The sequence below is a fragment of the Bactrocera dorsalis genome, chromosome 2 (assembly GCF_023373825.1).
Source record: "Bactrocera dorsalis isolate Fly_Bdor chromosome 2, ASM2337382v1, whole genome shotgun sequence".
Lineage (NCBI taxonomy): Eukaryota > Metazoa > Arthropoda > Insecta > Diptera > Tephritidae > Bactrocera > Bactrocera dorsalis.
This window is the reverse complement of record NC_064304.1, coordinates 62,709,333-62,781,421: the sequence shown is the minus strand read 5'-3', so window position 1 is coordinate 62,781,421 and position 72,089 is coordinate 62,709,333. Positions and strand designations below refer to the sequence as shown.

The window sequence follows — 72,089 nt, the reverse complement described above, 5'->3', positions numbered from 1 at the left end:
TGTATCCAACAGATGAAGCAGAGCAGCATGAAATGTCAAAAGGACCGTATATGCAGGCTGTGGGTGCTTGTTATTCGCCTCACAAATAACTCGACCTGACATCAGTTTTGCAGTTAATCTACTTCAGTGGTTACCAAACTTATTTTGTCTACCGCCCACTTTGAGAATAAATATTTTTTTAGCGACCCCCTTTTTTCACCTATTTAAAAACCAATATAACTTCAAATGAATTATTGTGAGAATTCTAAACGAAACTTTTGCTATAACCAGCAACTTAAAACCTGAGCGCAGTAGATAACATACAACGGCGCTTAGGCCTCAAGTTAACTCTTACGGGCTCCACCTGCCAATAAGAATGATTATTGAAACACAACTTCATAGTATTAAAACAGAGAATCTTTTATTGAAAATAAAACTAAAATAATCGATCCATATATAAAAACTAATGTGAAGGATGAATCTGATGCTGTTTAATAAGTTTGTTAATTTCAGGATCCAATTTACTCAACAACAGTAGCAAGTCGCCACGTTCGGTAACAAGCAAACGATTTCTATTTTTAGTAAGCAGTGTTGTCACAGCACTAAATCCACGTTTACACAAATATGACGATGGGAATGCTATCAAGAATCGTTGAACGATTGACCACAATCCAGGGTACAATTGCGAGATCGGTTTTTGTAGCAAAAATTCTTGGTAACCATTTTTGAACTTGATTTTTATTTCCTCGTTTGATGTCAATTCTATAAGTTCTTCTTCCAGCTGAGGTGACATTGCTGTGTTGACATTTGAAAACGGATCCAACACCCAATCTGGTATTTCCAAGTTCAAAATGTCCTGGTATCGTTCGGTGAAATCAATGTGGAGGTTTTCCAAATGCTGGCAGTAGGCAAACAATTCGTCGGTACTGCATGATACTGATAAATTCGGAAAATTGTGAAACTCACGTCTGCCCAGATTCTTTTTGTGTAGAAGCAGTTTGGCTGCGAAAGCAGCAACGACGTTTTTTGTTTTAATTAAATTTAGTTTATCGCCTAGCAGTTGGAGATTCAACGACATGATTTATACAGGTCTGTCATGTAAGCTAGATCATTCTTAGATGTTATGAGCTTGTCTTGAAATTCTGTATCTTTAGTTTCCATAACAGAGTCAAACAGGTTGTATAATCGCGTCAGACAATTGCCTCTTCATAGCCAACAAACTTCAGTATGAAACAACAAACGATTGAAATCCTCGTCATTAGTAACACAAAACTGATGAAATAATTAATCATTCAAAGAGCTGTTGCGGATTTTATTAACTGCTTTGATGACATATTGCAGTGATTGAAATAGTTTTTCACTTAAGTTTCTAGCAACTAAATGTTGTCTATAAATAACGCAATGTACACCAAGGACATCTGGAATTTTATTTTTTAGGTGCGCTATTAAGCCTTTATGGCACCCTATCATAGCAGGAGCGCCATCCGTAGCGATTGAAATAATATTTTTCAAAGGAATCTCTTTCTCATCGCAAAACTTTTCCAATACTAGTATATTGAATATGGTTTCTCCTTTTGTATCGGTCTCTAAATTTCTAACAAATAATAGTTCTTCACATATTTTCTCATCTTTAATAAACCTCACGTAAGACAACAACAATGCTTCATTAGTTGGTAAAGTGGACTCATCGAGCTGAATTGAGAATTGGCTTGTCCTCATGCTAGGTGATCGCACAATGATTCTTCAATGTTTTCAGCCATTTCATCAATTCGTTTTTGCACAGAATTATTACTCAAAGGAATTTTTCGGATAATATCTGCGGCCAGTTTATGAAACACGGTAGTTATATATTCATTTATTGCTGGTAATATTAACTCTTCTCCGATGTTATGTGGTTTGCCTTTTTGAGCAATTAACAAAGAGATATTGTACAAAGGTTGACGAAGGTCCGTCGTCATCTTGCTTAGCAGCCGCCGAAAATAGTTTTGCTACACTTGGCTGAGTATTATGCTTCTTCTCTAGGTCTTGAAAATATGCTAAATTCTTTTCTCTCTTATCTGGATGCATTTTATTCAAATGATCTTGCAGTCTTGAAGGCTTCATTGCTTCATTCGAAAATGTTTTTAGACATAGAAGACACAAAGGCGAGGATGAGTTTGTGGGATTTTCAATGAATCCGAATTTAATGTATTCGGCACAGTATTGCCGTCTCTTCTTTTTTACTTCCGACATTGTTTTGCTTTGAGAAATACGTTTAACCTCGAGAGTAATGTAAAGGAGGCGTAATTAATGCTCATCTATTGCGCGAATTACGATATTATGTATATTTGGTTTGAATAAAAACTCCGGTACTTCCGTACTGTGCGGCTTGCCGTTCAGTTTATTATTAATTATCTTATCTTAATATATAAATCACGTGTCACGTTGTTTGTTTGCGATGGACTCCTAAACTACTGAACCGATTTTAATGAAATTTTTAACACTGTGTGCAGTTTGGTCCAACTTGAAAGATACGATAGTTTATAACTCTCCCTATAGTCGCATTATTTATTTATTGCAAATTATTTGTTTATTTTTAGCAAAGAGCTATCCACCAGTTGGTGGCGCTAACAGCGGTATTGTGTAAGTGCGGTATGTTACAGTAGATGGCGCTACAAACATTAAAAACATTAAATGAAAATACGTTTTTTGAAGTTTATATTATTTGTGGTAAAGTTATAAGAGTCTATGACTTCCAAAAAAAATAAAAATTGGGCGGGGCGAAGTTCGCCGGGTCAGCTTGTTCTTCATAAAAATCTTATTTGCTAAATTTACTTGAAGCCGTTGTGCTGACTTGACATTCCTCAGCATCAACGACCCGGCATATCTTAAATAAACATATCAAATAATAACAGTGGTATTTGATTTCATTTTTAAAGAATTTAAAATATGATTGATTGCTTATGCATATTATATATTTAAGCATGTTAATATGTATGTATGTAGTTGAATCTGAAGATTCAACTTACATTTTATAGGAATAAAAAATACTTAGAAAATACTAGTCTTTTTTGGTATATCGACAAGTTTGAAAGTGGTGGAGTCGTTTGACGACGCAACTCCCCCAGAGTTACTGTTCGAACTCTCCTGAGTTCTTGTATTTACAATTTTTATTTTTGTTGTTTTTTTCTTTAATATTATTACTAGGATTGCTACTACTACCATTACAATGATTATCAATGTTATATTAATACCATATGATACATTTTTATGGTATTTTAATACTGCATTTTCTTTTATATTTTCTATATTTTTTATTGCAATATCATTGACTGTTAATTTTGGTGTGTAGCTTTGGTTTAATTTTTTCGGCAGGGTATATAATTGTATGAATATATTCTGTTTTATTATTTTTAAATTCTTGTTTTAAAATTTCCATTTTACAATTTACAAATTTGATTATGTAGTTATTTTTTAATACAATTTTTGTGTCATCGCAGTTTTGTTTTATTTCATCATTTTTTGCATTTCTTATTAATATTGTGTCATCACTTATTTCTGGTATTGATGTTTTGTTATTATATATAAATTCGCAAGTTTTTGAAAATATGCAGCTCTTACTCAATTTTAAATTTTTAAATGCTTTATTTTCTACATAATCAAAATAGTTTTCGCTAATTTTTATAACGAATTTTTCTTTTCCAATAATCTGTAATTTATTTCTATTTGGCATTGGGGTTATTTATTGAATCTTAGTTTGAAAAAATATTCTTGGTATCTGAATTGCGAATATTATTGTATCGTTTCTGTATACTACTACTCCTACTTTTGATAATTTTAGTTTGTAAAAATCAATCTCATATTTTTCAATTTCTTCCCTAGTTAACATACCATATGTACCAGATGTACCATATTGTATTTAGCCGCCGCGATATTATTTTATATTTCTTGAACTTTACTTTCTATGAATTTTAGTTTATTAATTTCATCATTATACAAAATTTGTCTTTCAATTCTATTTTTCTCTTTGTTTATTATATTTAAAACTTCTATTATTTGTTTCCTATCTGAGACTATAGTTCCTTTTAATAAGTTTAGTGATCTATTTAAATGTTCATTAATTACTATTTGTTTATTTAAATTTACAATGGCATTATGGCCATTTTCTTCAATAATTTTTAAATGGTTCAAAATGTCTTGTCTGTCATCATCATCCATGACTCCAAACATCCATTTATATGCTATTCCTCCTATATTTATCAAGCCTCTTTTATTTCTCTTTTTGATATTTGGTGTTATAGATGTGATTTTTGCTTTTATATTTTTATTTCATCAAACAAAATTTCTTTATTTTCAATATTTAGTTTTTCAATATTTTCTTTAACCTGATCAACTACGTCTGCTATCTTGTTCGGATTTATAGTATGTATAACTGTACTTATTTCGTTAACTATTTCTATGTCCGCTGTTTGTATAATTGTATACCCCGCATCTTCTATTATTGGTGTAATTTGCAAAAGTGCTGTCACCAATGATATGATTATTGTTAAAAAAATAATTATTATCGTCATCTGTAAAAGTAAAAATGTATAACCGTTTTAAGTTTTGATTTAAAAAAAATTAAATTGGATTTTAGTCGCCTCTTACGACAGGCATCTCTTACCATGGGTATATTCTAGAAAGACCCCTTACCCACTGGGGTAAAAAAAAATCATATATATATATGTAGAAAAAAAAATTAAATGTTATTATCTCCATTAAATGCCCTTAGACTGAATGAATCGTCATCATTCTCATTTGGATTTTCTATGTTTGCCAATTTCATTGGCCTTTTATATTTGCCGGATGGACGTTTTGTAAGGGAAATATTCTGAAATATGGTTGATCTTTATGCCGTACTCTTTTGTAGTTTTTAATTGGTTCTGTTTGTCTGTTTTCTATATATTCTTCTCTGTTTTGATTTAATTTGGCTATTGTTTTCTATTTTACTGTATTTATTCTATCTTGTAATATGGATGGACAAATGTTTTCTTTGGCGTCCCTTGGAGAACATTTGATAGTTGAGTGGTACCTATCGTTATAGTTGCATATAACAATTTGTATCCTCATTTCTCTTAAAAGGCTAGAATCCTCAATTCCTGTTAGTTTTTCCAACAAGGTTGAGTGCAGTCTCTCAATGTCTGCATTTCCTGTATGGCTATTTGGTTTTGTGTGGTGGACTTCTACATTTTCGTCAATTAAATATTTTATTAATTGTTCTGCTCTAAACTCATTATCCATAATAATTTTTTTAGGTTCACCGAATTTCGCAAAACGTTCCATAATTATTGTCTTTTTAGCTCTCCAGTTTCTGTCTGTTATTCTGTAAGCCGCTGCGAATTTTGTTAATTTATCAATTACTGTTACAAATGATTGCTTATTGAAATGAAATATATCTACATGAAGTATCTCATTTTTATTGGTTGGAGTTTCAGTTAGGTGAAATTTAGGTTTAATGGGTTTCCTATCGTATTTTATTTGTTGGCATTTTTGACAATTATTTATTATCAATTGTATTTCTTCTTTGAATTTTGGAAAATATATTTTACCTTTTAATGTATTATAGGTTTCATTTATGCCACTATGCATAGATTCTTTTGTATGGTATAGTGATATTTGCTTATGTAATTCTTCTTCTTCTTCTATTTCTGATGCTCTTTTTGTGCATTTTATAAATTTTAAACTTCTATCTTGAGCAAACATTTCAATAAGTACTTTTTGTATTTTATGGTAATCTGCTTCAGATACTTAAGAAAATATTCCTACTAATCCGTTTCCTTTTATATATTTTTTTAATGTTTCCTTCTTTTTCATCCATTGGGTTTATTTCAATTATTTTTCTTCCATGGAGTCTTTGCATTTGCTCTTTTTGTCTATATGTTAATATAATTTGAATTTTATATTTATTTACAATTTCTTCTTTAATTGGAAAGTGTTCAAGCAGTTCTTCATCTGCTGAATGAATTGTTTCCGACAATGCTAAGTTTGATTCATTGTCGTTACCTTCTTTTATTTCTGGTGAGTTTTCAATTCGACTCAAGAAATCAGCTACAACATTATTTTTTCCATTTAAATATTGTATTTCAAAGTTGTATTCTTGCAATTTCAATAACCATCTCTAATGGCCTTGAGAAAATTCTTTTCTTTTATATTTATTAACAAGATATTTGATCGGACAGTGATCAGTTATTATTTTAAATTTATTGCCATATATATATGGTCGAAAATATGTAATAGAGAAAATTACCGCTAAAAATTCTTTGTCTGTGGTTGAATATTTTAGCTCTTGATTATTTAGAGTTCTTGAAATATAGCATACTGGTTGGCCTTGCTGTGAAAGCACTGCTCCAATAGCATAGTCACTAGCATCAGTTGTGATACTGAATTCTTTGTCGTACTCTGGGAATTTGAGAGTTGGGTGAGATGAAATGAGTGCTTTTAAATTTTCAAAGCTTTCAATATATTGTGGATCTTTAGCGTTTATTTTATTGCCCTTTTTCAAATATTTTATCATGGGGTAAACTTTTTTAGAATAATCTTTTATGAATTTTCGATAATAGCCCCGTTGCTCCTAAAAATCCTTTTAACTGTTTCCCAGTTTTTGGTATTGGTAGCTTTTGAATTGCTATAATTTTATCTGGATTAGGCTTGATGCCTTCTTTTGTTAAAATGTGTCCTAGGAATGTAGTTTCTCTTTGAAGAAAACTGCGTTTATCTGCCTGTATTTTTAATTTATACTCTTGTAGTTTCAAAAAAAAAATTTTTTTAATGAGTTTATGTGCTCTTCTAATGAAGTTGAAAAAATTAATATGTCATCTAAATATACGACACATATTTTATTTATATATTCCCTCAATATGTCATTCATAAATCTCTGAAAAGTAGCTGGGACATTTTTCAACCCAAAAGGCATTCGGACGTATTCATATAGTCCTGCCGGAGTGACAAAAGCTGTTTTCTGGATGTCCCTTTCTGCCATTAAAATCTGATGGTAACCTTTTGCTAGATCTATAGTGCTAAAGTACTGTGCTTTGCCCAATTTATCTAAGATTCCTTCGATATTCGGTAGAGGATACTTATCGTCTACAGTCAATTGGTTTAACCTCTAATCAACCACTAGCCTGAATTTTTGTATTCCTGAATTATCTATCTTTTTCGGTATAATTAGAATAGGTGAGCTATATCTACTGTGACTTTTTCATATTATCCCTTGCTCTTCTAATTCAGAAATTTGTCTTCTTACTTCATTCTTCATGTTTTGGAGGTAATCTATAAATTCTTGAGTTTATTTGTTGATCCGTAACTGTTTTAATTTCATGAACTACTGCTTTTGCATTTGTGAGCTTGTCCCCTTCTTTATAGATAAGTTTATTGAAATGCTTTAATAATTTTTCGATTTCCTTTTTCTCATTTGATTTTAAATGATCGAGGTTGATGTTCTTTACTTCACTTATATCTAATGAATAAACTTGCTCTTGCATAGTTTTCATATAGAATGGAAGATTCACACCATTTTTCAAAATTATTGTCATTTTTTCGATATCAATGGTTTCAACGTTTTTAAAAAGGATATCATTTCCTATTAACAAATCATATGGGTTAATATTATCCATTAATAACCATCTCATTTTTGCGTTTTCCGGGTATTTAAATTCTTTGGGAGAAGGGCTTTTTACCTTAACATTTGGCGTTTTAATTATCCCGTTTAAAGTATTCACCAAAGTGCTTTCACTTTCAAGCACTGGTAATTTAAATTTTTCGAAACTCGGTTTTTTCATTATGCTTATGGTTGAACCTGGGTCGACCAAAGCATAAAATTTTTTCTCAAAAAATGTTAATATTATTATAATTTTGTTTGATGATTCCGAGGCTAATTTGTAAAAAACTCCTCGTTCGTGTTTGATTCTTGTGGATCACCTCTCCTACTCATTGTGTCCACGTCCATGGGTTCTGGTCCCCTATTTTGTACTTGTTGTCTACTATTTACTGAATTTCTTTGCTGTTGTGAATAATTATAATGATTTTGATTTGTTCGAACTTGTTCTGAATAGTTTGTACGATTTTGCCATCGAGGCTGTGTTGTTTGATTGGATTGTTGTCGATGAAGGTTTATTTGACGTTGTCCGGATTGTGGACGATACTGTTGTTCAGAAAAATTTTGATTTTGTGAACGATATTGTCCTGAATAAAAATTTTTGTTGTTCACACCATTATTTTTGGTATTAGCTTGAAAGTTGTTTCCCCCTTTTTTAGATAAGGATTTAGATTGCCTTCATCCAAACCAATAAATTTATAAATTTCATTCGCCATTTCCGTTAATGATGTGACCGATTGCACTGCATATGCAAATGTCCCTGATGCTAATTGTTTTATTCGCTGAATTAGCATTCCTGAAAAAATTTCTCTCATAGTGTCACCATTTTCGCTTAGTGCACTATATTCTGTTATATCATCCACGATTTCGTTTAATCTTTTATTTAATTCAGCTATACTATTTACTTTTAGAATCGAAATTTCTTTCGTGATCATCATTTGATTTTTTGTGGGTCTATAATGTTGCCTTAATTTAGTTTTACAACTTTCCCAATTTTCAGGTGGGTTTATTTGCAAAAAATTTTTTGCTGATCCACGAATTTTCAAATCATAAATAACCCTGAATACTATTTCTTCCTGTCCTACATAGTCCCTTCGTACCCTGTCAACTGCTTCAATGAAAGATGGCAATTTTTTTACAATTCCTTCAAAGGGAGATACATATCTTAAGTCTTTTTCGACTCTTTGCCTAATTGTAAGTTGATTTATTGCTGCATTTTGTGCAGCTATCTGTGTTAAAGATACCAAGCATCGAGTTAACATTTCTATTTGCTCTGCCATATTTTTTATTTTTATTTTATTTTTGCAACAAAAATTATAAAACAATTGCGTGCGCTTCTATTTCTAACTTTATTGTTTTTGAATTGATTGAAACATTTAGTGAGTATAATTTCTGCGTTGACTTTTTTTTTTTTTTTACAAAGAAATTAATGACTTCAAATAAAACTACTACTTAAATTATTAGTTGAATATTATTTTACCTTGCTGTTGGTGCTGCTGTTTTTGTTGTTGTTTTGTTGTTACTGTTACTGGTGTCGTTGTTGTTGTGAATGTTGTTGCTGTTTTTGGTAATGTTGTTGTTGTTGCTTTTGTTAATGTTGTTGTTGTTGCTGCTGATGTTGCTTTTGTATGGCACTTACAAATATCTCTGGTACACAATTACATATATTTTTTATAAAATTATTTTATAGTTCACTTTTTTTTTTACTTCAACAAAGTATGCGAAATTGTATATGCTTTATATAAATATGACGCCTTAAAAAATTAGTTTTTCTTTTATTTTTATTTTTTTTTTGCAACTTTCATTTATTTAGCAAAGTTTATTAATAATTTATTAACAATTTATTTATTTAGCGTATTTTATATAGTTTAATTTACTTCATAATATTTCACTTATTTAGTATAAGTTTGAGAATAACTTTTGCTTTCAACGCACTAAAATTGTTACGATGTATTTTATAGTAGAAAAATGGGGAACATGGGGGATATTATATATCTTTGGTTTGAATAAAAACTCCGGTACTTCCGTACTGTGCGGCTTGCCGTTCAGTTTATTATTAATTAATCTTATTCTTTATAAAAATCTTATTTGCTAAATTTACTTGAAGCCGTTGTGCTGACTTGACATTCCTCAGCATCAACGACCCGGCATATCTTAAATAAACATATCAAATAATAACAGTGGTATTTGATTTCATTTTTAAGGAATTTAAAATATGATTGCTTGCTTATGCATATTATATATTTATGCATGTTAACATGTATGTATGTAGTTGAATCTGAAGATTCAACTTACATTTTATAGGAATAAAAAATACTTAGAAAACTTGTCTTTTTTGGTATATCGACAAGTTTGAAATGGTGGAGACGTTTGACGACGCACAGTGGTGCCGCTTCATACAAGCCGCGCCAAAAAGTAGAAGGAATCGAGGTAGGGCTTTGTAATTTGGCACACATCTCTCATATTGCCAAATTAGATGAAAAACAAAATTTTGTTAATCCGCCCACAACCACGCCCACCTCCCATATAAAACAAAAATCATCCTACAGTAACAAAATTTTCTACAGTGTAATATTTTGTAAATATAAGCTTGTCCAGAAAAAATGGTACAAGTCCGCCCACAACTACGCCCACCTCCCATATAACATAACCAATAAATATTCAAAAATGATCATATATTATTAATTATTTATTCAACAAGTAATTTTTTAACATCATCGTCCAATTCTAAAGTTTTATTTTTGGGATTTGTTCTGAAACCATTAATAAAAGGATTCGATGAAGCTAAAAGCAAGTGCATTACTTCTTGATTTGTAGAAATTCTGTCGCATTTTCTAGAATGATTAAGCCTATATTTCTTGTAATCTTTATTGCGAGCTTCTTGAGCCTCCTCTGATAGCATGCCCAATGGTAAAATAGAGGATGAAACAATTTTACTTCCATGCATTAAAACTTTATGTACCGTCATTGGCATATAGTATAGTATCATATTAAAAAAAATCTTGAAAAAGAAAGTATACATTTGATGATGTAAATCACATCTATAACATTGCTTTTAATAAATAAAAACTTTACAATTGATATTTTATGGTTAACTTTTGAGTTTTAACCTTTGCAATATTCATCACATTTTTCTCAGTAACTTTGCGTTGATACTTTTTTGGACTTTGAAGCTCTCCCAACAAAAAACCATTTAATATATCACACCCAAGTATTCGGATAATGTTATTTGATTAGTTCTTAGCTTAAATTGAAAAGATGGTACAAATTTGGAATGATAAAAAAAATCCTTTTTTCCGGTCTGGCACCACTGTGCGACGCAACTCGCGCAAAACCACAAATGAATATAAAATAAATATTACATTGTTTATATAGGAATGCTTAAGCACAATTATTATATAGTAGTCAAAAAATATGAATTCTTATTTTTCCTAGAAATACATTTCGTCACCTGAAATGCAAAATAACGTATCATCAAAAAATTCGAAATTGAGTGTCTTATTGATTACGCTTCACTACTTCACATTATATAGTACATAATATTACATATGTTCAACATTATCAGGTTCTGCGGTCAGATATAAACCTGTTTCAACCAATATTAAAATTTTGTTTCACTCATGTTCCATTTTATTTCGTGTTTCATTCATGCCACTGTAAATTTCCGAAAATGTTGTTACGTTAATTTGCATTTCAGGTGACGATTTGTAGAAAAAGGATCTTTATCTTATGATTATATTATGATAGCAAATGCCCACATACAGACTTGGCAATGGCAATAGCAATACGTTTGACAGTTAGTATTCTATAAATTCTATCCTGTAGAAATGCCCCGTTATGAAACGGAGCGACCGATTGACATGATTTTCATTTTTTCTATCTTTATATATATAAATCTTCTGACCGTGTGTTTGGCTTGGAATTGCTCCTAAACGGATGGACCGATTTTGATGAAATTTTGTGTGTACGTTCAAGGAGATTCGGGAATGGTTTATATTTACAATTTGGTCCACTGGAAAATGTTTTTTAAATTATTTTTTCATTTTTAATCAATTTTTAAATTTGGAATGTTTGACCGATGGATGGCGCTACCATCGCAGTATCCAATATTCAAACCTTAAATTGGCGTAAACGTGTATTAAACAAAACGATGCCAAAGAAAAAGGCGACATCTGTGGATCAAGTTTTTATCACATCGCTTAATATCTATAAAAGAAAGTGATGTTAGTTACTACGCTTATAACTAGAGAACGCCTGGACCGATTTCGGTGATTACCACCAATTCGGATAGGTCTCCTCCCAAACAAGGAGAATACTTTTTTTTTAGGGTAATTCCAAATAGTATCTTTTTCCATAAACATTTTTTTTCAATTTTTGTTTGTTTTGTTTTTCAATATTTTGATTTGTAAATTATTTGAATAGTTCAATTTCGGTGGCTTGCTTTTTTATTCCGGCTATTCAAAAGAAAAATTATTCAGTAAAAACTTTACGTGCGTTTCACACAAAGAGGTCAATTGCAGATTGAAATTTGTTACGAAGCCACGAAGAGGTCGCCCTAATATCGGTTCATCAAAGTATGGCAGCCAAAGGCAAGGCAAGGCAAGAAGTACTCCCAGGATGCGGTGACATACGTGCGGAATTATGGATCGCGGTCAATAAGCAAGCGATCGTCACGATGTCACAGCACGACTTTTCAAACAACAGTTACGATGTTTCATGGAGTTTATCTTGAAGTAGGGTAGGTACATATATGTGGTACTGTTAGATGCTAAATGTACTCTGTTGAGTGGCAAAAGAGAGGTTTGTCGCAAGTACATATTCTTTGGATGGTGGATGGTTGTCACACCAGATCAAATTGATGAACTCATTTCTGCGGAAATTAATGATGCAGAGAAAGATCCAGTATTATATGAAGTGATGAAAACCAACATGGTTCATGGACCTTGCGGACACCACAATCACACTTCGGTTTGTATGCCTGACAATAAATGCGCGAAACATTATCCATGTGCTTTTCTGAAACACAAGCTGGAAATGATGGATATCCACTCTATCGGCGTAAATATCGAAGTTAACAACACATCAAAGTTGACAACACATGGGTCGTACCATATTCGCCACTATTGTCTAATTCACATTCAAAAGTCATGTGAATGTTGCGTATTGCAGTTTGGTGTAATCGATAAAATACGTTTGTAAATACGTCACCATAGGAAGCAACATGGCGGTTATTGGTTTTAAACGACACGGTCGATACGTGAACTGAAATAAAGTGCTTTGTAGGATATTTCTTTTGAAATTCATGAACGTTTTCCGACTGTTGTGCGTCTCGAAGTTAATTTGGGGAATGACCAAAGAGTCTATTTCAACCCAGAGAATACAGTACAGTCAACAGAAACACCACCAGCAACAAAATTAACATTAGCGAGTTTTTTCTCAACTTCCGTCAGTGATCCGTTTGCGAGAACATTGCCCTATTCGAAATACGTTGATATTATACATGGGATGCATCATCGAAGAAATTGTTACGCAGGAAGCAGGGTCATCCAGTAGATGGACATCCAGGTGTGTTCTCAACTAATGCATTAGAATGAACTTACACAATCCACCCGAAAAACGAATGCCACTGAAGTTCACACACATTTCGCGATGATCAGCCTTCAAATCCGCGTTATGGGATACGACCAAAAATTACATTGCCGAAGACATTTTACATTGCATACGCTAAGAATTGGAAATGGGTCAATACTGATTGATACTTCCCATGGTCTGATATCAATCCCATATGCCGTTTATCAATTCACGAAAGATGGACTCATCACGAATGTTTATACGAACATTGGCCAAACTGTCGTAAGTACGATTCCTTGAGTGTACGAGCAATTTTAGCTACCACAAATACCTATGTTGTTGACTTAAACTGGAAAATTCAAAGTCAAATTCCAGGAGACTTGCAATCATACAAATCGATCGATCGTCTGACAATGAAGATGACACCGTGAATTACCAGTGGAATTTGTAAATTCTTTGGAGAGGCCTGGTATGCCACCGCATCATCGCAATCTGATTGTGATGCACCTATCAAATATAAGGGACAGAATGCTTGATTCTATGGATTTCTTTTGAGTTCTAACGATTTGCCAATTCGGTTCAAAAGTATTCCGTTTCCAGTGAAAATTGAATTTAAAATGACGATCAACAGAATATTCGCATAGTGGGTGGCATACATTTAGAAATGCTATGTTTTTCGCACGGAGATATACGTGGCGTGCTCAAGAGTTGGAAAACCATCTTCTCTGTACATTTACGCACTGAAACAGAAACAAAAAAATTTTTTTTATCAAGCTGCGTTACATTGAAGAAAAATGTAGACAAATAGCAAATAAATGATTATCAATAAGATATGAATTTTTGTCTTTTCATTTCAAAACACATAATTTCGCGCAGGACAACGGCTGCGGGGTCAGCTAGTTTATTATAAAAGTGTCGTTCAGGAAAAGTGTTGAAGTAAAGAAAGAGCGACCCTTTGTACTAATAAATACAACTCTGTAATATCATATGTTTATGCTGAATTAATGAATAAATATGTCCTCCATCTTCCGGCTTGTATTTCACGCTAAACAGATTGTTGTATTCTACTGTGTTAAATTATATCACAACTTTAACACAATCCATACTGGGGAGTTGTACGGCGATCTAGATGATCTAATTTTAGATCACTTAAAAGCTTTTCTACCTGAGATTCCACCTCATGTTTCAATGCTGCAGGATATGGATAAAATTTTGTGTAAACGGGGGAATCGGATGTTATCCGAATTTGTCCGACAACTTTTGTTGTATAAGTTAGCTTTTCGTGGGGTTCGGAAAAAAGATTTGGGTATTTATTTACGATGTTTCCCATCGTGTTCATTTAATTTTTTGAGAGGTTTCCCTAATCTATGTACATTAATTGCGTTCACTCGCTGTGAGGGGAGCTGTTTGAGGTGAACCTTAAAGACGTTACTTAAAATCATGTAACTTTCACCAATATAGATAATAGCTTTAAGTTCCCGAAGGGTATCATTCCCTAGAATACCGTCAAATGTTTTGAGAAGTGGCATTAGATAGAATTTAATTTTATCCTTAAAGTTAAAGAATTGAACATAAGTATGTTCGCTATTTCTAAATTTCCCGCAATAGTTTTTGCAAAACATGGATTGTCGTTTTTGATTCTTTTTTTTTTGCCAGCTCTGGCTTAACATAATTTTTACCGGAACCTGTATCCACTAATATTTTTAAAATTCTGCCGCTCTCCGCCTTCGAAGAAGGGGAGCGAAGAGCAAATTATTCTAAAAAATGGATATCGCTTGGTTCACCAAATTGTCCGTCTTGATGTGAAGCTGTGTCGATGTGAAAGGTTCGTTGCTCTTTCTCCGCTGTTGATTCGGAAATTGTTGTTGCCTCTTGCCGAAGTGCTCACTTTCTTGGGGTCTGTTCATATAGTTAACGCGACGAGAGTGTATACTCGGGTCGACGTCAATGGACTCTGGACGTGGCTGTGGTTTTGGTGGTCTTGAGGGGTTATTATCGTATTGAAAATTGTTATATTGTTGTTGCCTTGGTTGCCAAGTTGTCCGCTGTGGTTGGGGTAAATGGGGAAATTTCTTCGTGGCTGTGGAAAATTCCTTCTTGGAAGTAAGGCTGGAGGCTGTACTGGTTTTGCATTGTATGCATAGTTCTTACGAAAGTTTTGGTTCTGTAGTTTTAAACAGAGATGAAGATCCTGCGGCAGGTCTGCCGGCTCTCGTATTCCTAATAATCTAGGTAAATCGCCGTTAAGTCCTCTTATAAAAGTACCTAATGTTTTGTCTCTATATGCTAGCGTCAGCATGCGAAGAGATTCGTTGCCCATATCGAGACAACCTAATTTATTTAGTGTCAATGAAAGGTGGCTATACACCTGTTGATAGAAATCTGAAACTGTTCTATTTGCTTGGACCAATGTGGTCATTTGATATTCTAATGTTGACAAGTCGCGCTTGTCACCGTAGTGCACAATTCAACATTTGGAAATTGATGGCCAATCAAGTTGCGTATTGTATGCTTCTAATGGCGCATCGGCACTGCTTATTATCTTGTTCCGTATTACGCTGAAAATTCCGTAATACTTCGGTGTCCCCTTTTGAGGTTCATATATAGCTAAAACTCGATCTACACTTTTTTTCCATGAGTTGAATTCTCCTGGATTGCCATAGAATTCCTTTAGACATTTTACGATGTCGGGTATCCTATCCAATTCGCCTAAGTTGTTCCTACGTTCTAAGTCTATTGTTCGGTCCGTAATGTCGGTTGCAATTGCATTTGTGTGTAATGCCGCATGTACCACTTGCGGTCCCTGTGTCTTTACTATATCTGAAGATATACATAGGCTGCTATATATATACTAAGTGTTGCCAGGTGCAATCTCACATTTCCATTGGAAAGTTTGACATTTTTTAGCATAACATCACTCAGAACGTTTTGTCATTTAATCGTGAATTGTTTTATTTACAGGGAATTAAAAAATTCATCTCGGCCAAAAAATGGAATTAACTCGTGAACATTTTCGTGCGATCATTTTTCACAACTTTCGACGTGGATTATCACGACAAGAGTGCATCGATGAACTAAAATCTTTGTATGGCTATGAAGCACCATCCTATAGCACTGTGAAAAACTGTTACAACGAATTCAATCGTGGCCGACGCTCGCTCAAAGACGAATTCCGTGAAGGTCGCCCAAAAACAGCCGTTGTGCCAGAAAACATCGATGCCGTACGTGAACTGATAATGCAAGACCGTCATGTAACATACCTTCATACTAATGATGAGCGATATTTCACTACCGGTGATTTTTTCACTGTGATTGAAAAATCGAAAATCGCAACTGCGATCACTTTTTATAAATAGCAGTTCGCTGCTATGAACTGCGATCGCAGTTCGAAACTGTGATCGCAGTTCGAACCAGTGAATTGCGATCGCAGTTCGAACCTGTGATTGCGATCGCAGTTCGAAACTGTGATCGCAGTTCGAACCTGTGAATTACGATCACAATAGCAAATAGCAGAAAAGTAACAACTTTCTTCAGGGAAAGTATATATATATGCTATATAGGAAATTCCCGTTATTAATTTGGTCTTGAAAATATTATTAGCGGGTATTCAAAACATTCTGATGGATTATGGAATTCCCATCATTAGATTTTCTTTGAAAATATTAAAAGCGGGTATTCTAAACAAACAAATGATCAACCACACTAATGGTAATCCCTTCTAAAAAATGTATGAAACCATCATACCAACATACAAATGAACTATACAATACACTCTACGGGTCAGGTAGCCGAACCGCTCCAACATTTGCGAAAATGTTGTGCAAGGAAAAGCGGAAAAACTTGACTCGAGTTATGCCGGCCATAGACCACACAAGTAAACTGCACAAGTCTAGCACTGCACAGTGCGTTTGTGTAGTGTATGGGGGTGTTTGTGCAGTGAACTGAGCAATATCAAAACGATTTTGATATTTTTACACAAGTCTGAATACTGCGCAGTGAATTTGCGTAGTATATGGCGAAATTAGCTCAGTTTTGTTTCAGTTTTTGTGAAGTTAACATCAAAACAAAAAAGGAAACAACGCATTTATTTTAATTATGAGTGATGACAAACAGTTTTGGGCCGAGTTCCTTGAATTTTATAAAGAATCACCTTCATTATGGCGAATAAAAAGCAAAGAATATAGCAACAGAATAATGAAAGCTGAAGCATACGAAAAATTAGTTTTAAAATTAAAACAAAAATATCCCGACGCAAACAGAGATATGGTGGTATCGCGCAATATTTACACATGTTGTCTGTTTCGCTTTCAACATTAAAATAAAAACTTGCACAGTTGGCTTGTATAGTGCGAGTCGCAGTTTTTTTTGCACAGTGCTAGACTTGTGCAGTTTACTTGTGTGGTCTATGGCCGGCATTACAGGAGCTAAAAGAAAATTTACCGCCAATAACGACAAAATGTTTCCGTCGTTCCCACGACAGTCGGGTCTACGTAAGTGGAACGAACCCGCACAATCTGCCGCTACAACAACAACAACAAAAGGTCTCCGTTTGAACGTCGACTTAGTTGCGATCGCAATAGCAATATAAAATCACAGTGATTTAAAAAGAGCAATCACTGAAATCACAGTGATTTAAAAATGGCAATATCGCTCATCTCTACTTCATACATGACGGTCTTGCATTATCAGATAGAGGCACGCCTATGCATTTCTCCTACCAGCATACATTCGATATTGCATGAACACCTGGCCGTAAAATAGGTTTGTTCTCGCACAATTTGACAATCGCTCAAAAAAAGGCTCGTGTGGATTGGTGTAAAGAAATGCTGAAAAATTACGATCGTGGTGCTTCAAAAGGCGTTTATAAGATCGTCACAGGTGACGAATCATGGATCTATGCATATGAGCCCGAAACAAAACAGCAATCCACCGTGAGGGTCTTCCAAGACGAGCCAAATCCAACGAAAAACAAAAAAAAAAAAAACATTTTCGTTGATAAATATGTCTATTTTCATTATTAGGCCAGAAATATATATAGCAACCTTCGAACTAGCTATGAGCCTGGACAGGCCGTCCATGCTTAATTGTGTATTTTGGGATGTCTGAGGGGTATTAGGTGCCGAATTGGGGGGAAGGATTGGAGGGCGGATTAAATTATTGATGTTCGCCATTTGTATATTTTTAATATTCTCAGTATAATATTATTAATAATATATGTATTAATACTCTTAATATAATATAATTCTTAAATTAATATAATGTCTAAGTATAGTTATTATAGGCTACTTCCACTTACAGGATTGTTGGGGATTCTGTTGTCGCTGTTACTACTGATAGTATTTCTATTAGCTGCCGATCTGGATATAGAATCGTCATTCACTTGCTGAGCTGTATGTGTCTGTTGTTGCTGTGGTTGGTGCATTCAATACATCGATGTTTATGGCTGGACTGTATAGCTTTGGAAGTGCGTGCTCTCTTGCGGCTTTCTATGATGTGCTTTTGCGTGTTTATTAATAATTATTAATTGATTAACGATGAAACTGCGTATTTCCTCAACTGGTTCTAGTTTTAGTTTCTTAAGCAATCTTTGGATATTTTTTAGTCTTCACACATCGTTACGCTTGTATTATTGCTTTGTTCATTCTTTCACTTGTGCATGCTTTTCTTCAGTTCTGTGGCGTTTTTTTCTTAATTCTGCTTTTTTTAACGCTACGGCACAATGCGCTTGGTTATGTTATAATACGTTGTTTGTTATACTCTCGCAACAAAGTTGCTAAAGAGAGTATTATAGTTTTGTTCACATAACGGTTGTTTGTAAGTCCTAAAACTAAAAGAGTCAGATATAGGGTTATATACACCAAAGTGATCAGGGTGACGAGTAGAGTTGAAATCCGGATGTCTGTCTGTCCGTCCGTCCGTCTGTCCGTCCGTCCGTGCAAGCTGTAACTTGAGTAAAAATTGAGATATCATGATGAAACTTGGTACACGTATTTCTTGGCTCCATAAGAAGGCTCCGAAGATGGGCAAAATCGGCCCACTGCCACGCCCACAAAATGGCGGAAACCAAAAACCTATAAAGTGTCATAACTAAGCCATAAATAAAGATATTAAAATGAAATTTGGCACAAAGGATCACATTAGGGAGGAGCATATTTCTATCTAATTTTTTTGGAAAAGTGGGCGTGGCCCCGCCCCCTACTAAGTTTTTTGTAAATATCTCGGAAACTATAATAACCACGCCCACCTCCCATACAAAGGTTATGTTGAAAATCACTAAAAGTGCGTTAACCGACTAACAAAAAACGTCAGAAACACAAAATTTTACGGAAGAAATGGCAGAAGGAAGCCGCACTCAGGCTTTTTTTAAAAATTGAAAATGGGCGTGGCGTCGCCCACCTATGGACCAAAAAGCATATCTCAGGAACTAATCGACCGATTTCAATGAATTTCGGTATATAATATTTTCTTAACATCCTGATGACATGTACAAAATAAGGGTGAAATCGGTTAACAACCACGCCTTCTTCCAATATAACACTATTTGAATTCCATCTGATGCCTTCTCTGTATAATATATACATTAGGAACCAATGATGATAGCGAAATAAAACCTTACACAAATACGGTATTTGAGCTGAGGTATCCCTTGTGGAAAAATTGTCGTGATCGGACTATAACTTTTCAAGGTCTCTGATATCGAACACGAAGAACTCAGTGCCTAACCTGACCTAACCTAATTTTTCACCGAAAATATCGGTAAATCTCTCAGAATTTAATTCTAATTAATTTTACAGCAAAATAAAAAAAATATGTAAATGACGGATACTTAAATCTCGATTATCACTTTATCAAGCGAGAGTATAAAATGTTCGGTGACACCCGAACTTAGCCCTTCCTTACTTGTTTTTACTTTGTTTATTTTTTTTAATTTAACTTTTTTCTTATTTTTACCTTAGAAAAGTTGTTTTCACCGATTTAGACGCTCGCGAATATACGTTGTGTTTGATTTAAAAAAAATTTAACTTTTTCTTTTTTTCACCTTAGAGTAGTTGTTTTCACCGATTTAGACACTCGCGAATAGAGCTGGCTAGCAACTAGTGATTCCCAATATGCCACAAGACAAAATTAGAAATGAAGTTGATAAACCTAACGCTGTCAGATAAAACGTTATACCTCGTCATTGCGGGTCGATTTGCAAAGAAAGTAAATGAAGACTGACTACAGAAATGATCCTGTGAGGTATAGTCTTAAGCTGAGATCACACGATTGGTCAAATATACCGATTTTTGATACAATTTTCAGTGTTCACACGATTGGCGTACTTGAGCCAGAATTTTTCTGTACTGATTTTTACACTGCAATAATATGACAGATATTTGTGCAACCCTGTCACATGGTTGGGCTTGTCATCCTAAATAAAGCAGCCAATGAACGTTTGGCGGTTACACTTCGCTTCCTTGCCTCTGGAGACAGCTTCAAAAGTTAAAAAAAGTTTAGAGGTAGCTATACATAATCACATCAAAAATATAAATTGATATCACATTACACATTTGCAAGGTTCCAAACAACGAATAGATGCGGATTGACATTGCCCAAAAATTTAGTGATAAATGGAATTTTCCCCATTGTATAGGCGCAGTTGACGGGAAACACATTGTGATGAAGGCTCCGCCGCGGTCTGGAAGTACCTTTTATAATTATAAAGGTACTAATAGTATTGTACTTATGGCCATTGCGGATGCGGACTACCGATTTATATATATTGATGTCGGGTACAATGGCAGAGTTTCGGACGGCGGCGTTTTTGGAAAGTCCACATTTCAGAAAGCTTTGGACAATAACACACTGAGATTGCCTTTACCACAACCATTGCTAAATCGTGACCGTGATTGTCCATACTTGTTAGTGGCGGATGATGCATTCCGCATGCAAAAGCACATTTTACCTTGGTAAAAATTTAACTGCCGGTCAACGCATATTTAATTACCGATTGTCACGTGCTAGGCGCGTTGTCGAAAATGTATTTGGCATTATGGCAAAGCGGTTTCAAATTCTATATCGACCAATTCAGCTGAATGAGCATAAAACGACCCCAAATAACACTGCCCTGCTGTGCCTTGCATAATTTTTTAATTAAAAAAATGCCAGTTATAGAGAAGGTTTAACTACAGATAGGAATGATCAACAAGACAATTCAGTTCATGAGTAAGGTACTCAAAATTGCCAACAAGGAACAGAGGAACGTCCAACGACATACATAACCAATGAAGCCAAAGAAATTCGCGAGGAGTTCGCACAATATTTTATGACAGCCGCTGGAGAAATACCATTTCAATATAAATGTTTATGTTTAGTAAAGTTAATGATTTAAATATGTCTGTAACTTTATTAATATAGAAGAAAAAACAATTCAATGAAATATCAATCATCATTTAATTCTGAAAGCGCATCTATAGTGCACTTCATAATATTAATTTCAAGTTTTTTTGCTGCTTTCTCATTTTTTGCATTTCACGCATTTGCGGCGCTATGTACATGCCGAAGGAATACCACTTGTCCTCTTTTTCTGCATACAATAAATCTGTTGCGCGTTTTAAAATATCTTCTGGCGAATTGGTTGCTGCATCAGCTGGCGATGATGTTGATGCGTTGGATTGCATGTTGATGGGTTGAAAATGCGTGTTTGGTAAACTTTCACTATTAGGGCTTATATTTGAAACAAATGAAGTCGTTTTTTCTTTGTCGTGGTTATGATAAAACTGCATTGCAGTCCAAAATTGCCAATTAGGTTGTGAACTTGACGTGTGAACTGTCACACGATCTGTACATATAAACGACAAAAAATTGGTACATTTGACCAATCGTGTGACTTCAGCTTTAGAAATGATGTTTCTTTGAAAAGCGCTCGCTTACAACGGATAAAATGACTTCTGAGAGGTGATTGTAATGAATAAGTTCCAAGGTTTTACGCAAAAATAATGCAGTCAATAAGTACAGTACGCGCATATATATGTTTGTATGCTTGCGCATTATTTTTCTTTCGTTTCTGTTTCATTTTTGCGAATTCTCAACTGTTTCGTGTGACTTTTTTTCTTTCGTTTCTGTTTCATTTCTGCGAATTCTCAACCTATTTTGTGTGACTTTTGGTTGAAATACTCTGCGTTTGTCGTTGAAAAGTTTAGACTATACTTCACCGGATCATTTCTATAGTCAGTCTTGTGGGTTGACAATTCACAAGTCGCAAGGAGGAACTTTCAATGAAATTGTTTACTATTATGAAAAAGTTCAATCTCAACAGTTAATTTATGTCGCACTGTCAAGAGCTGTTGCCATTAATAGGGTTTACATTTGAATAACTATTGCCCTTAATTTGGACTCAAAGGTATCAACCACTTTAACATCCGTTTACTAAAAATGCTGACGTTTAATATGCAAAATCATTTAATGCAATTTATTGGGTTTACAATTATTTAATGTACTTAAATTTATAAGAAATGACAAATGATATTTTAATTTAATTATTTTTAAACGACGAAAGTATGTCGGTAGGTGTACGGAGCGGGTAAGTTGCATACAGGACCGCTGGGAGATCGGCGGAAGGATTTTCGTGGCTCCACGTATGATCGAACGTATGTATGTATAAAACGAATGTGTATCAGCGAGGAGTGAGTAATGAATTATTTTGGAAAATTGCGACGCGCGGGATGGGTGTCGGAAAAACGAATGTGTATGCTGTAAATTTGTCCATCCTTTTTGTTGATGAAGTTGATGTATAGGTGTGGTGAGTTGTGTTGGTGTTGTGTTATGCGGTGATGTTTGAGTATGGTGTCATCGGATGTGGTGTACTGCGCAGTGTTCCCTTAGAGTGCGCCAGCTTTTCCCAGGTTGAGGGAGGGGGGAGGCTTAACTCATTTAAACATCCTGGGCCCCCTAGGCGAATATTTAGCCTAGTACTCGTATTACACGCATATGTTGTTGCACGTGCATGGATTTTATGGATGAATAATGGCGTTGTAATATTCTCATTTTGACTCGAGTTATGGAAAACAGCTTATGGTTTAAAAGATATCACATGTACATACATATTTGAATATGAATTTTAAAATGCAAATAGATGCTTAAGAGAAGCAACTTTATTTTGCGGGTTTATTTGATTTTATTGACGACTTATCGGTTTATTAGGCGGATTATTTATTATTTGGCTTTTCTGTGTTATTGGCAATGGTTGCAATTTTTGTATGATATTTAATTTATGATCGGCTTATGAAGGATAGTAACTCCACGCCTGGCTCAGATGAGGCCAGAATGGGCACTCCTTAGCCCTTGAATTAGGACTATGAAATGATTATGAGAGATCTTGCGAGAGTGTTGCCGTGAATGCAGAACGGCTTCTATTGGATTTATAATTTGGTAATTTCCAGCTTTTTTTTGTAAGTGAAATGTTCTAGTTGTACAACCGATTCCTACCAACTACCCTTATGATAAGCGCTTTTGTAGGTGCGATAAGAGCTACCTTTACTTGTGGTGAGTTTAGGTGCGTCACAGTATCGCATTGGGCATATGGTGTACCCTTAACTTTAATTTTGAGTATAAATGAAATTATATTTTATTATTCGAAAATTATTAGGCACTAGGTTATGACAGGTTTTCGATTTCCGATTTTTTGAACCATTTTAGTATATGTAATATTTAAGTGCGTATGCACTAATGAGTAGTAATGCGCCACCGCTGTAGGATTTGTTCAGATTTTTTTTTTTTTGTTTTTCCATTATTGGCGAAAGCCATCCTGCGGGGCCGAAAATTTGTATGTCCTTTTAATATAGGGACTGTCAGAGGTAACTCTAACTTTATTTTTTATATCAATTTGTGGAGTGTTGGAATATTGTGGCTCTAGTGGTAGTCGTACGACGTACCGGCCATTATTTGATCGAGTAGTTGTGACTTTAGAGAAATGCTCACAATACTGATCTTTTATAGTTTTGTTTGTTATTGGAAGTTTTCTTAACGTTTGCAGTTCACTTAATTGTGAATTAAGGTATTTGTTTTTATTATACTCAACTTGAGTTGGTATGGTGGTGACTAGTTCTGTGACTAGTCCATTTTGTGTTTCGCTGTGCAGCGTTTGAGATTTTTGAGCCTTTGAGCAACATGGTGTCTCTTGGCTATTTTTAGAATTTTGTTTTTCGGGATTTGCTTTTACAATTAAACCCGTGGTTCTTGATTTATAAGCGCTTTTATGGGGTGGGATGTTATATGTGCTGTAATGAAGCAATGTATGGTGTCTTTTGTGACAATATAAGCAGTTAAATTTGCTTTTGCAATTTTTAATATTATGTGTATGGGATAAGCAGTTTGTACAGAGTCTTTTTGATCTGACAAAGTTGTTCCTTTCGTTTATATTAAGTTTTTTAAACTTTTCGCAAGATTTTAGCTTGTGCCCTCTTGTGCATAGTTCGCATGACGTATGTATTCTTTGTTCGGATGTGAACGATTGTATTTTGTTAAAAATTATGTTTGATTTATTTTTGCTTCTAGCTTGGGGTCTATGTAAGCTTCCATTTTGGTCGTGTTTAATGATCTTAGTCTTGAATATTTTTTCTTCCAACCTTTCCGCAATTTCATATTGGGTGGTGAGAAAATCTTTCATTTGTTGCCACGTTGGGCACTTTTTTCGTGATGAGAGCGATTGCTCCCATAGAAGTAACGACTTTTCTGGTAATGCGGCGGTGCAAATGTTTACCAGAATTGGGTCCCAGCTGTCTGTGGGAATATTTAGTGTCGATAGAACCGACAAACAATTTGAAACAGTGGATTGTAGTCTTACAAATTCTTCACTTGTTTCTTTCTTGATTATAGGCAAGTTTAATAGTGTCGTTACTTGCTTATCGACCAGTATTCTGTCATTTTCGTATCTTGCTTTTAGAGCTTCCCAAGCCAAATTGAAATTGTCGTCATTTAATGCGAACTGTTTAACTATTTCGCCTGCTTGACCTTTTGTTTTGTATCGGAGGTGATACAGTTTTTGTGCCTTTGATAGTTGTGGATGGTTGATGTAAACGGCTGTGAACATGTCCCGGAAGGACGGCCATTCTTCATAACCTCCGTAAAAGGTTTCTGTATCACATGCAGGCACCTCGAGTTGGATGCCTGAACTTGCCTCTTGATTGTCTATTTGTGGCAGCTCTACTCTACTGTGGGGAGTAGGTGCAATTGCTTTTATTAGCTTTAATTGATCGGAGATCATAGCTGTTGTTTCTTCATATTGGTCTAAGCAGTTTTCATACATTGCGTAAGCCGATTGTTTCAAATTTTGTGGTACGTTTGAATCGTCAGATTCTACTATGGCGTCATGAGCCGCTTGGAGACGAGACCAGAAATTTTTAAGATTTTGGCTTTTTATTTCTAATAACGATTCAGAGTTTTCTTGAATCGGTGAAGAGGCAAATCTAGTGCAGTATCTTGTTAAACTGTCACTTTCTGAAATAAATTTAGCAACCTGTTTTGGGCGTGTAGCTCCTGCAGTTGTATTTTGTTTTGTTGCGTTATTAACCATTTTGGTATTATTTTAATTTTTTATCTGTAAATAATTAAATTTTTTTTCTCTCAGTGTAACTGATTTAAATGAGGCAATAGAGTATTGCTTGAAACCGAATACTCTTTCAGGTAAACAGAGCTTTGAATTTCGATTATCTTGCTAAAAAATGTTTTTTTTTTTCGCTTTTATTAATTTATATTTCTTATGTCCTAATTTTGTGTAATTAGGCACACCCTAATACGTGTACTTGTATTCACATGCGTATGTAGGTACTTATGTTTCGTGCGATTGAGAGCTCGTTGAAGAGATCAATGCGCTTTTTACATTAGTATTTGTTTGTATGTGTTTATAATTATTTTTTTGTTCCTAAGCAATTGAGAGCTCGTTAGAGAGATCAATTCGCTTTTGTATGCAATCCTGCTTGTTTTTGTTTGCCGAAGAACAAGAGGTATTGCCGGATAGATGCCAATGTGGACTTTGAAGATTTATATGTTTTAATATATGTATGTATGTTTGTATATACAGTATTCACAAATTATGTAGATTTTGTTTAACTGCTATTAGATTCTGTTTTTAACAAAAAAGATGAAATTAGGGAAATTTTGTTCCACTTTACCGCTTTGTTGTAAGTGAATTTTAAACGGCCCTCTTTTTTTTTGTTTTAACTTTAAGACTACGTAATTTTTTTGTACTAATACCTCGTGTAGGGTGTATTGGCGGCACCGAGTGATTGTTTGCCGTCTATATGTATGTTCGCACTGCGAAGAGAGTGCGAAGGCGAAATAAAGAATGTGCAGGTATTCTCCCGCATGCACTTTGTATAAGTTATCGCGAAGAAACGACACACCCTAATTCCCGTCGTAATAAGAGCCTACCACTCTGCACATGTCGCTAAGTCAGCACATTTTGCGTGAGAACATTGGCCAGACATCTAAGTAAACAAACACCATGCACGAGGCGCAAGGTCAGCAAAACGTCAGCAGAGGAGCTACAACGCGATGCGGGTTGGTGGCTTGAGCTAAGTTAGGAATAATTTAAAGGGCACTTTATACTTGACAACTAAGCCGTGATGACGGCAAATAAAATAACTTCAAATTGAATAATACATTTGAATAATTGGCGCCCAACGTGGGGCTCGCGAGTGAAAAGTTTAATAGAAAAATATAAAGTTCTTAACTCGACTCGTGTAACTACGACAGTTGGCTCACTTAAAATCGACAACAATCAACTACTTGGACTCAGCGTGGACTTAAAGAGGAGACAACCTTTGGCCCGATCAATTAACCGGAAGAACCTGAACCTAATTTTAATCTATTCAAATCCAATGCAAGGTACATTCCGGTGGTCGGTGAGGACCTTGTAATTTGGGAAAATTCAGGACACATCAAGCATGTTACCAACTTGACACTTTACGAATTACTGAGAGACGAGACAATTAATGCCACAGACCACTTTCCTCAGTCACATATGAGGAAGTTACTAGACGCGGACATAAACCAGATAAGTCGACTGATACAAATGATAAACGCTCACCACAGACAGGCGAGAAGCCTGAATGCCCTAGGGACAGTCCTGAAATACATTGCTGGAACTCCTGACCATGACGACTTCAATAGATTAATGAGCACAGAAGAACAGCTAATTAACTCGCAGGACAGACAGTTTACCATAAACACTCAAGTACAGAAAGAAATCAATAACCTTACCATTACAGTAAATAAAATCCTGAAATTAACAAAAGAAAGAGAAATAAACACCGGTCACCTTTATGACATACTACTGGCTAGAAACAGAGCAATTATTACAGAATTAAATAACATTATAACAGCTGTCACTTTCGCCAAAATTGGGGTCTTAAGTCCCATTCTCTTAGACAGTAACGAAATAAATTTCATAACAGGAGACGAGCACTTCACTGACCTTACCGTGGCCGATGTTATGGCAGTAGCTAGAATTAAGATATTACAGTATAATAACATAATTTACTTTTTAATAAGATATCCGATTCCTATGTTTAGATGTAAGAAAATTACTATTTTACCGGTAGCTCATGGCCACCAAATCCTGCACCTAGAAGAATCCATCTTAGCCAAGTGTTATAACCATACCGTAGCCGTAAAGAACTGCAGCGACACAACACCAACGTTTTGCTTACCATCTCCGACTACATCATGCGCTCTGCAACTACTGACTCGCAACACCGCTAATTGCAGTACAACATTTAACAACCTCACACCAATTTCACCGATAAGTGACGGCCTTGTTGTCATCAATGACCAATTGGCTGTCATCGAGGAAAATAATGAGGTCCCTATTACGGTCAACGGAACATACCTCGTGGTCTTCAAAAACAACGTAAAGATTAATGGTACGACTTTTTATAACGAAAATTCTACATTGCCTCTAAAACCTTCTACAATCAACTTGACGCAGCACACAGAAATATTAAGCGCTTCTTACCTTCACCATGTGAATCTAGAGAATGTTCAAAGGATCAATCACCTGCAGCGATCAATCCATTATGGCCACGTTACAGGTTTCTCAGCCATTGGTGTCTTATTAATCATGGCATTCACTGTTTACGTCCTTCTCAGGATAAGGAGGACCAAGAGAGAGATTATCATAGCCAGGTCCGTTGAAACTGCAATTAAAACCGCTTCTTTGAGGACCGAGGACGTTCCCCATTTAGAAGGGGAGGAGTTATCGCGAAGAAACGACACACCCTAATTCCCGTCGTAATAAGAGCCTACCACTCTGCACATGTCGCTAAGTCAGCACATTTTGCGTGAGAACATTGGCCAGACATCTAAGTAAACAAACACCATGCACGAGGCGCAAGGTCAGCAAAACGTCAGCAGAGGAGCTACAACGCGATGCGGGTTGGTGGCTTGAGCTAAGTTAGGAATAATTTAAAGGGCACTTTATACTTGACAACTAAGCCGTGATGACGGCAAATAAAATAACTTCAAATTGAATAATACATTTGAATAATTTATATATTGCTTGTTAATGTTAATTTGTATATAGTATGTACATATGTATAGCAGAGAAATATTTTCCCATTAGGTAAATGTGCGAATATGTATGTATGTCTTAAATTTATTTTATGTGTTACTTTGTGTATTGATATAATATTATTGTTTGTCTCCGCTTACAAATTTTAAGCAATCCTGCTTATTACTTGATGAAGTATAAGAGGTATTGCCGGATACAAGTACAAGTGAATTCTTGAGTATTTATTTTATCAAGCGTGTTTTTTATTACAAGTTTTATATCTGATAAAACTGTAATATTGGTCATACATATTTGCATATATTAAATTAAGATGAACATAATACGCTCACTTGGTACTTTGTATGGTATATTTTGTAGGGTGTATGTATGTCCATATGTTGCCTGCCTTCTGCCTTTTGCGTTTTGTTCCCCGTTCTGTGTCCCAGCTGCTACCTCCTTATGCTGTTGTTTGTTTGTATGTTTGTATGTTCGTTTTAATTGTTCGCGCCCGTTTCATGTGTTGTTTTTGTATAGTTTGCTTGTTTTTTATTATTTAGGCACTTTTAAATTTCGCGCCCGATTTAGATTTTGCACGTTTGAGTTTTTTTTTTTTTTTTGGTTGTTTGCTGGAACTGTTTTACTGTGTGTATGTCCGAATGTTTGTAATATTGTTAGTGTACCGCACTTCACTGCACTTTCTTTTGTTTCTCTTTTTTTTTTGGTTTCTAATATGTCTATAATAATGTTGGGTTTTGTTTATATTTTTGAATATATTCCCGCTCTTTTAATTACGTTTTTAGTTTTCTTTTTTGTTTTTGCTCGTTTTTGCACTTTATGTCACCGCACTTTGTTACCGAACTTAGTTTTGTTTTTTTGTCACTTCTTGTAGCAAACCGTGAATATATGTATATGATTATTTTTTGTGTGTCACTGCACTATTTTTCTTGTTTTTGCTTTATTATGAGCACAAGTGTACGTACATTTTAATTATATTATACAATTAAAATACATAGGTATACAAACATGTGTTTTTTTTTGTTTTTGGTGCCACTGCACTGCTCATTTTTTTTTATTTTCTTAGTAATTTACTGCACTTTTTGTTTTTGTCCACACAATTGGGCTTAATATAATTAAATTTTATTTCTTTTAATGTAGTATTTTCTGTTTTTTATAAAATCCGAAGGTGCCTTTCGGTAAGGCTCGAAGGACCATGAATAACTATTGCCCTTAATTTGGACTCAAAGGTATCAACCACTTTAACATCCGTTTACTAAAATGCTGACGTTTAATATGCAAAATCATTTAATGCAATTTATTGGGTTTACAATTATTTAATGTACTTAAATTTATAAGAAATGACAAATGATATTTTAATTTAATTATTTTTAAACGACGAAAGTATGTCGGTAGGTGTACGGAGCGGGTAAGTTGCATACAGGACCGCTGGGAGATCGGCGGAAGGATTTTCGTGGCTCCGCGTATGATCGAACGTATGTATGTATAAAACGAATGTGTATCAGCGAGGAGTGAGTAATGAATTATTTTGGAAAATTGCGACGCGCGGGATGGGTGTCGGAAAAACGAATGTGTATGCTGTAAATTTGTCCATCCTTTTTGTTGATGAAGTTGATGTATAGGTGTGGTGAGTTGTGTTGGTGTTGTGTTATGCGGTGATGTTTGAGTATGGTGTCATCGGATGTGGTGTACTGCGCAGTGTTCCCTTAGAGTGCGCCAGCTTTTCCCAGGTTGAGGGAGGGGGGAGGCTTAACTCATTTAAACAACATTATCCCAGTAAACAAACAGAAAAAAATTTATCATGGCATTTTGCGCTTTTCGAGATGAAATGATAAAATTACGTCAAAATCCATTTTTCACATTAGAAATAGAATTATTGGAGTTTCTTAGCACAAGAAAATGTTTATCAATAATATCATTCAATTGTCAAAGTCTTCGTGGTCATGTTGATGATTTCTCAGATAGAGTGTTTAAACATTCAAACATCTTGATGATATCAGAATGACTTGATGATTTATGAACGACAACGAGCCTCCAAATTTTGATTTCGTTGTAAGATTTCATCGAAATGAGAAAAGAAATTCAGGCGTTGCTATTTATCACAATGAGCAAGACAAATGACATATTCTCACCCATCATTTAGATATAAAGGCTCCGTACACGAGTGATGCTGATGTAACGATATCAACATCAACAAGAATTGGCGATTTGTGTGCGGTAAAATGCAAAAGGAACCCTAGCGATAATCATAATAGTAAAAAATTGAATTTAATTGCCATTCATATATCACCAAATTCATCGATGAGAGATATAAAATTGTTCATCGTTTCATTAAAGTTTTATTACCGTTGTCAACTGCATGTTTGCAAACTTTTGCAGATATTATCGGAAAACCAGTAGAGTATAGCGCAAAACCGGTACTCCTTGCAGGAGATTTCAATGTAAATTTCTCATTGCCAGAAGCTGAATCAATACTGGCATTCCTCAGAGAGAAATTTTCATTAGAAATGATCAATGGAAGAAATGATCCTACGACAAAGGGAGGTACGATTATTGATTCGGTATTCGCGAGAAATATAGATAAAATAGATGTAAGACATTTCATATCGTATTTTAGTTATCATAAACTAATTGTAAATATTATAGGAGGATGGAGTCATGTGTAGAAGTTCACGCAAGTGAGGAAAGTTTTCTGATCGCCATTCACTTGGGAATGGCCAGAAACTATTCTTTTACATATAACTCAAGGAGCTCACGACCAGGTATCCTCTGGGTAGTCTAAGAACATCCGTTTGAAGGCGAGCTAAAGTAAGAAGGCGAATTATTCCCTACTTAGGGTTGTGCGCTGAGTTTGGGACCCGCCACGTAAAAAACCACCCCCAATGAAAGGAAACAACAAGCCTCGGATGAGTGACCCCCCTTTTGATGACGACCATGGCAAACGAATTAAGGACTATGATTTGAGCGCATGCACCTGGAATGTCCGGCCCTTAATTGGGAAGGTGCCGCTGCCCAACTGATTGATGTCCTCGTGAAAATAAAGGCTGACATCACCGCCGTCCAAGAAATGCGATGGACAGGACAAGGACAGAGACAAGTAGGTCCTTGTGGCATTTACTACAGTGGCCATATAAAGGAGCGAAAGTTTGGTGTTGGAATCGTGGTGGGAGAGAGACTCCGTCGCCGAGTACTATCATTTACTCCTATGAATGAACGTCTTGCCACAATCCGCATCAAAGCGGGGTTCTTCAACATATCGCTGATTTGCGTCCACGCCCCGACGCAAGAGAAGGACGATGTGACCAAAGATGCCTTTTATGAGTGTTTGGAGCGCACTTATGAGAGATGCCCCCGCCACGATGTCAAAATCGTTCTTGGCGACTTCAGCGCCAGGGTGGGCAAAGAAGGTATCTTTGGTACTACGGTCGGTCAGGAAACACGAGGAAACATCCCTAAATGGGTTGAGGCTGATCGACTTCGCCGGGGCCCGAAATATGGTTATCTGTAGTACTAGATTCCAGTATACGAAGATTCATCAAGCTACCTGGCTGTCTATAGATCGAAAAACTACTAACCAGATTGATCATGTTGTGATAGACGGAAGACACGTCTCCAGTGTTTTAGATGTGCGAGCGCTCAGAGGTCCTAACATCGACTTGGACCATTATATTGTTGCAGCCAAGATTCGCACCCGCCTCTGTGCAGCAAAAAACGCACGGCAATAAACACAAGGAAGGTTCGACGTCGAGAAGCTGCAATCACAACAGACAGCCAACCGATTTTCTACTCGGCTTGCACTCCTGCGCTCTGAGAGCACTCGTTAACAACTCGGTATAAGGGAACTGTGGGACGGCATTCCAAACTCCTTACGTACAGCTGCAACCGAAACGATTGGTTTTCGGAAAGTGCAAAAGAACAGCTGGCACGACAAGGAGTGCCGTGTCGCAGCGGAAAGAAAACAGGCTGCCTACCTCGCAACGTTACGATCGACCACAACACGTGCGGTTATTTCATGCCGAGAGTTGAAGAGGGAAGCGAGACGCATTTGCAGACAGAAAAAGAAGGAGGCTGAAATGTGTGAGTACGAAGAGCTTGATAAGCTGGTCGATAGGGGCAATGCTCGAAAATACTAGGAAAACGAAGAAGGTTTCAAGACCGGAGCATACTCTTGTAGAGTCCCAAAGGTGATCTAGTCACCGATGCTCAGAGCATACTTAAATTATGGAGAGAACAATTCTTCAGGCTGTTGAATGGCAGTGAACGTGCAACAGTAGGAGATGGCGAACCCGATTCCCCAATCGATGACGATGGAGCAGACGTTCCATTGCCCGAAGAAGATTTAATAGCAATTACCCGCCTGAGGAACAACAAAGCGGCGGGGGCCGACGGATTGCAGGCCAAACTATTCAAACACGGTGGCGAAGAACTTATTAGGAGCATGCATCAGCTTCTTTGCAAAATATGGTCGCACGAAAGCATGCCCAACGATTGGAATTTAAGTGTGCTATGCCCAATCCATAAAATAGGAGACCCCACAATCTGTGCCAACTACCGCGGGATAAGCCTTCTCAACATCGCGTACAAGGCTCTATCGAGCGTATTGTGTGAAAGATTAAAGCCCACCGTCAACAAACTGATTGGACCTTATCAGTGTGGCTTCAGACCTGGAAAATCAACAACCGACCAGATATTCACAATGCGCCAAATTTTGGAAAAGACCCGTGAAAGGAAAATCGACACGCACCACCTATTCGTCGATTTCAAAGCTGCTTTCGCCAGCACGAAAAGAAGCTGCCTTTATGCCGCGATGGCTGAATTTGGTATCCCCGCAAAACTAATACGGCTGTGTAAACTGACGTTGAGCAGCACCAAAAGCTCCGTCAGGATCGGGAAGGACCTCTCCGAGCCGATATTGATATCATCGGCCTCAACACCCGCGCCGTAAGTTCTGTTTTCTCCAGACTGAAAAAGGAAGCAACGCAAATGGGTCTGTCAGTGAACGAGACAAGACGAAATATCTCCTGTCATCAAACAAACAGTCGTCGCACTCGCGACTTGGCTCTCACCTCACTGTTGACAGTCATAACTGTGAAGTTGTAGATAATTTCTTCTATTTAGGAACCAACATTAACACCACCAACAAGGTCAGCCTGGAAATCCAACGCAGGATTACTCTTGCCAACAGGTGCTACTTCGGACTGAGTAGGCAATTGAAAAGTAAAGTCCTCTCTCGACGAACAAAAGTCAAACTCTATAAGTCGCTCATAATTCCCGTCCTGCTATATGGTGCAGAGGCTTGGTCGATGACAACAACCGATGAGTCGACGTTACCAGTTTTCGAGAGAAAAGTTCTGCGAAAGATTTATCAGAAAAATTTTCATTTGCGATAGCATTTGACGTAGTCGGCAATTGATATTCAGGAATATTTGGAATTTTTAAAAGAGAAATAACTTCTCTTGGAAGTTGCAAATTTTTTTTTGCTGAATGACGGTTCTTTAGACAAATACTGGATAAGAAATGGTGAGACGAATCCGTGGCCCTGTTAAAAACATCAGATATATTGTGTTTTCTAGAGTCTTTTCGTGCATGCTCAATGCGATCCTATTTATAAAATTTGTTTCTCGCCTCAGAAGCACTTTCTCCAGCGATTGAGGCTTGTACTATTTGTGAAGAATGTGCTAAAATTTTATGCAACGTAGCTGACATTAGGTACCATTCGTAATATTGAAAATATATTTCGGCAGTTCTATAACAAAAACTCTTCAAGTTTTCGACACTTAACTCAAAATTACAAGAAATTGCAATTAGTATTATTTCTAAGTGTTTTAAAAACTCGATGTTAACGTTTGTTATTGAAGCAAATAATTCCAGATTTGAAAATGTTTTTCTCGCCGTATTGACGTCGTATGTTGATCCACTTCCGTTACTTTTGATCATGATTTATGGTCCTTTGCGCATTGGCCACGGCGAATATCGCATTCGATGGAACGATGAGCTTTACGAGATATGCGACGACATTGATAGTTCAGCGAATTTAAAGACAGTGGCTACGCTGGCTAGGTCATATTGTCCGGATGGATGAAAACACTCCAGATCCACTTCCGTTACTTTTCATCATGATTTATGGTCCTTTGCGCATTGGCCACGGCGAATATCGCATTCGATGGAACGATGAGCTTTACGAGATATGCGACGACATTGATAGTTCAGCGAATTAAAAGTCAGTGGCTACGCTGGCTAGGTCATATTGTCCGGATGGATGAAAACACTCCAGCTCTGAAAGTATTTGACGCAGTACCCGCCGCGGGAAACAGAAGAAGAGGAAGACCTCCTCTCCGTTGGAAGGACCAAGTGGAGAAGAACCTGGCTTTGCTTGGAATATCCAATTGGCGCCACGTAGCGAAGAGAAGAATCGATTGTCGCGCTGTTGTTGACTTGCCTATAATCGTGTAAGCGGTGTCTACGCCAATAAAGAAGAAGAAGAAGAAGTATTACAGATATCAATCCGTCAGAACCCAGAAGTGATAATTGAATTAGACTTTGCTTTATAAAATGTGCATAATAAGCTTATAAAATATGAATTTTAGAAAGTGTTGGTCACTCCACCATATTTTTATCCTTTCCCTCTCGCTAATTTTCTTTCATACAAAATGTTATGCATTTCCTGGAATATCACTAAGAAGTATAACTTCTTCCGCGCGTAGGGACTCCACGCACCTTTTTGTATATTTCAAAATATTTTAAGGAATTCATCATGAAATATTTCAATGCTTGCAAGCATGTGTGCTTTGATATAAAATATACATACAGTGAATCAAAAAAGTTTTGGCACACCTCAGTTTTTTCACTTTTTTCAACATAACTTTTAATTAACTGAACATCCCAAGCAAAAAAACAAAGATATTTGTTTAAATAACGTGTTTTTAATACATATGTATATACAAAAATTCATACAAGGAGGAATTTATTAAGAAAATAATGAAAAAGAGAAGAAGAAGGAGTCTCCCGACTGGTAATATTGGGCCATTCTTCCTTCAGAGCATTCTTTCGAAGTTATTTTGTGCCTGCGAATATTTTTTGAAGCAAATGCCAAATGTGCTCAATGGGATTGAGATCACGGGATTGCGGAGGTGTTTTCTGCTGCTTGCAGTTATAAATTAACCACTCTTGAACCAAACACGAAGTGAGTTTGGGATCATTGTCACGCTAGAACTGCCATTTCTCTCCATTTAAGCCCAATTTATTTGAGCTCGGTAGCAAATTGTTATTCAAAAGGCTTAAATCAACAAGCTTATCCATTTTTTCCAAGATTCCCAACTCCGCTTGCCGCTATACACCCCCACACCATTACGTTTCCGCCGCCATGCTTGATTGTCTTTAAGATGCTATTTTCTTGGGGCTTCATGTTGAGCTTTCGCCATATTTTTTGAGACCCATCTGATCCAAATATATTGAATTTGGGTTAATCGCTAAAAATCACGTTTTTCCAAAAAGTTTCAGGTTGGTGTAGGTGAGCTTTAGCGAAATCCAACCTCTTTTATACTCTCGCAACAAAGTTGCGGTTGTTTGTAAGTCCTAAAACTAAAAGAGTCAGATATGGGGTTATATATACCAAAGTGATCAGGGTGACGAGTAGAGTCCGTCCGTCTGTCCGTCCGTGCAAGCTGTAACTTGAGTAAAAATTGAGATATCATGATCAAACTTTGTACACGTATTTCTTGGCTCCATAAGAAGGTTAAGTTCGAAGATGGGCAAAATCGGCCACGCCCACAAAATGGCGAAAGCCGAAAACCTATAATGTGTCATAACTAAGCCATAAATAAAGATATTAAAGTAAAATTTGGCACAAAGGATCGCATTAGGCAGGGGCATATTTGGAGGTAATTTTTTTGGAAAAGTGGGCGTGGCCCCGCCCCCTACTAAGTTTTTTGTACATATCTCGGAAACTACTATAGCTATGTCAACCAAACTCTATAGAGTCGTTTCGTTCAGGCATTTCCATATACAGTTCAAAAATGGGGTGATAATAACCACGCCCACCTCCCATACAAAGGTTATGTGGAAAATCACTAAAAGTGCGTTAACCGACTAACAAAAAACGTCAGAAACACTAAATTTTACCGAAGAAATGGCAGAAGGAAGCTGCACCCAGGCTTTTTTATACTCTCGCAACAAAGTTGCTAAAGAGAGTATTATAGTTTTGTTCACATAACGGTTGTTTGTAAGTCCTAAAACTAAAAGAGTCAGATATAGGGTTATATATACCAAAGTGATCAGGGTGACGAGTAGAGTTGAAATCCGGATGTCTGTCTGTCCGTCCGTCCGTCCGTGCAAGCTGTAACTTGAGTAAAAATTTAGATATCATGATGAAACTTGGTACACGTATTCCTTGGCTCCATAAGAAGGTTAAGTTCGAAGATGGACAAAATCGGCCCACTGCCACGCCCACAAAATGGCGGAAACCGAAAACCTATAAAGTGTCATAACTAAGCCATAGATAAAGATATTAAAGTGAAATTTGTCACATAGGATCGCATTAGGGAGGGGCATATTTGGACGTAGTTTTTTTGGAAAAGTGGGCGTGGCCCCGCCCCCTACTAAGTTTTTTGTACATATCTCGGAAACTGCTACAGCTATGTCAACCAAACTCTACAGAATCGTTTCCTTTAGGCATTTCCATATACAGTTTAAAAATGGAAGAAATCGGATAATAACCACGCCCACCTCCCATACAAAGGTTATGTTGAAAATCACTAAAAGTGCGTTAACCGACTAACAAAAAACGTCAGAAACACAAAATTTTACGGAAAAAATGGCAAAAGGAAGCTGCACCCAGACTTTTTTTAAAAATTGAAAATGGGCGTGGCGTCGCCCACTTATGGACCAAAAAGCATATCTCAGGAACCGCTCGACCGATTTCAATGAAATTCGGTATATAATATTTTCTTAACACCCTGATGACATATACGAAATATGGGTGAAATCGGTTCACAACCACGCCTTCTTCCCATATAACGCTATTTTGAATTCCATCTGATGCCTTCTCTGTAAAATACATATATACATTAGGAACCAATGATGATAGCGGAATAAAACTTTACACAAATACGGTATTTGAGCTGAGGTATCCCTTGTGGAAAAATTGTCGTGATCGGACTATAACTTTTCAAGGTCCCTTACATCGAACACGAAAAACTCAGTGCCTAACCTAACCTAACCTAATTTTTCACCGAAAATATCGGTAAATCTCTCAGAATTTAATTCTAATTACTTTTACAGCCAAATAAAAAAATATGTAAATGACGGATAATGAAATTTCGATTATCACTTTATTGTGCGAGAGTATAAAATGTTCGGTGACACCCGAACTTAGCCCTTCCTTACTTGTTTTAAATTGAAAATGGGCATGGCGTCGCCTACTTATGGACCAAAAACCATATCTCAGGAACAATTAATCTAATTAATTTTGCAGCAAAATAAAAAAAATATCTAAATGACGGATAATGAAATCTCGATTATCACTTATCATGCGAGAGTATAAAATGTTCGGTGACAACCTTCCTTCCTTACTTGTTTGAAATGAATATGAGGCTTTTTTTCATTATTTTCTTGATAATTTCCTACTTTTATGATTTTTTTTATTTTTATTTTTTGTATATATGTATTAAAAAAATATGTTTAAACAAATATGTTTGTTTTTTGTTTGGTATGTTCAGTTAATTAAAAGTTATATTGAAGCAAAGTGGAAAAATTGAGGTGGGCCAAAACTTTTTTGATTTACTGTAGATGTATAAATTATATGCAGAGTCGTTTGCGCGTTGCAAATATATGAATCTGTGGGCGTACATTTCTTAACCCTTTCATGCCCGAATTAAAATGGGCGTGGCTAAAATTTTTTTGAGTATACATAAAAGATAGAGTTGACCTCAATATCAACTGACAAAAATTTCAATGTCCTAGGTGTCCTGGTTCAAGAGCTACAGGTAACATTGGGCAATGGTGGTACGTACATACTAAATTTAAACACAAGTTGATTATTTTTCAAATGCCGCTTATTTCAATTTATGTATGTTAGGATACAAAACAATTCTTTTGAATGGATTGGAGCACAAGTGCACATTGCATTTGCTGCATTTAGATCTTGGAAACCCAGTTCTGCACAGCCTACATCTGCCTCTTGTTCCCCATTCCGGAAAATGAATATAACCATCAAATCGTAGGGATTTTGCAGGCTCTGCAACATATGCTCTTTTATTGGGGTTTGATTCAGATTCAGAACCTGTAGAAGGAGCTGGTGATGACGGAGTCGATGCTGTATCCAACATGAGGGCAACCTCTTTTGTTTGCGACATCACTCTCAGAAATTTTAAATTCAGTCACATTTGATAGCCATAAACTTTCATTGTTCTCAAATCTCTTCGCACATCTTTGGTTCTTGTTCCACTTATGGGTAGCATTTGCACAAAAATTGTTAATTTTCCTTTTGATTGATGCCATACTTTCGTCATCCACACTTCTATTAAATTTCTTGAAAATCCAGTTGACAACAATCGTAGCATTTCGGTTATTATCTAACCAAAATTTAACTATATCAGTATTTTTTATTTTTACGCAATCTTAAAAGGAAAATATAAATAATTTAGAGCAGTTGGGCTGCAGTTGAAATTACAACCACATGAAAGTACACATCATTACCTTTATCCACATATATATTTTTCAACAAATACGTCCCAATAAACAAAGTACTACTCCAAGAAACACGGGGTCAATAACCAAAACTCCACAGTAAATACGGCACATTTTGATGCAACAAAAAATTTACAACAACAACATTTTCATGAAACTTATTAATAACATTTTTTTTACTTACCTGAATTAATATTTTCCATTTTATAAAAATTGTATACAATTACAATATTTTGTTAAACAATGGATTAAATGTTAGGCACTATAAAGGTGAATGTCAGAAAACAAAACAAACTACAACTTTGACAGCTTGGGTTTAAGACATGGGTTGCCACCTGACTCTAATTTTTGTATATTTGGGTATTTCAAAATGTTTGTTATAAAATGCCATTATCCTTTTTTTGAAATAGTACACTTTAAAAATTGATTTTCTGCCTCAAAAACCATTCATTTGACCTATAGTGCGGTGGTTGATTTTGTATAATTCAAGCAGCATGTCCGCGAGATCAACCCCTCCCATGTGCTTGTTGTAGCATTCTACTATACCTGGACGAGGTGTAATTCTTCTCTTTGCGGCATCATCTCTTGCATTCACTCATGGGGTTCTTACCTGCATAGTTTGAAACCAGTTGTACACTTTTATTATCGTACCAACGACAAGCAATTAAGTTGTGTGATGCTTCATTTTTGAAATCGCTTGATCCTCGTCCTCGTTTTTTCAGTTCCTTCTCACTACTTAGAGTACAATTTTTCAATCGGTTGCTTCTAATTGTACCAACGGCTAATATGCCTTTTTCTTTCAGAGCAATCATCAAGCTTATTGAAGAAAACCAATTGTCAAAAAAAAAATTTTCTACTTACCTGTGCTACCAAATTTCTAAAAAGAAGTAAAAAAGACAAACAAAACATATATATGTAATTGTAAGGAAACTGGAAAACCGGTAGATACGTGATTTACAAAAAAATTCCATCAAAGCGTTTCAAACAGTTTCGCTTGAAAGTTCCGTGAAAAAAATAATAATTATTAAAGTGCCGGTCTAACGCTAATTAAAAAAAATAAAAACGCTAAAACTGTGAAGTGCCGCTAAAAATTCCCGCTACAAACCTACCGTTTCCTGTGCCGTAAAAGTAAAGTAGCACTATTATATACATACTTACCGCTTCCAGTGCCGCTACAGAAACCAGTAAGGCATACCGCTAAGTGTCCAGCTTTACATTTTACAACATCAAATCGCTGCTGCCATCAACTCCGCTGCCGTCGTGGGAATGAGCTGCCGCTGCGTTCTCTGCAAAAGGGACGTAAACGCCGGCGCAAAGCCAACGCACCAGGTAACGAGTGCGAAAGCAATGCAAACAAAAAAAAAAGGTGCGTGGAGCCCCTACGCGCGGAAGAAGTTATACTTCTTAGTGATATTCAGAAGCAAAATGCGAAACAATCATACATACATATATTATGTCGTTTGCACATTTGTCTGTATGTTTGCGAAAGCAAATGTTCTACAAAAGCATATTTCTATACTTAAACAAAATTATTAGAACCATCGTATGTTTCTTACATGTACAACCAAACCATATTTAAAACAGCGCAACCTAAGTGTCAATGGTGGTGTTGGTGGTAAGCGCTTGGAAAGTCAAGATGCTACGAGTACCGCAGGTTCAAATCTCGACAGAATAAATTTTTAATTTTTTGCTTTTAACATCGTATACTATACAAATAAATATTTTTCTTACTAATAGAAATTAAATTTATCACAGCAATATACATATACATAAGAAAAATATTTATTTGTATAGTACACGATGTTAAAAGGCATACATCTTCTATCCTATCTTGTGTATCTGCACATGCTCATATGAGTGTATGTATACGCATGTGCGCGTTCAGGAATTGAAATCATATTTTCATCACTTATCAATATACCTATTACATGTGCGCGCATTGACTTGCATGTTCGTAGATTCATACATACTTATATGTACATATATTTGCATACATTGCCGAACAAATAATGCACAAGCATCCAAACATACATATGCGTACACATATGAATATGTCACCAACAAAAAATTGATCTTCACAAGTCAATATGGCAGCCAAATTGGCGAAGAACAAGTGTAGTAAATTTTACAACAAAAACGATTTCATTCATGAACGCAGGGGCAAATTCCACAAGCGATCTCGCTTCATTCATAAAAACAGAGGCCGTAACATCTCCCCGAGCATGCCTTTGCCAACAAGTCGTATTTTCGCGACGATGGCAAAAGCTAAAAATCATAAATTGCACAACTTTCTGGTGTTTCTCGTAAAAATCTGCATCGATATGTATTCACGATCATACGTATACATACATACATATTTACGCGTGTTTGTCGGCGAAGCTGCTACAGCGGCAAGGGGTGACAATCGGAGGCCATTACTTTACTTATGCCATAGAAATTCTATTGCTACGAATATGGAAATGACAATGAAATAATGCAAATATGCATATTTCTAAAGGTCATTAATTTTTTTGAAGAAATGAAAGGAATGAATGATCCTGAGAAGTATAGTCTTAACTTTTCAACGGCCAGCGCAGAGTATTTCAACCAAAAGGAATTTTTTCATTAAAATCATCACTCAGAAGTCGTTTTATCCGTTGTAAGCGAACGATTTTCGAAGAAACATCATTTCTTATATGCCACAAAACAAAATTAGAAATGAACTTCTTAAACCTCACGCTGTCAGATAAAACGATATACCTCGTCATCGCGGGTCGATTTCCAAAAATGGAAATGAAGACACACAGAAATGATTCTGTGAAGTATAGTCTTAATTTTTCAAAGGCCAACGAAGAGTATTTCAAACAAAAGTCACATAAAATAGTTGAGAATTTGTAGAAAGACAAACGAAAGAAAAAGAACTATAACTTGAATAATGCACAAGCATACAAACATACATATGCGCACACATGTGAATATGTCACCAACCAAAAATTGAAACATTGTTCTACAAAAACAACAACAGCATAAGCATGGAACATTGTGTGGTGTTGTTGTGTCGGCCGAGCTGTGCCCAAAGAAACGAACAAACGATCGCCGATTGTCACCGCTTCGCTTGCTGCTCGAACATCTTCGCAGACAAGGTTGCGTTAGATTTATATTGAGCAAGGTTGCGTTAGATTCATATCAGTGATCTGCAGTGAATGAGTTAAACACAACTTTGAGCCACTTGCGAAAAATTGAGTATGAAGCAAGCAAATTATTCACGGAATGAGTATAAGTGTGAATACTACTCACTTACAATTATGAGAGAGAGAGTTTTGGCTTGTGAGCTGCTTAGCTTGTATGAAGCATATATTCACAAGTGTTTGCTTATGAGCTCACAATACTTATGAATCTTTGCTTAGGACTCTCTGACATTCATGAATACAAAACACTTGTGAATATACGAAGAAGCTCAATTGTGCGCAAGCCACTTGAGCCACTTGAGCCGTAACGCTATGAACCAAAGGCTAAGAAATCCATTATGAAATTAGTAAGAGTTACTATTATATTATTGTATAACAACAAGGATTTTGTAACTGGTTCAAATAATGACTAGATATAATGAAATAAAAAACTGGATTTTCATATTTTGTGTTAATTTTCTCTATTATTAAAAAAATCACATATACATACTTACATACATTAATATGTTATCACTTATAATATTTCATTTTATTTTATAAAATGATAATTTAGTTCCTTTCAATGGAATTAAAATTAAAAATAAAAATCACGTCAGTTTAATGGTATAAAAATTACATGAATTATTATCAAAAAACTAAATAGCAAACTTCAGTTAATTTCGGTAAAAAATGAAAATAATAAGCATAAAATTTACTTCAAGATTTATGTACATACATAAGATTCAACTCCAAAGATACAAGTATATATTATAAGTATAGCTTCTAAATATATATTAAGATTGAGGTATTGCACAAAATTACTTTTCAATATCATTGTATATTTTTGTTTTTTAAGTTTCTAAGGTCTTCTTGCCATATTAGTTAGTCTTAAATATAGAATTCAGGAATATTATATTATCTACGGTTTTGGGTGCAAGTCGATTTCTTTTATCAGTTATTAAATTGCCTGCCAAGGAAAATACACGTTCAGACGCCGCACTACTTGCAGGTATAGTTAATATTTTAAGTGCAAATTTTTATATGCGTGGAAAGTTAGCTTTATGTTGCTTCCACCATTGAATTGCGTCAAAGTCATTATCAAATTGTATTCTTTCTGTAAAATATCTATCCATCTCATCTTCGATACGTTCCTGCGCGCTCATGTTTGAAATATTTGTAAAAAAGAAGTTCAGGTCATTTGCAGGTGAAGACGCATTTGATGTTGAAGTAATTGGTGAATATGGAATTTGTGGGGTCTCATTGTGTTCGGAAGTGTAAAACTCAATATTGCCTGATATCTCCTCAATGCAGAAATGCTTCACAGCTTCAATATCGACATCTCTCATAGCTTTTGCGGGAGGATATGAAAATAGTGCTACTTTGTGGTAAAAGCTTAAATTAGCAAGCCATATACTGTCGATATATGTATGTTGATATGTTACGTTTAAAGCTGAATATTGTTGGAATGTCTGTATGAACTGCTCCGCATATCGTTTTTAATCGAAAAATTGAAGGAAGTACAAAACATATTGCCACAAAACCCACCCACATTTCTTGTATATATGTATAGTATCTCTTAGTAATTTTACTATGTTTTAATGTGATTTATTGTTCTATTTTAAAAGAAAACTGAATAAAAGAATAAGAAACAAAGAAGTTTCAGTTTTGTAGTTTCTACGAAGTCACTAGACTCACTCGTTCCTTTTAAAACCCCTCCGTGTAGGTATAAACTTCAGGGACTCATCTACCTAAGCTCTTCACTTTCTAGAATGTAAGATAAAGATGCAAGGGTTTAAGAAATAATTGAATAAAAGGATAATAAACAAAGAAGTTTCAGTTTAGTAGTCACTACAATCACGCGTTTCGTTCCTTTTAAAACCCCTCCGCGTAGGTATAAACTTCAGGGACTCATCTACCTAAGCTCTCCAATTTCTAGAATGTAAGATAAAGCTTAAGAAAATAATTGACTAAAAGGATAATAAACAAAGAAGTTTCAGTTTTGTAGTCACTACAATCGCGCGTTTCGTTCCTTTTAAAACCCCTCCGCGTAGGTATAAAATATATTTTGAATAGGCAAGGAATTTGTGAATGTATTCATGAATAAATAATGAGCCACTTATTAGTGAATGTATTCATGAGCCTTTCAACTCATCTAATGGTAAGCAACGAATAGCTCAAACAATTGTATACAGAGAAGCAAGCCAAGCCAAGTGTGAGCGATAAGTGATTGTGAGACATATTCACACTCATTATTACACAAGCAAGCCATGTGATTGTGAGAAGATAATATTTTTAGTGGGAGCAAGTGTGAGTGAATATTGGGGGTGATTCATGAATATGAGAGTGTATTCATAAGCCAAGTATTCACTGCAGATCACTGATTCATATTGAGCAAGGTTGCGCAACTTGAATTTAACGCAACCTTTTCTGGTGTCGTATAAGAAGTATAACTTCAAAAAGCAAACATCAAAACAAGTGCACTTTCAGTTTTTGGCTCTCCCTTTTCACTTTACATATATACATATATACATATATTTATACATACTTCTACATATACGTACGAATTCAAAGTGAATAAGGGATTTTGGGATTTTGCGGTAGCCCTTTATTTTGAAATAAAGGTGAAAAAATTATTAATTGCAAAATTATATTATCTCGTTTTATCGCAATTTTTTCGATCCGCGTTTGTAATAGTCGGTCGTTTTTTCGCAATTTTTATCGATTTTCGTTCGGACATTTTCCGATTAAATTACTTTTTTGTGCTATTGCTCATTTTGCGCATTTATTGGTTTTGGCTTTCGTATACTTCGTTTTCGTAACCGATTCCAAATATATTTGTTGCCAGCCTTTATTGTTATTGGTTTGGCTTTCGTATATTTGGGAATCGACATTTATTTTTCGTTTTCATTATCGATTCTTGATATATCTGTTGCCAACCGTTATAGTCTTTTTTCGGAAATTTAAATTAAACAACGCACAATGAGCAAGCCAAAGCCAACTCTCGCCAACCTCTCTCCAAGTAAGGAGTTGATCGACTTAAAGTCTTTAAAGCGCCAAAGGACGGTGGCGAAAAATAGTATTTTGCGAATAAAGACGGGCCTTTTAGAAAAAACTATGTCATTAGATCCAATTGAATTGGAATGTCGGCTGGACATATTAAATTCACATAGTGAAAAGCTAATGAAATGCCAATCTAAAATTGAAGAGATTGATGAAGACGACATGGCCCGAGGGGAGTTAGAGGACATAATTGTTGAAACGAAATCAATAATTAAGAATATTTTAACCAAAGATAGAACGTCAATTGCCGAAACATCTTTTGTAGCTTCTCACAGCTCAAGGCTCCCTAAAATGAATTTGCCGAAATTCAAGGGAGAATATTCCGAATTCAAAAATTTTATGAGTTTGTTCGAGAGCTTGGTTCGTAATGATCCAAATATCCCAGATGTAGAAAAATTTAACCATTTGGAAAATTGTCTATCTGGAGAGGCTTTGGGAACAGTTAAAGCGTTTCAGATGTCGGATGAAAATTACCCGAAAGTTTTGGCAAGTCTCAAAAAAGTTTATGATAATAAATGTTTGATATTCTTCAATACAATATCTAAACTTTTTTAGCTGCCAACCATCCCAAAGGTATTCGCTCCTTCAATGCGATCAATGATTGACGAAGTGTCAGCGGTGTATGACTCATTGCTATCGCTGGGCAATGGGAAACATATAACAAACGCTATTATTATACACATAGTGATGACAAAGGTCGACTCAGCTACCAGATCCAAATGAGAGGAACAGCTGGATTATGACAAGCTGCCACTATGGAAAGAATGTGAAGCCAACGTAAATCGAAGATTCCAGCAGCTATCAGCGGAAGGAACATCAAATTCAAGGACGAAGCCCATACAAACAAGCAGTGCGAGTCATAGGAAACAACAACATATGGACAGGACCAAATCGGCGCTAGTTGCAGCAAATACGAGGCAGTCTCTTTGTCAGCAGTGCAAATCCAAGGACCACTATTTGACTGCCTGCCCCACTTTCAAGGCGCTTCCGGTGCAACACAGGTTCGAGTTCGTGAAATCATTGTTTGCGTAAGGGACACACTGTCTCTAAGTGCAAAGCGGATAGATATCGGGTGTGCAATCGATCGCATCACACATTATTGCAGCAGTATCCGGTTTCCTTCCCCGCTGCATCTCATCCGCAACCATCAACCACTCACGCCATGCATACAGCCAGTATGCCGGATCGGGTCATGTTGGCAACAGCAGTGATTCAAATGGGGACCAGTTGTGGAGAGTACCTACCTGCGAGAGCGTTGGTGGACTCAGACTCCCAGGTCAACTTCATGACGGAGGACTTGGCACAGAAGTTGCGGATTAGACGACAACATAATAGGGACCGGCAATTCCAATACGAAAGTGGGGGCAAAATTAAGCGCGTTTGTTAAGTCGCGGGTAAACAATTACGAATTTTCGGCGGAATTCTGGATAATGCGAAGTATTTCGGCAAATCATCCAGACCATAATATCAATCTTAATGGCTGGAAATTCCGCACAATATTGAATTGGCGGATCCAGAATTCCACAAATGTAAGAAAGTTGACATCTTATTGGGTGCAGAAGTATTTTTCGATCTTCTAGCTGTCGGCCAAATTAAAAATGGTCCTAATCAACCAACATTACAGAAAACCCTTTTAGAATGGGTTTTATCTGGCAAATACGTCAGCAATCTAAGTTCTCCTCCCAAATTACATAGCACATTATGCCAAGTTGAAGAAGACTTTACGTCAATAGATTTAGTAGTCCAAAAATTTTGGGCTCTAGAAGAATTACCTTCAGAATCAAATGGTATCAAATTCACACCAGAGAAACAAAAGAGTGAAAATTTTTTCGTTAATACTACTCAAGTGTTGCCTTCAGGACGGCTTCAAGTCAGAATGCCCTTAAAAGCTGACCGTAAGTTACTCGGTCACTCCTTTGAAACCGCAGTTCGGCGGTTCAATAATGGACCTTATTGAAAAATTCTCTTCTCATAAAAAATTGCTTCGCGTGGTCGCATACATATTACGATGGATCTAACGACCACCAAAATCCTCCAGGGGACAAGATCTCACTTCAGAAGAGCTAAACTTGAGTTCTCTAAAAATTGCACAAGTGGTCCAACATTCAGAATTTTCGGATGTTATTCAAAAATTGCATAAAGGTATCACGCTACCCGCAAACTTGCAAAAACTAAACCCATTTTTGCATGAATACTCGGAGATGTCGGTGTCATTCAAATTGATCCGAGTAGGAGGTCGCCTATTAAATGCACCTCTCCCATACGATGCCAAATTTCCGCTTTTATTAAATAAAAGTTCGCACTTCGTTATAACATATTTACGGTTCCTGCATATTCGAAATCACCACGCAGGGGCTAAAGCGTTAGTTGCGCTTCTTCGAGAACGCATATGGCTAATTAATGCCCGAGAAGCTTGCAGTAGAACCGTCAGAAACTGTATACATTGTTTTCATTACAAGCCGAAGTTGCAAAACCAAATAATGGGAAATTTTCCTTTCTTATATGTGGCATAGATTTTAGTGGTACGCTACATACAACTCTAAAAATACGCGGTCGACCACCCGTAAAAACATATATGTTTTCGTTTGCTTCATTTCAAAAGCAGTACATTTAGAATTAGTTTCGGACCTATCTTCTAATTAATTTATTCTCGCCCTAAAAAGGTTCATTGGACGCCGAGGAATGCCCCAGAAGATGTTTAGCGACAACGCCACCAATTTAGTCGGCGCCGACCGCAAGCGAAGGAGGCGTTTCTAGCAATGGGTCCAGACCTGAAGAGATTCGCAGCAGACGAAGGGTGCAGCTTCATCTTTATACCACCGCGGGCGCCGCACTTCGGCGGGTTATGGGAAGCCGCGGTGAAGTCCGCTAAGCATCACGTCGTTTGCGTAATCGGCAACGCGCTACTGACCGCAAAGGAACTGTCAACCCTACTGGCAGAAGTGGAGGCCATCCTCAATTCTCGGCCCCTAACACCGTTGAGCCAGAACCCCAACGACGGCGAGGCACTAACCCCAGCGCATCTGCTGATAGGGTGCTTCCTGCGAGTATTACCTCCAGAGCAAGTGACAGTGGACCCAGTTCGTTGTTGCGAGAGATGGCAACTTGTTTGCTGTCTCAAGCAACAGTTCTGGCGACAGTGGTCCAAAGTACGAGTATATCTGACGGGACTTCAGGAACGCAACAAGTGGCTGCATCCCACTCGCAATCTGCAGCTCAACGACCTCGTCCACGAGGACAACGTGCCGCCACAGCAGTGGGTACTCGGATGCGTCGTCGCCACCGTCGAAGGGCAAGACGGCAAGGTACGAGTCGCAGACGTGGCGACTAAGGCGGGCACAATTAAGCGTCCCATCCACAAGCTGGCCTTGCTTCCAATGGAGGTTGAAGGAAATTGATCCTGTCAAGGTGGCCGGTGTTGCGTCAAGCGACATATCTACAAATTTATACCTAAAATAAAAATAAAAAATGAATTGTAAAATATTGAATTATAAAAATTATAAACTATTGAATTGTTAAAAATTAAATTAAGAAAATCTATTATAAAATCCTTACCTTGATAAGGCATTCGTAATACCAATCTTCTACTTTCCTCAATACTTACCATAATCTGTTACAATATTGAACGAAATGTTGAAGATGATTATCCTTACCCCTTATTAATACATATTTATGTTACCACTAGTTTAAGCCGTTAGTTTTAAGATTTAGGCTTAGCAATTAGATTAAGAAATAATAAACTGGCTTTGTAATTGAACCGCTGAACTGAACGCACGCGTTTTCGTTACCGGAACAGTTTATAAATCTTTCGCGACAGGTAATTGGAGTGAGTTAAAATTGCGCATCCCTAACTATTATATTTTTCGTTTCTCAAAAACGCTTGAGAATTTTCACCGGTTTTTTTTAATTACTCTCTTACCTTTCTTTATTTAGTTGTTGAACTTGGTTTTTGGATGAATTAATTATATTATTGTTTTTTGACACTGTTTTAAAATAACGTTTTTTGCAAAATTAATTTGTCAACTTTGCTCTCGAGAGAATAGCTACCAACTCAACACGAAAATATCTAAAATAGCGGTACTTAAACGCTCATAAACCCAATGTTGCATATACGCAACATCGGGAATGATAGGGTTAACATTGAAATTAGCATAATTTTTCTCATTTAACACTAAAAATGTTCAATTTTGCTATTTTTTTGTCCCCTCATGTTAAATGTGGTGAAACACGCTCAGCCAAAACAGTAAATATCCCTAATCGTGAACCAGAGAATCGTGAACAAATATCGTAACTTTTCGAAGGGGTACTCGGCAGAGATGATGTCTCACCACAGACAAATTATAAGAGTGTTTCACCACGAAAATAGCAGAATTGAGCATTTTCAGTATTAAATAAGAAAAATAATTCTAATTCCAATGTAAACAAATTTACGCCTACAGATTCGTTTATTTCCTATGCGCAACCGACTCAGCATTTAATTTGTATATGATCCGTATAGTACATAAGTATGTACATATGTATGTTAAAATTTACCTGTGTATTTCATGATGATTCCATAAGCATTAAAAGTATATAATAGAGTAAGGTATGTATTATTACCCAAATAATTAATATATGTAAGTTTATGGTGATTAGTTTTAAATTTACACATTTACATTAAAAGTTCTTAGAAGATCAAGCGGTCGCACATGTGCTCATATGTATTTAATGTATATATATGTGCATTTAAACAAATATGATAATGTTTGTAAATTTGTCCACATGCAATATATGTATGTAAGTATGTACACTGAATGCTCCATGCGAAATCTCCGTTGACATGGACAACCACGTTTGTCAAAAAGTCAATGTGTCGAAGGACAGACGAAACGACAACATTGTGTTGTTGGTAGAAAATCCGAGCTGAGCCGAAAAAATAAACGAACGATCGCCGATTGTCACCGCTTCCCTTGCCACTGTAACAGCTTCGGCAACAAACTTGCGTAAATACATTTGTATGAAGATTCTCTGGCAGAGTTGTGGCCTCTGAGAACAGTTTGGGATGTACACCAGAGAATCCTTTTCGGAGGAACTCAAAAATCTTGAGAATGCCTCCAAAAGGCAAACCGGAAGAACCCACCGCTGCTGGATCAACAAAAATATGCGAAAATGCCAAAAAGCAGGCAAAGGTGGCAAATCTGGGCAGCTTAACAATAGTGAAAATCCCAATATTTTCTGCGAACTGGCTAAAAAAATTAGAGAGCTTGAAAGCATGATATCCGGTCAGAGACATATAAATCAAGCTATGCGTGATCTTGTAAGCTGTATCACAAGCTTGTATGATAATGCAGAAAAGCAAGAGAATCCGTCGAAAAGAATCATGGTAGGGAAAGCGTCGCAGGTATCCCCTATTCAAAGTGAAAAAATGCTCCAAAGAGACCACGCGAGATATTGGGATATTTGCCACCAACGAAGAAGCCCAAAAACATGAGTCACAAAGTGCCAGCAAGACATAGAGAGGTCACGGAATACATGCACAAAGACAGTTTAGGTGACAAGCCCGCAGTCGAAAAATTGATAGAAGTTGTTAGAAGGCAGAAACCGATCGCGAAAAGAATCAGATTGAAACCAGAGGCTATAATCTTAACAAAAAAGGAGGGAGCGGATATTCTGAAAAAAAATAAAATGCGACAGAGGCCTTGAAGAACTGGGTTCAACTGTGAGATACATTAGAAAATCCCTCAAAGGAGACCTGCTAATCGAACTAAAAAATCAAGCAGAAAAGAGAGCCTACACGTTCGAAAGCGCCCTAGAAGGAGTTATTGGTGACATGGCCGTAATACTGCCAAAAACTCATAATATTACCATTATGTGCAAAGACTTGTATGAGATAACCACCCCTGAAAAAATCTGTGAGGCATTACAAAAGAAGTGTGGGATCCAAAACCTGGGGAAGCAAAATATAAAAAATTTGCGGAAAACTCAAAGTGACACTCGAATAGCTCTCATATGCCTATGAGCTGAGGATGCCAAAACCTTACTCAACTGTGGCAAAGTAAAGATCGGGTGGTCAATATGCCGCCTCCAAGAATTTTCACCTATTACTCGTTGTTTAAGGTGCTTCCAACTAGGATATATAGCGCACAAATTTTACAGCCCCTTTGATAGGTCTTCCCTTTGTACACGTTGCGGAACCCCAGGACACGTGGCAAAGCCAAGCACAATTCCCCATGTTGTATGCTCTGCAAAGGAGAGCACTCCGTTTTAAGTACGGTCTGTCCTAAATACGCAGATATGTTGAAGACAACGAAAAAATTAAGATATTTCAATTAAATCTGAAGCATTGCGCTGCAGCACAGGACCTTCTAAACCAGATGGTGCTGGAGGAAAACATAGATGTCGCCCTATTAAGCGAACAATATTCTCAACGTTCGGAAAGCACTTGGAGTAAAGATATAAGTGGCAAGGCGGCAATATGGGCCTGCAAAGGTCAAGCCTTCACATCACGTTCCAACGAATCCCATAACGGCTTTACATGGGCGAATATAGAAAGAATTTATTTTGTAAGCTGTTATGCTCGTCCTAGCGCAACAATTAGCGAGTTTGAAGATTTTCTCCTGGAGTTATCTCTAGAAATCAGAAGCAAATCGCCAATAATAATAGCGGGAGATTTTAACGCATGGTCTACTGCTTGGGGTAGCAGAATTACTAATCATCGTGATCAACTCATTCTAGAATTTTTGAGTCAAACAAACCTTACGATTTTAAACAGTGGCACACAAAATACATTTCAAAAGGGAAATAAAGGTTCAATAATAGACTTAATGTTTGCTAACGACGCGCATAGCAGGCATATTAAGTGGAAGGTGTCAGATATGTACACAAATAGTGACCATATGGCTATAATTGCTAAAGTTTCGTTCTCCTAAGAAACGGAACACTGTCCGAGAAATACCTCTCGAAGACGAAGGTGGCGGCAAAAGGAATTTGAGACTGACGTTTTTGAGAGCATCTGGAGTGCGGCAAAGGCATCAGGCGAAGATGCCGCCCACCTAGTATCCGCTGTGCGTAAGGAGCTAGTTGCAGCATATTATGCAACTATGCGCAGGACGAGATACAATACAAATAGGAAGCCGGTATATGAGGAAGCTCTGTCACTCAGCTAGACACCGCCACCAGCGTAACCAGGGAGATGATAACGAAATCAGCCTCAGAGAATCATTTAAATATCAGAAAAAGCTCCTGAATTCAGCCATTATCCGTAGTAAGAGATCCTGTTTTGAAAAGCTCTGTGAGGAAGCGAACATAGACCCCTGGGGAACGGCGTACAAAATTTGTATGTCGAAGTTTAAAAATAAGTCTCAGCAACCTAAGAACGCATCCTTTACGAAAAATGTTGTCGAAGCGTTATTCCCGACACATGCCTCCATTTCCTATATTAAACGAAACGAAGCTACGGAGCCACCCCTATTAGTCACAGAGGACGAACTATGGCTATTGTGAAAAAAATCAAAAACTCTAAAGCGCCCGGAATAGATGGTATACCAAATAGAGCCCTTAAGGAAGTCATAACTCTAAGGCCTAGCTTATTTGTTAATATGTACAATGCGTGTATATTAGAAGAGATGTTCCCTGATCCGTGGCGTCTGGTTCTACTCCCAAAGCCAAAAATGCCACCAGAAGAACCTTCATCTTATCGACCTCTCTGCATGCTCGACACAATTGGAAAAGTGTAAGAAACCGCTTGGAGTTAGCAATCCAAAAAGCCGGCGAATAATCAGAGATACAATTCGGCTTTATTAAAAAGAGGTCCACTATTGACGCACTAAGAGAAATAGTTGATACTGCAAAATGTGTAATAAGCGGAAAAAGATGGAAAGGTGTTAGAAAAAAATACTGCGCGCTAAAAACCCTGGATGTGAAGAATGCGTTCAACTCCGCAAAGTGGGCAAATATAATAAAAGCTCCACACGATAAACACGCTCCTGATAAATATTATAATGAGTTATTTTCAAAATAGGAGATTGCTATACGAGACGGACGAGGGAACTCAGAGCTACACTATCTCCAGTGGAGTACCGCAAGGCTCGGTTTTAGGCCCGCTGCTATGGAACCTGATGTACGACGGGGTGTTAAGAATACCGCAATCAAAAAATGTGAAAACAATCGCTTATGCGGATGACCTTATAGTGGTAGCTGTAGCAAAACATCTGGATGACCTCCGGATCACATGCAATGACAGCATAAATCGTCTGCGCCGATGGTTTACTACCATGAGTCTAGAGCTGGCTGAGCGGAAAACAGAAGTCCTGCTCATAAGCTCAAGGAAATTTGAGGAGAAAATATCGCTGACCATCGGAGAATGTGAGATTACTTCACAGCCGGAGTTGAAGTATCTTGGGGTAATAGTGGACTCAAGATTCAAGTTCAAAGAACACTTAGAAAATGCGACAAGTAAAGCAAATAAAATATATAATGCGTTGTCTAGAATGATGGCAAATAAAGGCTGTGTGCGTTCCAGCCGACGATGTTTAATAGCTAAGGCAATAAGTTCAGTGATCCTGTATGCAGCTCCAATGGTGGGGTGCAATAAGGCCATACGCAATAAAGCCATTTTGGTAATAAAGCCATATTATTTTGGTAATAAAGCCATAAATCCTATATGGCTTTGTTTCCAATTGCAATTGGTAATTAAGCCATATGGCTTTATTGCGCTTTCAAATTTGTTTCTTTCTTAGCTTAGGGGTTTCAGTTAATGTTTAGCGTTGCTGGTGATACAAAAATTACCAGCCCTATTTGATGGACGCCACTTTCAGTATTGTTCCGCAATGTGGATACAAACAACTCCTAATAATTAATATTAGGCAATTAACGCGCATGTAAGTATACAGGAAATAAATATATCTGCATTAGCGCGGTCCCCAGTGTTGGACCGACTAGAGTTATTTTTGTTGAAGCGCGGCCGAAGGCCGCCCACGCAAAAAGGAGTTCTACGCGAAAAGAATTTGATACACCCCAGTGTTGGACCGACTAGAGTTATTTTTTTTTGAAGCGCGGCCGAAGGCCGCCCACTCAAAAAGGAGTTCTACGCGAAAAGAATTTGTATATTCGCCTATTACAAGATATGGCTTTATTTCTCATTTGTAAAATTTTTTGTAAAGCCATATGGCTTTATTACCAAAAAATATGGCTTTATTGCCTTATGGCTTTATTGCGTATGGCTTTATTGCACCCCACCGGCTCCAATATGGATACAGGCGCTAGAGACAAAATCATATGCTAGACCAATTAACACAGTGCATAGGCTTTCAGCAATACGAGTGATAAGTGCTTTCCGAACCATTTCAAATGACGCTGCTGAGGTATTAGCCAGTATGGCACCGATTGACATCCCGGGTGACGAATTCGCGCGAATATATAACTTATTAGAGACGTCTACCATAGCAAAAAGAAAAGAGAGAATAAAAAGCATTGCAATGTGGCAGCAGCAGTGGCAAACTTCATGCAAAGGACGGTGGACCTACCGACTGATTTCGGACATATACTTGTGGATAGGTAGGAAACATGGAGACCTGGATTTCCACCTTACCCAAATACTCAGTGGGCATGGTTGCTTCAGAAGCTATCTATTCAAATATCGTCATGACTTTAGTCAATACTGTCCGACGTGTAAGAGTGTATAGAAAACTCTGAACACGTGTTCTTTTATTGCCGACGGTTTTCAAGTATTAGTGAAATGTTCAAAACCACCCTGGGAGGTAGTATCACGGTGGAAAATTTGACTGCACATATGTGCGAGTCCTCTGTAAAGTGGAAAGCTGTCAGCAGAGCGGCCAATTTTGTCACTCCGTGTTTTTCTGAGTTTTGCGAGTTTGCATCAGAAAGTTGTCCAATTTATGATTTTTAGCTTTTGGTATCGCCGCGAAAAGACGCTTGTAGGCAAAGGCATGCTCGGAGAGATGGTGCGCTTGCGTTCATGAATGAAAATGTTATTGTTGTGTGCTTTTCTACAAACTTGGGCACCGACTATTTGGCAGCCATGCATATTGACTTGTGACGCCACTGATGCTATTTGAAACCATTGTTGATTTTGTAGAACAATATTTGTAATTTTTGCGGGTGACATATCTACATGTGAACGCATAGAAGTATGTATGTTGTGTTAGCGTTATGTTTGTACCAATGCCATACGCACATATTTATGTACATATGTATGAGCAGCGCGCACATGTTATTATTGATATGTGATAATATGAAAAATAATATAATATGTGTCTAGACCAGTGTTGTCCAACGTGACTGTGTGCATATTATGCTTGTGTTTGTTATTCTAGCGTCAACTGATCGCAAAATTCTTCTTTGCTTGCCTACGAAGTTGAATACAGTAGCACAATCGTGCTTTCACAGACACTTGTCGCGACATGTTGGTGTGAGGTGTCTGGCACTGTCCGTGCGCTATTGTGCGGATAGGCCGTGGACAACGCTGATCTAGACAAACTATCAACTATTTAGTAATAATTAAACATACTAGTTAGTATAAATAGAAGTAAGAACGATGTAATAAGTTAGTCTTAAGAGTATAAATAAAGAGTACAGATTTCGGTGCAGCTCAAAATATATTCTTTTGACTCATTTTTACTTAATGGTAAACATTAACTCGCGCACATGTAATCTATTGATAAGTGATAAAATCATCATTTGAATTTCTGAACGCGCACATGCGTATACATACATACATCTATATGAGCATGTGCAGATACAAAAATACATATATTTTTTCTCTTCATATTCTCTGTTTGAGTATGTGGGGAACTGTTAAAAATGTTAACATTTCACAGCGCGAATTCTGTGCTTGTGAGGTGAATTCCTTACTATAAATCTGTGGAGATATTAAGACACCACGTTTAATATTCAAACGACTATTTATTGAAGAGATCTTAAAACACTTGTATCCCTGTTGGCGTCTGTACAAAAAGTGACGCTTATTAAAACTGTAAACTAAGAATTAGGAATTCAGTTGAAACTGTAAATTTCCAAGAATATACAGAGAATGAAATAATAGAATAACTGACAGAGAATGAAATAATAGAATGACTGACAAACAGTGCTGCCAGATGTGATACATCTTGTCTGTATGCCCACAGTACTCCCCTCAAATAAAGTCCTGCTGGACTTTTTAAGGTTGAGTTCCTTTACTAGATCCTAGTCCGGGTGCTTGGTGCAGTTAGGCTGGTTGATGAATGTAGTTAGAAGTTGAGTAGCAAAATGATGAAGATGATTGCTGCTGCTACAAAGCATAGTGGTTCCATTTGTATGGAGGATAGCGACAAAAATAGTTAGAATAGAGATACTGACCTGCAATATACACAGCATATTTCTTTTCATGCAAGTACGGTATTCTGAAAAAATCGCAATTGTATAACGCCCAGTTTTCATATTCTACATATATAATTCTAACGTTAAAATACCTGAGCATGTGATAAATTTTGTTCGAATTCCCGGATTTATTATTAATAAATAGAAAGGAAAACAGATTTTATAAAATTAAACAATTTATTTTTTACAGTTCAAATAAAATTTTTATTAATTTGGAAGAAAAATAAGGACGTTGTAAACCTCAATAAAACATTCCTTTATGTAATTAGTTTTCCAACAATTCTATTGTAGATTTTAATAATGCGCTTTTCTTTTTGCATGGCAAGTTTCATTGACCTGTAATAAATGGATCTGAGCTCAACAATAACATATTAAGTAAATCCGTATTTGTTGAAATTCGAGTAGTTTTCCTCGTATGTTGAAGCCTATACCTCTTAATATCGTTGTTTTTGGCTTCCGCAGCTTCCTCTGATAGTTCTCCAATGGATATTATTGCACTTTCGATGACTTCGGAACCATGCAATAGGATCTCGTGAACTGAAGGTGGAAGATAGAACCAAGGGTACTTCTCTACAAGCCCTTTAACAGTTTCAAGTGCGAATTGCTTAAATTTGTCCGCGTTTATTTTATATCCTGATGACATAGCTTGCAGTAATGCTGCACATCTTAGTGTGAACCCTTCGTCAACGCCCGTTATTTGAGAAGCCAAACCAGCATTATTATAAAAGCGTCTAGCCGTGTTGCCATCGTTTGACGTCCCACTACCTCCTGTTTTTGGCATGTCCACTATTAAACCCATTTCTGATCTAAACTTATTTCTAACCTGAATTTTTTTTTCCATGAATTGAGTTTTATCTTCTGCCGACCTAATTTGCCATTTTTTGATATCTAGTCTATACGATACATGAATGAAATATTCAAAAAATCGAGTATATGAATGTAAAGGTGATAAACCAAACTCATATTGTTCTTTGTAGACGGCTTTTTGTAGACACTTATCTATATCGTTCATCTCTTTTGGTTTGGCTTGGCATATGTAACACTTAGCAGATGATGTTTGACTTATGTAGTGCAATGCATACTTTTCCATCAACCATAGTCAGTTGCAATTTGTGTTCGACGTTTATTTTCTGTCCAGATCTTAAATATTCTGTGCACTTTAACATATCAATTTTCTTCGTGAAATAATTCCTCTCTTCAATGCAAACTTCTGTTGTCTCTTTTTTGAAACTAAATCATACTGGTCTGCGTATCGAGTGGACGACGGTCGAGGATTTTTCCATATAACTTTAGTATCTTGTAATGTCGAAGATTTAGTAACTAATTTAAGGGGCACATAGGATGTTACAAATAAACTATTGTCTTGTAGAGTATTATTACTAACACGTTGTTTATATTCACTGTATCCGGAGCTACCATCGAATCCGCACTTGCCTATCAAAACAAGATTGCTTTTTTTTACATCGGGTATGACGTTCAACACTTCAGTTTGGAGATCTAATATACGTGAAGCTGTATAGTCAAGTAAACTTTGTAGCTTCACTTCAGCCTGTGATTCACTCACGTTAACCGATTCTGCATCTGGATAACTTTTTTTCTTTTCACTTAAAACATTTTTATAGCTGGGCAAAACTTTGTACGAAAGTTTAGAGTTTATAAAATCACTGATTTTTAAGTACTGATGTTTTGTTAAGTTTGTATCAATTATTAGTGAAAGAACTTCGGTGACATTTAGTTCCTGAAAAAGTGGATTTGATTCCAAATGTACTTCACGTAAGGTATCCGCTACGGACTTATCAATTTCTGCTAATTTTGCTATTCTACGTTGCTTAGACCGTTTGGAGCATGCAGAGAAAACAGCAGTTGGGCGACCACATTTACTCGCTTTTGCTTCTTCTTTTTCAGATGGCAAAGATAGAGTTTCGAGACTTTAGGTAACAACCTCTTTGTAAGAGAGCCAATCCGAGTAGTTTCTTAACACGTCTGACTTTACGCGATGGTTTTGTTTCCACATCACCCCAATGCGTCTGCATAAATATTTTACACATTTCAGTATATCATCAAACGGGTGTTCGTCACCTTCAAAACCCGTTTTTCTGACTATATCTTCAAAAACTTCTTCAAAAACTTCCTGACCTTTCGTCGTATTTGATCCATTTTTGGAGCACCAAATTTCAAAAATATAGGAGCGAGAAAATATGCATTGATGAGACGTTCCTACGGCAAGAAATTTAAAAAATAAAAATTTTAGAGAGAGAGAGTGAGACAACAACAACTAATTCTACGTTTGTTTATTGACATTACTTGCAAAAACCAATGCTATAACACACACATTTGATGTACAAAATACACTTTGAAACTAAAAAGTTAGGTTAGGTTAGTTAGTTAGAAATAATCAAAACAAACTCAAAATACGTAAATTTGATGGCATATGCAACTACTTATTTAGCTACAAGCCCAATATATAAACATAGACTTTTTTATTTTTGTCGTATGGGAGGAACCACCGTGCAAAGTTTGCGGCAGAGGTGGTGATGATTTTTGAGGTGTTGGTTGTGAGTTGTCTGTTAACTCAATGTATGCTGGCTTCAGCATGTCGATTGAGACTGTTTTGTCCGCCCCATTGATCTTGATGATGTAGATTTTGTCGTTTACACGCTAGATGACTTCATGGGGGCCAGTGTATGGTTGTTCCAGAGGTTTCTTGATGGATCACCCGGTGTGTTTGCTGTAATAAATAAATCACCGGGTATATGCAGTGTAGTCCCGAAAAGCATTTCAGCAGGAGATGCTTTTAGATCTGGTTTGTATGCGGTTCGGAGTCCTAGTAGAACTGACGGTAGCATGCCCGCCCAAGGTTGCACATGAGAGCCGCCTTGAGTGTGCGGTGCCTCCGTTCCACCAGACCATTCGATTGAGGATAATACGGTGTCGTTCTGTAACGATGAATGTCCAGCATTCGTGAGAGTGAGGTGAACAGTGCTGATTCGAATTGCAGACCTTGATCAGTGGTGATTGTCAATGATGTACCGAATTGACAAATCCACTGAGTGTAAAAGGCGTGTGCAACTGTCGCAGCTGTCATCTTGTTGAGTGGTACGGCGTGTGGCCATCTGCTGAAGTGGTCAATGATCGTCAGACAGTAGCGAAGGTCCTTGACTCTGAGCAGCTCTATGAGATCCAGGTGGACGTGCTCGAAGCGATTGTCTGGTACGTCAATGTGGTTTGGTGTGGTGCGATTGTGACGATGGACCTTGGAACGTTGACATGGTATGCAGTGTCTGGACCAGAGGAGTGCGTCTTTTCTAATACCTGGTCAGACGAATCTTGCGGTGAGTTCCTTGACTGTGGCCCTACCACTAGGATGAGAAGGACCGTGGATGATGTCAAAAGCCTTATCAGCACGTTGAGAAAATGCGTATATGATTGTTATGAGTATCTGGTCTCTGCTGGACTGAGCTTGCGGGAGAAAAATGCCAGTGGTTGCCATGAGTCCTTGTGTCACTGTTCAAGAACGCTCCAATGGCTGTATCCGAGGCGTCGGATCTCAATGAGAGGATGGTGTTTGATGCGAGGAAAGCCAGGCGCGTGGCTTGGATGACACTTTTCTTGCAGTCTCGCGAGGCTTGATCTGCAGAAAGTACCCACTGGATTTTAGTGTTGTCCTTCTTCTTGGCATGTTTGAGAAAGTCCGTCAGTAGTGATTGTATCTGGGCCGCTTGAGGGATCGCTCGCCGGTAGTAGTTGACGATCCCCAGGAAACGACGTAGATCGCTGACGGTTTCTGGCTTTGTGTAATCGGCGATTGCTTGCGTGCGTTCGGCGGGTGAAGTGTAGCCGTCTTTGTTGATATTGAACCTCAGGTAGATGACTTCAGACTTGCCAAACTGGCACTTCTTTTGATTTATGGTGAGATGATGTGCACGCAGGACTTCAAAAATGGTGGTGAGATGTCGTAGGTGCTGTTCGTGGGACTGAGAATAGACAATCAGATCGTCTATGAAGCAGCCCACGAAGTTTAAATCTCTGAGGATGTTGTCCATATGTCTTTGAAAAGTCTGCGTGGCAATGCGTAGTCCGGGTGGCATACCCAGAAATTCGAGAAGTCCAAAAGGAGCGGTTACAGTTGTTTTGGCAATGTCTGACTTGGCCTAGGTATCTGGTGGTACCCTGACTAAGTCGATGGTGAAGAAAACGGTGGCTCCGTGGAGACGCTGGAGAATGTCATCCCCACGAGGGACTGGATATAGATCTGGAACTGTATTTGCGTTTAGTTCACCAGTTTTCTTTGGCACCATATGGATAGGGCTGGCCCATGGGCTACTCGATGGACGGATCACGCCATGATGTAGCAGGAGGTCTAAGTCATCTTTAGCTATTTGTAGTTTCTCGCCGGTGAGACGTCGTAGGCGCTCAAATACTGGTGGCCCAGTTGTCTCAATGTGATGAGCGACTTGACTGTCAGTGGCTGTGACAGGATTGGTGCTGGGATGAGTTATGTCGATGAATTGGTTGAGTAATTGCAGGTATTTGGCGTCATGTGCACCAGGACAGATTGAGCGATCGATTGTTGAAATGCTGAGTACCGTGGCCTCAGATGATGTGCCCTGAGTTGTGCATGACGAGGTTGTATCGAGGAGACATCCTCCTTTGAGATCTAGAAGCAATGCAAAGTGGACCAGGAAGTCTGCACCGAGAATGGCTGACTTAACATCTGCGATTATAAAAGACCAATTAAATGTATGGCGAAGATTGAGATCAAGGGTGATGACTTTTCGACCGTAGGTTCGGATAACGGTCCCGTTGGCTGCGAAGAGAGTCAGATCCTCTTCTTTGAGCGTGTGAGTGATGGCGGACTTGGGCATGAGAGGGATCACTGATCCAGAATCGACAAGAAATCTCATGTTTGTTGTGCGATCATGAATGTGAAGGCGATGCTCTCTGGTTGGTGGTGTGTTAGCCTCTATGCTGTCGGCGGCCGCCTGGATGGTCGACAGCGAAGTTAGTTTTCCGCCGATGAGTCGAAGGTGCAAGGACACTCGCACTTTTTGGCTCTGGACCCATAGAGACGGTGATAATAGCAGAACTTCTTCTTGTCTGAGGCTGGCTCTTCCTTCGTTGATGACTGCTGGAAACGGCCAGATGCAGGTTGGGGTCGGTCTCGAATAATTCCCTGGTCCTTGATACAGATCACCAGGTCGGCTATGGCAAGTTTAAGGCCTGACAAGTCCTTTGCCATGCTGGTGAGCAGAGAATTTTCGAATTTGTCGCCCCTGGGTGCTGCCTGGGCGGGCTGGTGATGTGTAGTAATAACGGAATGGCCAGGCTGGTTTTCCATTAGCTCGTCTGCAACTTCAGCAAGCTCATCTGGAGGAGCATCTCTGAGTAGTTTGAGACACCGGCTGGTTGATGCCAACCATTTTATACGCAGTAAGTCCTCTGAGGCCCTGTCGCCCATGAGAATTCTGAGATGCCGCAGGAGCTGGCTAGGTTTTTTATCATAGAGTTGAACCTCCGTAAGCGCTCGGTGAAGCTAGCGGTCGCTGGATTCTAAAACCCGCTTCAGCTTCGCGTACTTGTCGGTCTCTGGTAGATTCTGCAGGAAGTCCGCTAGCTGTAACATTGAATCAGTGTCCAAAGCACTAACGATTTGATTGTAACGTGATGCGTCATTTGTGATACGGGGCACCTGTAACGCTGCTTCAACCTGTACAAACCACAAACGAGGCTGGATGGACCAGAACTGCGGGAGTTTGCAACTGGACACAGCTACAATTGATGCAGTGTTCTGGGCTGCCAGATGTGATACATCTTGTCTGTGTGCCCACAAATCTAACATATGTTCGCTGTCGAACCTGTACCTTCTCTATGCTTTATGTTCTCTGACATAACATAATTTTCATTGAATGCTCAGCCAGAGAACATTAAACATAGAGAAGGTGCAGGTTCGATGTCGAACATTTTATAAAATTGTAATACGGAATTTCACCTCACAGCTACAGAATTCACGCAGAGAAAGGTTAACATTTTTAACAGTTCTCTCACATACTCAAACAGAGAATATGAAGAGAAATAAATGTATGTATGCATGCTCCTTATGACATTCCTAACAACAGTATTGTGATATTTTCATGCTACAATATTTGCTTTCGCAATGTATGCAAATATGTATGCTTTTGTGTTTTGCCGTCGGCATTTCCATATTGGCATGTAAGAATAATTATGTAGAGAACTTAAGGCGTAGAGAAGGTGCAAATTGAATTCTGTAAGATGTTCGATTTGACGGCTAACAGAGCTGAATTGTAGGTAGGAATTCACCATAAAGTATACAAAGTCACATATGCGTGATTGTTTTGTATCATACGAATCATTCTTTTCCAAAAAATGGTAAAAATTTTATTTTTTTTTTTACAAAATCGGGAAAGATTAGTAAAAATTAATTTTAATTTTATTTCTCTTTAATTTTATTTTTGATTTTTAAATAAATTAATATTTCAAATAAATTATATTTATTTCGACTATTACAAAGTGAAGATGTGCAAAATGAACTCAATTTCTTCGAAGAAAATTGATGACCTTCATGAAATATGCATATTCGCATTTTTTCGTTATCATTCCATATTTGTAGCAATAGACTTTCTATGGCATATACATACATATATTATTTCTTTGGCACATTTGTCTGTATGTTTACGAAAGAAAATACGAGCCACATACGTATGTACATATGCACGAACATTCATAAGGGAATAACAGGTGCCGCACGCATCTTTTCGCATCTAACGAACGATCGCCGATTGTTACCGCTTCGGCAACAAGTTAGCGTAAATACATATGTATGTTTTTGAAAGAGATTGCATACATATCGACGCTGATTTTTGCGAGCCACGGAAAAATATTTTAGAATTGACCAATGTTGTAAATCGACAAGAACTATGTTGCCACTTTTCTCTCTTCTTTCTGTGAAGAAGCATCAGAAAGTTGTTCAATTTATGATTTTTAGCTTTTGCCATCGTCGCGAAAAGAATCTTGTTGGCAAAGGCATGCTCGGAGAGATGTTAACCCTTTCGCTACAAGTTTTTACTCAGTTGCAAAGAAAATCCAATTTTTTGAGTGTTTACTATAGTTGGCCCTAACAACAACAATCAATGCTCGATTTGAAAAAAAATTATCACAAATGTGTTTTTTGGACTGTACCCATATGGATACATACTTACTTCGCTTATGGTAAAGAAAAATGCTCATTATATATTCAGAAGTAAAAAATGCTAGTGTGTTTTTTGTAAGGTTTTATTTATTTCAGAAGTTATAAAACTTAAAATTCATTTATTACAATAAAAGAAAATACTGAGAAAGCTTACATACTTAAATTATTACAATATAAAAAGAGGCTAAAAGTTACAAGAATATTTTTTAAAATTAGTTCTAATGAAACCTTTTCTAAAACCCGGTTGCATTGAACAAGTTCTGGAAAAGATTCTATTGGAATTGATTGAAAAAAAAACTTTTTTAACATGCATATAATCTAAAGGAAGTAATAATATCTTACTAATAATTCATATATTTCATAAATAATGATATTCTTTGAAGCAATTTCTTGATCCGTTGGGAATGCACAGCAAAACGTTACACTTTGAGCATCTGTATCTTGTTTAACCCTTACATTCTTTCATTTTGCATCTTGCCTTGTCTGTTGTGTGTTCCGGCCAATGTTGATTTCCGTCATATCGTGAAGAAGTTGAGGCAGTAGTAGTACGCTTTTTGTTTGTGGTCGTGGGAGTAATAGGAATATCTTGATTTAGGCTTGACGTTGGGCGTCCTCTTTTACGGGAACATGCCTGTTGATTGGACCGAGCTAAAAGCCCATTTGCTATATCGTTGCGAAAGCTCAATAGGTCCATATACTTATTCTTCGGGTTGTTATTTTCGTGGTCCATTCGATACTCTAACCTCGAGTTACACAGCGCCAAATCGATGAAATGTTCAAAAATCTTAAGAGTACACTTCCTAGATCTTATCGAAATTCTGTATAAAGAAAGGAGGAAATCCATTTTATCTACTCCTCCCATATTGATATTGTACTCCGATACAATACTTGGTTTTATTATTTCAATATTTTCTTTTTTTCAGAAGAAAATCGGCAGACTTTACTCAAGGGTTCATGGCCATGGATTGATGATACAAGTTGTACAATGCCCCCATCTAACCATCTGAGGCCTTCTTTCTTCAATCCTTTTTCAGATTTTAAATTAATTTTTCCGAATCTATTTCCTCTTATAGTATCTGTAGCCCAAATTCCTTTTTCTCTTAAATGTAGTACTAAATTCAAAGTAGTAAAATAATTATCAAAAAATAGCTTATGATTTTTTTTCCTCAGGAATAGTTTTTGCTAGATGAATCACTATATCAGAACAAAATCCCAGCTTTGAGCCACTCAAAATTGTCCCTTTTCTCTGATATATTTCAAAATCGTAAACTATGCCTTTTGAGCTTCTTCTTCTTTACTGGCGTAGACACCGCTTATGCGATTATAGCCGAGTCAACAACAGCGCGCCAGTCGTTTCTTCTCTTCGCTACGTGGCGCCAATTGGATATTCCAAGCGAGGCCAGGTCCTTCTCCACTTGGTCCTTCCAACGGAGTGGAGGTCTTCCTCTTCCTCTGCTTCCCGCGGCGGGTACTGCGTCGAATTTCAGAGCTGGAGTGTTTTCATCCATCCGGACAACGTGACCTAGCCAGCGTAGCCGCTGTCTTTTAATTCGCTGAACTATGTCAATGTCGTCGTATATCTCGTACAGCTTATCGTTCCATCGAATGCGATATTCGCCGTGGCCAACGCGCAAAGGACCATAAATCTTTCGCAGAACTTTTCTATCGAAAACTCGCAACGTCGACTCATCGGTTGTTGTCATCGTCCAAGCCTTTGCACCATAAAGCAGGACGGGAATTGTGAGCGACTTATAGAGTTTGGGTTTTGTTCGTCGAGAGAGGACTTTACTTTTTAATTGCCTACTCAGTCCGAAGTAGCACCTGTTGGCAAGAGTAATCCTGCGTTGGATTTCCAGGCTGACATTGTTGGTGGTGTTTACGCTGATTCCAAGATAGACGAAATTATCTACAACTTCAAAGTTATGACTGTCAACAGTGACGTGAGAGCCAAGTCGCGAGTGCGAAGACTGTTTGTTTGATGACAGGAAATATTTCGTCTTGCCCTCGTTCACTGCCAGACCCATTTGCGTTGCTTCCTTGTTCAGTCTGGAGAAAGCAGAACTAACGGCGCGGGTGTTGAGACCGATGATATTAATATCATCGGCATACGCCAGCAGCTGTACACTCTTATAAACGATTGTACCTGCTCGATTCAGTTCTGCAGCTCGAATAATTTTCTCCAGCAGCAAATTGAAAAAGTCGCACGATAGGGAGTCGCCTTGTCTGAAACCTCGTTGTGTATCGAACGGCTCGGAGAGGTCCTTCGCGATCCTGACGGAGCTTTTGGTGCCGCTCAACGTCAGTTTACACAGACGTATTAGTTTTACGGGGATACCAAATTCAGACATCCCGGCATAAAGGCAGCTCCTTTTCGTGCTGTCGAAAGCAGCTTTTAAATCGACGAATAGGTGGTGAGTGTCGATTCTCCTTTCACGGTCTTTTCCAAGATTTGACGCATGGTGAATATCTGGTCGGTTGTTGATTTACCAGGTCTGAAGCCACACTGATAAGGTCCAATCAGTTTGTTGACGGTGGGCTTTAATCTTTCACACAATACGCTTGATAGAACCTTATACGCGATATTAAGGAGGCTAATCCCACGGTAGTTGGCGCAGATTGTGGGGTCTCCTTTTTTATGGATTGGGCATAGCACACTTAAATTCCAATCGTTGGGCATGCTTTCGTCCGACCATATTTTCCAAAGAAGCTGATGCATACTCCTTATCAGTTCTTCGCCGCCGTGTTTGAATAGCTCGGCCGGCAATCCGTCGGCCCCTGCCGCTTTGTTGTTCTTCAGGCGGGCAACTGCTATTCGAACTTCTTCATGGCCGGGTAATGGAACGTCTGCTCCATCGTCATCGATTGGGGAATCGGGTTCGCCTTCTCCTGGTGTTATGTGTTCACTGCCATTCAGCAGGCTGGAGAAGTGTTCCCTCCATAATCTAAGTATGCTCTGGGCATCGGTGGCTAGATCCTTTGGGGGTTCTACAAGAGTATGCTCCGGTCTTGAAACCTTCTGTAAGCCGCCGCATTTTTTCGTAGAATTTTCGAGCATTACCCCTGTCGGCCAGCTTATTAAGCTGTTCGTACTCACGCATTTCGGCCTCCTTCTTCTTCTGTCTGCAAATGCGTCTCGCTTCCCTCTTCAACTCTCGGTATCTATCCCATCCCGCACGTGTTGTGGTCGATCGTAACGTTGCGAGGTAGGCAGCCTGTTTTCTCTCCGCTGCGACACGGCACTCCTCGTCGTACCAGCTGTTCTTTTGCACTTTTCGAAAACCAATGGTTTCGGTTGCAGCTGTACGTAAGGAGTTTGAAATGCCGTCCCACAGTTCCCGTATACCGAATTGTTGACGAGTGCTCTCAGAGAGCAGGAGTGCAAGCCGAGTAGAAAATCGGTTGGCTGTCTGTTGTGATTGCAGCTTCTCGACGTCGATTCTTCCTTGTGTTTGTTGCCGTGCGTTTTTTGCTGCACAGAGGCGGGTGCGAATTTTGGGTGCAACAATATAGTGGTCCGAGTCGATGTTAGGACCTCGGAGCGCACGCACTTCTAAAACACTGGAGACGTGTCTTCCGTCTATCACAACATGATCGATCTGGTTGGTGGTTTTACGATCCGGAGACAGCCAGGTAGCTTGACGGATCTTCTTATGCTGGAATCTAGTACAACAGATAACCATATTTCGGGCCCAGGCAAAGTCGATCAGCCTCAACCCATTTGGGGATGTTTCCTCGTGGAGGCTGGATTTACCGACTGTAGTGCCAAATATACCTTCTTTGCCCACCCTGGCGTTGAAGTCGCCAAACACGATTTTGACATCGTGGCGGGGGCATCTCTAATAAGTGCGCTCCAAACACTCATAAAAAGCATCTTTGGTCACATCGTCCTTCTCTTCCGTCGGGGCGTGGGCGCAAATCAGCGATATGTTGAAGAACCTCGCTTTGATGCGGATTGTGGCTAGACGTTCATTCTCCGAGTGAATGATAGTACTCGGCGACGAAGTCTCTCTCCCACCACGAATCCAACACCAAACTTGCGCTCCTTTATATGGCCACTGTAGTAAATGTCACAAGGACCTACTCGTCTCTGTCCTTGTCCCGTCCATCGCATTTCTTGGACGGCGGTGATGTCAGCTTTTATCTTTACGAGGACATCTACCAGCTGGGCAGCGGCACCTTCCCAATTAAGGGACCGGACATTCCAGGTGCATGCCATCAAATCATAGTCCTTATTTCGTTTGCCATGGTCATCATCAAAAGGGGGGTCTCTCATCCGAGGCTGTTTTTTCCTTTTCATTGGGGGTGTTTTTTACGTGGCGGGTCCCAAACCCAGCGCACAACCCTATGCAGGGGATGTTTCGCCTTCTCACTTTAGCTCGCCTTCAAACGGCTACACAGAGGATACTTGGTCAAAGACCGGAAGTCGTGAGCTGCTTGAGTCATATGTAAAAGAATCGTTTCTGGCCACTCCCAAGTGAATGGCGATCAGAGAACTTTCCTCACTTGCGTGAACTTCTACACATGACTCCATCCTCCATGTCGTTTGAGCTGCAAAGACAAAATATATACGGTATTACGGTACCAATTGTCCAATATATTTTCAAACGCGGATAACTAATGGTACCAATCATTATTTGTAGACCTAGATATTTCAGAAGTTCTTCTTTAAAATCTAAATTAACGCCTTTTCCATTTTTTAATATTTGTAGCCTGGTTTGTTGAAAATACCATTTGTTGAAGAAATTCTTCTGTAAAGTACTCTAAAAAATACTCCATAGGTAATTTTGTATTTTTCTTTGGTTATGTTCCAGAAAAAGATGTTTCTGGACTAGTCCAGGATGCTCTTTTCCAACGAAATTCTTGAACTTTTTTAAATGGAACCTGTGGAGTGTTAAAAATTATTGGACTCTTCTGAACTGCCCCATCAACTGCGTTACTGTCTACTATATCAAAAATCCTATCATCTTCATCTGATCTCATATGGACCTTCCCTAGAAAGTTCTTCTAGTATAAAGCAGTTATTTCTATCGAGTGCACCAAATAAATTGTTAATAACTTCGGATTCTTCTGGTTCGTCCAAATCAGAAACATCGGAATTGACAAAATTAGTTAAAATGTTTTCAATTTCAGCGTCCTTTAATTTTCTTGTCATTTTTTAATTAAATAGATGATATCAGAGCAAAAACAAGAACGTCTGTATCATAGCAGCATCATACGTAAAATGATTTTATTTGTATTGTGTGGTATCATTTACAACCACAACTTGTGTTTGTATCCATATGGATACATGCAATGTTTAAAAAATCCGCAGAGCTTTTTTTTTGCTTAAACCATAAATTTAATGATGCGAAAAGTTAAAATAAGTACTTTTCTTTATGTTGAGTGTATTTTTCTTTTAAAAAAATGCAATTATATGAATGTTTTTTGTAAAATAAAAAAATATCTTTCCCAAAAAAAAAATAATAATAAGTCAATTTTAAAAATGCTGTATTATTCTCAGTTTTATAAATATCCCAATGTTTTTTTTGTAGAATGATACATTAGGTCTTAAAAAACGGTATAATGTCGAAATGTAAGTCAATTCTTTGACTTGGCGTATTTTATTCATATGGATACAATATAGCGAAAGGGTTAAGGCATCTGTTTTTATGAATGAAGCGAGGTCGCTTGTGGAATTTGCGCCTGCGTTTATGAATGAAATTGTTTTTGTTGTAAAATTTACTATATTTAGACTTCGCCAATTCGGCTGCCATATTGACTTGCCGAATTGACAATGTTTAAATTTTTAGTTAGTTACATATTCACATGTGTACGCATATGTATGTTTGTATGCTTGTGCATTATTTGTTCGGAAGTGTATACAAATATATGTACATATAAGTACGAGTATATATGAATGTATGAACATGCAGATCAATGCCCGCCCATGCAATATATTGATAAGTGATAAAATCATGATTTGAATTTCTGAACGCGCACATGCGTATACATACATTCATCGAGGAAAGACACCGCTAGGGATTGCTGGTGACTTTAATGCATGGGCGGTTGAATGGGGAAATATGATTACAAACGCGAGGGGCCCTACTATCATCACTTGCAAATCTTGATCTTATACTCCTTAACAACGGGTACAAGCCAACTTTTATCAAAGTAAGAGCGTCACCGTATATTGACCTCTCCTTCGTAAGCTCGTCGATTGCAACCCAAACCTCATGGAGAGTTTCGGACGAGTATACACATAGTTTTTTTTTTTTCAAAATTATTTTATTTATTGGATATGCTTTTTCTTAAAGCCCAACAATAAGTTATAAAATCTTAAAACTAATTAAAAACTAGACAGGCTCAAGCAAGTGATTGAGCTGTTTTGGTGATACGTCGCTTTTTAAGACGCATGTTACTATGTTCCTTCGTTAAATAAAACACCTTATCTCGTTGAAGGATGCACCAATAATATTCTTAATTTTAAAATTAATTTTACATGAAGGTAAATAAGTAAAAGAAATTTGATGAGTCAAGAAAAATACAGTAAATATTAAAACAATAATAATTGTATAAAAGTTAGTAAACAGGAAGTAAGTATCAATTACAATTGTTGCAATGTTTTAAATTTGATGAGTCAATAAAAATAATAAAGTATAATAAGAAAAAAAATTTAACTATTTGTTGTTATTGTTTTATTGGTGTCTTCTGGGTTTTGGTGGGGGTTCATGTGACGATATAACTCCTCCCCCCTTAGAGTAGAGCGATGGCCACAACGAAGTTGGTGGGGACAGAGCGGCTTCAGTGGGCTTAGGATAATACCGAATTCTGGGGTTTTTTCATAACAGAGTTACACTAGTGATAGTTAAGGTGAGGTGTTGTAATCGTTATTATGTTCCTTCTTTGAATTGCGTCCTTTCTTAATCTCATAATATCATTTTTGTTGATGAAACTGTAATCTTTGATTTTCTCTAGGCTCAAAGTTTCTGTTACTGTTGTTATTTGCACTTTCTCTAGATTTGGAGGTGCTACGAAGATTGTGTGCCAATGGACTGAAGGGTTGTCTTTATATGTTGTTCCCGCTATCGTGACGGAACAATTCGTGTAGTGGAGAAGGGAGGTTCCTTCAATTGTGAAGTTTTGCTCACAATCAGAGGTTATCGGCAGTCCCTTTACGCTGGTAATCTTTATATAATTATCTTCCGGTTGGAATACATTTGATGTGGACTCCACATCGTTCACAGGACATATTGGTGTTTTATTAATCAAGATTCTACCGACACAAGTTGAATTATTGGTGCTTTCGAAGTCATTTGACCTCTTGCAGTAATACGTTTCAATTTTTGGGCAAATCTCTGTTAAGTACTGGAGCTCGTGGTTATTGTAACTTATGTAAGGTTTGTTTTAATTACTTTCGTGCTATTCATAGGAAGGGGAATGAGATGGAAAAGCGAATTCGTACTTTTAGCCAAATATTAAAACTTAGGTTGCTATTATTATAAAATGCTTGGAGTTCCAGAAGTTTGTAAAGGTGACCGTCCGAAACTAAGTCAATATTCTGGGACTTAGAGTGGTGTCTTATTTCATCCAATTCATCTGGATGAAGAACAAGCTTTAATACTATACCAAGCTTTGCGAGCATTACAGCTTCTATTATGTCAGAGACATGGATCAGTAATAAATCTATATTATAATCAAGCTGATTCATGTATTGGATTTCGAATAGCGCATTGTCTTCTATTAGAATATGATTAGTTGTTTTTGCTGAGAGTTTTTTTAAAAATTTTGTAATGCTTTCGTGATTGTTATTTATATGCTCTGTCAAATTTTTAAACCTCTGTATCATTTGTATATTCAAACTTTTTTGATTTTCCTCTATTATTTTTGAATTTAATGTTGTGTCCTAGAGTTCTTGTATTTGTTTATTTATAGTCATAGCGTCATTTG

At 37.3% G+C, this 72,089-nt stretch overlaps 1 protein-coding gene and 2 pseudogenes across 1 annotated transcript; 1 reads left to right on the top strand and 2 right to left on the bottom strand.

Annotated features, from left to right (window-relative positions):
* Positions 1-20,317: 20,317 nt before the first annotated feature.
* Positions 20,318-20,411, bottom strand: LOC125776929 (small nucleolar RNA U3; annotated as a pseudogene).
* A 21,593-nt stretch (positions 20,412-42,004) lies between these two features.
* On the bottom strand, positions 42,005-42,203 carry LOC125776958 (small nucleolar RNA U3; annotated as a pseudogene).
* A 1,052-nt stretch (positions 42,204-43,255) lies between these two features.
* Positions 43,256-49,368, top strand: LOC125776723 (uncharacterized). The gene is made up of 2 exons (XM_049450271.1): positions 43,256-43,547; positions 48,262-49,368. Exon 2 carries the CDS (start codon positions 48,358-48,360, stop codon positions 48,994-48,996), a length of 639 nt encoding a protein of 212 aa, XP_049306228.1. The 5' UTR covers positions 43,256-43,547; positions 48,262-48,357; the 3' UTR covers positions 48,997-49,368.
* The last annotated feature ends 22,721 nt before the right edge of the window (positions 49,369-72,089 follow it).

Coding starts and splice junctions, on each gene's coding strand:
- LOC125776723 (XM_049450271.1), top strand. CDS start 48,358: ATGGGTCCAGACCTGAAGAGATTCGCAGCAGACGAAGGGTGCAGCTTC.